The following is a 54,233-nucleotide window of genomic DNA, read 5'->3' on the forward strand; positions in this document are numbered from 1 at the left end:
CCCCGAGATTAAGAGTTAAAGCTCTACTCCATGCTTTTGATAATAAAAAGAAAGGTCAAAATCAGTAAGATGAATCAAATACACAGCACCCTCCATGGGCCAAGAACTGCTGGGCAGTATATGCACACTACTAGTTCACAGATAGCTCTTTGCCCTCTTACAGAAGAAGACTGAAGTCATTCGTCCTTTCTTAACTAAAGACAGTGTGTACTGATTATTACCATGACTTGATCTTTCAAAAACCAATGATGACTGCTGTCTTTGATGGGAAGCCACTTGTAAGTGGAAACATAGCAAGTTCCATGAAATGTTACTGATACTGCTGATACTATTATTACCAAAATACATATTTAGAGCTCATGATACCAAATACTAAACACTTTCCATACGGGAATTAACTTCATCTTTCCAGCAACTCTAAGAAGTGAGGTAATATGACCAACCATATTTCACAAGAGATGAAACAGTGTCAACAACTTGCCCAAAGTCACCGTTTGCTCTTGGTGGAAAATGGGATTCACTCCACGACTGGCTTCAAGAATTCATTACAAAAAAAATACATACAAAACAACCTCATCACTCCCAGTCTCTGATCTTTGTGCCTCTTAATTAGAGGAAGCAGGAAGCACTGTGACACAGCCTTTGCATTTTCGAGATAACAACTCCTGCTACGTGTAATGTCAAAACATTTATGACCAGATGGAAAAAATTTTTTTGCTGTCTTCATCATTTGGGTATCTAGAAGTATCTGAGGCTCAGAACCTTGTTGTTCGGTGCCCATTACGACTTAAGCACATTTCATAGTTTCGGGAGTAAAAAGAAACCATTTGAATACATAATTTATATATATGAAACGGCTTTAAAAAAAAAAGGTATAATGGGGTCCCTTGGGTGCCTCAGTAGGGTTTAAGGGCTGCTTTCAGCTCGGTCAATGATCCGGGATCCTGGGAATAGCCCACATCAGGGTCCCTGCTCAGGCCGAGAGCCCTGCTTCTCCTCTCACCCCCTGCTTGTGCTTACTTCTCTCTCCCCTAACTCACCTCTTTCCCCCGCAAAACTTGTGTATATATCATTCCCCTCCAACCCCATGTCAGTACTTCCCCACGTTCAGACCAACAACTTAAACCCCTATTATAGCCGTCTTTAAGTATTACTTTGGTTTTGTTTAGTTTGTTATCACAGCCACCACCCCCCACCCCCGCCCCTACTTACATGTGCAGGGAGGTGGGAAGGTCGACAAATAAACACGATGATATGGACGGCAATTAAGCAAAAATCAACCCACGAACCAATTTTTAAAATCCTTAAATTTCTTTAACAATGAAATTTTAAGCCCTAGTTTAAAAAATGCAAGACATGATAAAAGACAACTGTTAAGTACCGGACCAGCAGTCCTTTAAAAAAGTTTGCTAGTTATCACCTTCACATTTTATTTTCCCTTTCTATTTTTACATATACACTCTTCTTTCCAAGTATTTATCTGTCTCCATTGAAATATCAAACACAATATGTGTAACAATGGACAATGTGACAGCAGCAACAACCTAAAATCTAAAGTATTTATATGTCCGTGACTGTATTACAAGTTTCAGGGGGCGTGGTCTCGGCAAATTCTGTCATTATACAGCCCAGAGTTAGGTACGTCCAATTACCTGATATACAAGGGGAAAAGTTTTCTTTATGGCCGTAACTGCCAAGCTGTTTTTTCAATTATTTACAACTGGCCTATTTAAGATCACATCTTAATTTAAAATGTAGATCTAGCACAATGTCTTTCAATTCCAAATGGTGTTGCAAGCAGGGGGGAAAATAATAGCTTTAACATTAGCTGAGGAAGCTTTCTGCACTTGCAACTCAACTAAAACATATTAAGTTCATAATCAATTGGGAAGCAGGTCATGTTTCACGTCCAGGAGTTCTTCAGCTGTTGGCCGAGAGTCATTCCCATGGCAAGCTCTGCTGAAAACCACTGTTTGTTTCATGCCTTGTTGAGAAGCGATTCCAAGTTCCGATTTCCAAGTCAGAATCATGAATATTGTTAATGAGGGCTTTCCTGGATAAGCTCTCTTTAAGAGGAATCCATCCTTAGAGATTCAAAAGTAACATCTGATATAGACATTAAAGGGCTAAACTACATACCTAGAACATCCTCTGGGAGGCAGTAGAATTCAAAGGCTATATTTCAGCACATACTCTTAAGGCAATGTTTCAGTTGGTTTGCTGTGTATGTGAGAGGCTGTCAATGTTGATTATCTTTCTTTCCACATTAGTTTCCTGGCTGCCCATGCAGCACAAATGCGACAATGCCAGATTTATTTAAGATTTTCTTTTCTTTAGAGCGGGGGAGTAGGGGGAAAGGCAGAGAGACAGCAGAGAGCAGAGAGAATGAAATCCCAAGCAGGCTTTGTACTAGGTGTGGAAACCCAACTTGGGGCTCTTTCCCAGGGACCCTGAGGAGATCATGACCTGAGCTGAAATCAAAGTCGGACACATCACCTACTGAGCCATACAGGTGCCCCGAACCGTATTATTTAATCTCACAATTTACTCTGTAAAGTTTGGTGGTCTGGTTTCCTCATGTTCCAGATGCAGGGGTTTTGAGCTGAAAAGTCACTTGTTCAAAGTTGTTTATTCACCATCATAACAGAATACATTAATCAATGAATTAGCGAATTCCCTTACCAGTTTACCTATCTTATCACAGCACTTATATTCAATAACTTCTTTAAGCCTCAAACGTTAAATTGCCTTAAATTACCCAACTAGCATGAGAAGAGAAGAAAGAATCCAAAATGTGGCCTACTACTAGCTCCAGAGACCAACTCCTAAGCACCCGGGTGCTTTCCTTGACTTTGCTTATTCCTTTGGGGTAGCAGAGCGTGTGACTCAACAGGCCGGTCTGACTCTCAAGTTTTTGCTATATTTCTTGTAAGCCTGTGTAAGTGATCTTCATTAATCTACCGCGTATCAACGAAAAGAAAAAAATTGACACATAACAAAAGATTACCGCATTTGCCCATGGAAGAAGGAAGTACAGGACTTAAAGTATAAACCCCCACTAAACGTGGGCCAAACAGATCCCTACACAAAGTAAGAATCTCATCTGACTACGTTTAGGATAAAAAAGGAAAAAAAGGACATGATAGCAATTCAACACTGTTCCAGATTCAGAAAGTTACTATACACAGCTGACCTCTGAACAACACGGGTTTGAAACGCCACAGCTCCCCACTTACAAGTGGTTCTTTCTCAACAAATGCGCTCTAGTGCTATAAATCTAGGTTCTCCTCCTTAGATTTTCTTTTCTCTAGGTTACTTTACTATAAGAAAAGCATATATAATACGTGTAGCACACCAAGTACGTGTTAAATGGATTATGTTACTGGTAAAGCCTCTGGTCAACAGTAGACTATCAGTAGTTAAGCTCTGGGGGGGAGGCAGGGTTATATTCAATTTTCACTGCCAGGAGGCTGGGGGCCGGCAGCACTCCTAAGCCCCACATTGTTCGGGGTGAACTGTGTTCGTTCTTCTCTATCATTCTGCCAACCATAAAAATTCAGACTGGATTTATATTACCTGAAATGAATCTAATAGGTGGTATATAAGGCGTTATATAAATATGAAGATCACTATGAAGGTCATAATTGAACTGTGAATGCATCCAGTTTAATAACTTGAAAATACTGAGTGGTGGGCAGTAGATCCAAAATGCTAAAAGGTTAAGCCATCATCTATTTAAGTTTGGGTATCAGATAAAAACTGGTATTTTAAGGAATACCCCTCTTCGGAAAAGAAAATCTCACGCTTGGCTTTTTAATCTATCCCAAAATTGTAAATGTAATAAACAATTTTTTTTAAAAAACTGTATCTTGTACACACCCTCTTCATTAAAAAGGACTTTGATGTTGCTTATAGTGGTCTAGATCTTCCTAGAGATTAATGTTGAAATTGGCATTACTGACTGACACACTTTAATTCATTCAACAGAGTTCCTACATTTTTTTTAAACCTGCATGTATAAAAGATGAATCCAAAGTGTCCTCAACAGAACTTAAGAAATGTCAGCAACTAGAGTGAAGAGTGATGGACAGGTTTCCATAAGCCAGTGGTGGAACAACTGCCCGAACCAACATTTGTATTGCAAAGTATGTTTTAGCTTGAAGAAGACAAGGCGCTACGTTCAACGAACGATTTAAAAATGTCAGTTGCAATGACGAAGCCTCATGCCAAAATCCTTCCAGCACTCCCTGGCTAAAGAAGGAAAGGAATGAGCTCCCGCTGCTACCATCGAGGATTATGCGGGGCCACTGTATAAACACAGCTCTTTCCAAAAGAGACAGTTGTCTCCCAAGTCCTAGAATGCATCAGGCTGGTAGAAGAGCAAGTTTTCCTTTTTCTAACGTTTGTTTAGGCTGACTATAAAACAGATTCTAAACACAGAAAACTGCACCTATTTCTTTTTCTTAAAATAAAACCTAAGACCCACGTGGTTCAGCTCTGCCCAAAGGTAGGTGCGTTTCACATGAACTGAACACCACCAGCTGAAGCAAATACAAATCTCCCCTCCCTTTCCTATCCATTCTAAAGTCACATTTTCCCTCACTTTTGATAAAAAAAGAAAAAAAGTTCTGTACTAAATTCTATTTTAATTCAAAAGCAGTTTTTTAATTTTAAAAATTCAAATTATTTTACAAATTTAAAAAGTGCAATTTTTAGAGGCAATATTAACTTTAAAGATTTACTCTGCTGCCAAACCCAGTACCTTTAAGAACTCAGAAACTCAGGTTATGCCTCAATTTCCTCATATATGAAAAAGAGGAAAACAAGATGTATAAGATGTATTATAAGGACCAAGGGATTAGCATAGAAATAAAGGTAATACTAATAACCTATTGTGATGCTTGAGAAACTCAAAGTCAAGATTGAAGACGACTCTTACCAGAAGTGTAACACTTAATTCCTAACCTCTGTCCTACAGGATGCTACTATCAGTCCCAGGGAGTAAACTGGCTAACAGAAACTACATTATGACAAAGTAGTATCTGGAAACAGAACTACGAGAATCACTTATGAACCAGGTGACCAAAAATACTCCTAAGTGTTCTGAACTGAATCCTGCAGAACCAAAGAAATTTAGACCCACTGTGGCAACACTTTCAACAGACATAAATAATTTCCACTGAAGGTATAAAAAAACACGTTATGTGTGAACACCATGCATTAATGCATTTCCTGAAGCGTCTTTGAGATCTGTTATTAACTCTCCCCCAAGCCCCAATAACGTATAGAATGACTTTTATGAGACACTATTAAGTCCCAATTTCAAATATGGCATGATAGTCAAAACCAGGAAGAATCAAATTAGATATGTCTGGAGCAAAGAAAGTACATGTCTGTCTTTGCCCCACGTACTATCTCCTTCCCACTTATTTTCATCAAATTCTGATCAAATTTCAGGAAGGTTCTGACAGTCATTACAGATTTATGAGTTAAAAACTAACCAAGTTCAACAGAAGTCATTGCTAGAATATACTGTGATCACTAAAAAAAAATTATTTGAAGCACAAGCCTTTTATCTATATATAGTTAACCCTTAGTGACCATATGTGGGAAATTATTAGCATCACATGGAGATGAGACACATCTGAGTGCCTCCTTAACTAAAACCTGGGAAGAAAACCCCAAGACCCCACTCAGATACAAGAATATGAATCATATACTTTCCCAAGATTTCTCTCAAAAAATTGTAAGTGTCTCTAACTCGAAGTGTTTTATGACCTGTATGTGCAAAGACTTTTTTTTTAATTTAAAAAAAAAAAAACATGCTTCTGAGAGAAAAGAACTGGCTTTTAATGATTTCCTTTATACATAGTTAAAAAACAGCACTCCCATCCAAGGGTTTTTTATCCAAAAGAAAAAAAAAAAAGTCTATTACCAAAGGGGAAAATTTGGTTTGGCAAACCATCAGAACTGACAAGCGTGGAAAGAAAAAAGAAAGACTTTTCCTTGCTTTCTGCTTGTTACTAGAATGATTACCTGCTATCACAGGGGTCCCAAGGAGCCAAGTGTAAAGCCTGGACTGGGAGGAAATAAAATGAACAAGAGGGCTTGCAGGACAGTAAGACATCAGTGGTAAGGGGGGAAAAAAAAAAAAGAAAAGAAAGCGGAGCATCTACCACAAAATCGGAGGGAGACAAGCTGCTGGTACCCCTCCCCTGTAAGGCAGGGCTACTCCCTTCCCTGGGACTGACCGCCCTGGACCCCCGCCATTCTCCTGCAGTTTGCAGACCACGGGGCTCCGCATGACTGGCTCCTGCCTTTCTCACCTACCTCATCTCAGCTTCTAGCCACACAGGCCTGATCATATTTTGGGGGCTGTTCTTGCTAGGATCAAAAATTGCCCTAAAAGGCTGGCTCTCCACTCTCCACTCTGTCATTCAAGTCCCAGCTCACACTGCCTCCTTAGAAGTCCTTCCCTGACAAGACCGGTTCAAAGAAGGTCTCATCAGTAGCCTACAGAAAACCACCATCGTGCTGCCCTGTTTAATGTTCTCCATGGCACTTCTAAGCTGAATGTGTGTGTTTGCATCTTCTTTGGCATGTGTTTAATCAGCGGTCTCCTCTTTCTAGAAAAGCCAGCCCCACAGAGTCCACAGGATTATGTGTGTACCTTTGTATGGTGCAGAAAACCCCAGCACCCACACGCCAGTGTGTGGAAGGCAGTCACTAAATGGTCACTGGCAAAAACAATAAAAAATAAACATAAATAAAGAAATGGTTGTCAACAAGTGAATGAACGAAGGAATTCATCAAGGCCTTTTTTCACCGTCTGAAATCTTGCTTCTGTGAAATTCTCCCAAAGTTTCACTTGCAAAGGCCACTGGGGACTTCCCCAAAGTCCTCATCCCTTGGGGAGCCAAGCAGGAGATGAGAGTGCTGCCGCATAGACTCTCGGGCCACAAAGATGGTCCTCCCTCTCCTGTTCTCCATCCCCACAACCTCCTGCCAGGCTTCTAGGAGAGTCCAATAAACTGGTTCTTCTCCCAAACAAGATCACAGATCCCACCAAAGATCATGAGGGCTTGTTATCTGGTTCCTCATTCTCTCTGCTCACCCTTTAGAGTTATTAATCCTGCTAGCAATCAGAGAGTCCCTCTGAAGATGGTCATATTCCCTCAGTAACACCCAAAATCTTCACTGAAAAAAAATTTTAATATAATTTAAATAAAATTTAACAAAATATTGCATATAGAATTTAATAAAACTGTATTTTCCTGTTGTTTTCAAGAGTTACAGCACAGTAAAATGACTATTTAATTAATTCCACTAAGCTAACACACACGCATTCCATAATTCACTTAAGCAAATAATTGAATAAGCAAATTAATAGTTTAGTAAAATACTGATATATACTTACCTACTTAAGAAAATACGCTAAAATTAATCATGTTTATTTTTATTTAAAAATGTATTAAATCTAGGAGTACCCGGGCAGCTCAGTCAGCTAACAGGTCATGATCCTAGAGTTGAGCCCCGTGTAGGGCTGCTTCCTGTTCAGCCTAGAGTCTGCTTCTCCCTCTGCCCCTTCCAACCTCCCCCCACTCTCCGCACCTATGGCCTCTCTTTTGCATGTTTTTTTCTTGCTCTCAAATAAAATCCTTAAGGAAAAAAAAAATGAATGCATTAAATCTATAAGAAATTCTTCATTCCGTAGAGCCTTATCTACTCCACTCAGGTCGTTAGAACCATGGGTATTTGACAATAATAAACTAGATCATCTCCTTCAAAAAAAAATAATAATTTTTAAAAGATGTTTTTAATTACATTTTTTTTTAAAGTCTGTGATCTGGAATGAACCCTCTCTCCAATTACACTCTCCCCACCCCAGATGGGAGGTTCCACCACACAGCGTATTCAGTGCTTTGTGCTGGACACTGGAATGACTCTATAGAAAGGCCAGAGTGTTTTTGCAAATTTCCTGCTGATGCTCATACAAGACTCACTGACTACTGTTAAACTGTGCTTTGTCCCGAGAGAAAAAGGTGCCTGCCCTCCACACCTGAACATTCCAATGCACAGCAGAACGTAGAACTGACACTTGGCCTCTTTCCAACAGGATGAAATAACTACGAAACTTCTTAGGAAACTTTCAATAATTACCATGTATTTTCCAGAGCAATCAATATTTCTTTTCCCAAGTCAATGATGTATGTTAATCATCAGTTTGGGGGTTAGCAAGGGGAAAAAGAAATGAGGAACACAGGTCCCTTTACCCCATCACTATTAATCCCTTCACCTCACCAGTATGAAACTGCAGCAGGTGACGCTTTCAGATACATAATTTAAATAGGGTCACAAAACAAAAATGTAGCAAATCTAAACTTAAAGGGGAACCCTCCAGATAGTGTAACATAGTAAATATAAGAGGTGCTCAGTTCTGTGTTCAGTTGGACTAACTGAAAATGTTAATCTCTTATTGTTTTTGGCAACTTTCTTTATTCCAACAATCAAGTCATTAAATTTCAGGAATTCGGCAAGCAAAGCCCCATCTGTGCATGAAAACACTGTATCTAAAAAGAAGAAAGAAAAATCAACCAGTGTCCTAATCCCTTGGGAAAAAAAATAGAGACAGCCAAAGTCTCGAAACCAAAATGACTGAGAAGTAACCAAAGCAGCATACACCCTTCTCATGTGGCCTGTGATTCACCTCACCTTTCTTTCAGTCCTCGAAGGGCATTCCAAGGGCATCAGCCTTAGATGAAAAACAAAGCATTCCAAAAAGGCACGGGGCATTCACATGAAGCACTTTTCACAGGGACAGCAAGAAACAAGCCTTACATTTCATGAATGAATAAGCTGTAATGAAGCATTTCTGTCTGTCCTTAAATAAAATTTCAAATAGCTGATGGCGCGTGGGATGGCAATCAGAGAGCGTTAAATGACCACGACGATGAGAAAACTAATAGGAAAGCCAAACTTCCCTAGGTTTTAGTTAGAACATAAATTATATGAAGACCTAGAATTTTTACTTCAATTGAAAACTCTTCACTGAGATGTTCTTTAAATCACAGATTGACAACCAACAAACAGAGGTCTGGGGTTGCTTGTTTCAGAGCATCTAGTTATTCCTCAAGTAAGGTCTATACATTAAAAAAAAAAAAATGTTTTTAACTTCAGTTAACTTTGCCTTTGAATACATCTCAGAGGTTCTTTTTAACTTTCTGAAGGATTTAGCCAGTCATTTCCAACCTGAATAATGCTTTCTATATGGGGATTCTGTAATTTAACACAGATCTCTGATTTCCATAAAGCCAACCTACATTTTGGTTACTTTAAAAAACAGGGAAAACTTTGTTAACTTCTGCAAAGAAACTACTTTACTCCCTCCAACTTAGGTAAGAAGCATGGTACTCTCTCCTAAAAAAAGAACACAAAGGCAGACCCTGTTCTGTCTGGTAGGTAGGCTGCACCATCAACACATCCAAGTTCACCATATGTATTTGTAGACAGGGGGTCCATTTCTAAGCAACCAGGCTGGAGGAATCTGCTGCTATAAGGAAATCTACTTCCCTTAGTTAAACAGTCTAACTGTAATGTCACAAAAAAACAAAATTAATCAAATCCCTACTCTAAATTCTTTGACTCTCTGACTCACTTTTAACAATCCCTAAAGCTTGAATTCAAATATGTACAGGAAGTAAGCACTGGAAGCACTGGGGAAAAAAAGCCCTAAAGAGCTGTAATCAACCAACTGTTCCATTAAAACAGACAACCACTGTCTGGTTTAGAAAAATAATGGATTTCTTACTTCCAGATGATTAAAGATGCATCCATTCAGTACGGCTGCCTTTAGAATGAGTCCCCCAAGGCAAGTAAGACAGAAAGTTTGTGTACCATAATTATTTGTGAATTTTCTTCCCCACCCAAATTTGGAAGAAACCATGTAGATAGAGATTTTTTTTGTCTCCACACCTCCTCCCATCTTCATCATTTTACCAGTGAATTGGACTCTAAAATGTCAGTTTTTGTAAGTTACTGCAATTTTAAGTATGCAATATGAAGCAAACAAAAATAAAATATTAGTGGATTTCTCAATGAAGATTCTTTTTTCCCAAGGGCTCAATAAAATTACCTTAGTATACTGAAATCAATGTATTAACCTCATAATATCTGGGCCTATAATTTTAATATTTAACTGAGATTCATTGCCTAAATCATCAAAAGTTCTTTTTTTTTTTTTTAGCTGTTATTTGCCCAATTACGTTTTGAATAGAAACCTGTGTGTTTTACCTGCTTCATACTCTTTCCTGGGTCCTTCCTTAATAGCTGTCAAGAATTGCTTATTGCCCGGGGCGCCTGGGTGGCTCAGTGGGTTAAGGCCTCTGCCTTCGGCTCAGGTCATGATCCCAGGGTCCTGGGATCGAGTCCCGCATCGGGCTCTCTGCTCAGCAGGGAGCCTGCTTCCCTTCCTCTCCCTCTGCCTGTCTCTCTGCCTACTTGTGATCTCTGTCTTTCAAATAAATAAATAAAATCTTTAAAAAAAAAATAAATGTAAACAAGAAACTTGCTTTAAAAAAAAAAAGAATTGCTTATTGCCCGATAAAAGATCTTTGATGATTTGTTCTGAAATCATCCCATGAATAAGATAATTTGTTTCAATTCAATCACTGTACTGCGGAGTACATATATTAGCTATGGACTTGGGTCATATCAATTCACAAGGACCACTTAGGGAAGAAAAAGATAAGAAACTGTATTCTTGGTTGTAACAGTAAAAATTACTTTTTTTAAATTACTTTACTCTAGTTGACATGTGCATTGTATTTTAGTTTCACATGTACAACAGTGACTTGACAATTTCTATGCTTACCAGACTAAGTGCAGTCACTGTCACCATTCAACATTGTGACAATATCACTTGACTATATTCCTTATGCTGCACTTTTCATCTCCATGACTAATTTTATAACTGGACGTGTGTACCTCTTTACCTCATTTTTAATCCCATTTATTATTTGGAAACCCTCACAGCAGCTCAAATTAGAAATTCATACTAAACAGAGGCTTTTATGAATAGTAGCTAACCAAGTGAAATAAAAAGCCTCCATTTTTAGAGGTCCTCCCCAAAGGACCTTTCTCTGGCACACATGAGACACCTTTTTTTTTTTTTTTTTAAGACAAGTTAAAGAAATAAGCCCTATGACATCACCGGGGAGCCCCCCCCCCAAAAAAAAGCTAGGAAATCAGAATATGGTCTCAAAAAGCTGGTTGTTGTTTTTTTTTAAGATTTTATTTATTTATTTGACAGATCACAAGTAGGCAGAGAGGCAGGCAGAGGGGGGGGGGGAAGCAGGCTCCCTGCTGAGCAGAGAGCCCGATGTGGGGCTCGATCCCAGGACCCTGGGATCATGACCTGAGCCAAAGGCAGAGGCTTTAACCCACTGAGCCACCCAGGCACCCCAAAAGCTGGTTTATAAAAAAATAAGAATTTTCAAACACATAACCAGACACATAACTAACAACCACCATTTCAATTATGACAGTTCCCTGAATGAAGCAAGTTTTTTCACCAAAAATACTGGCCCCTTTCTGGTTTCTTATTTTTAAATCTAAACAGTTAGTGTCAGCAAGAATGCAGAGAGATGAATATTCTCAAACTGCTAATGAGACTTTTGTTTCTGGATAAAAATGCAGCAATTTTGTCTTGTATCAGAAAGCTTTTTAAATTTTTATTTTCTCTGACCTGGTAATTCTGCTTCCTGAAATTTATGTGAAGGCAAAAACAGAAACACACCAACAAGGAAACAATTTAAATGTTCTAAATTGGCTGTTATTCTAGATAATAAAGTTTTTCTCTCTCTGATGACATTCCATATAATCAAGAATCACGTTCCGTAAGAATACTTAAGAATCCTAAAAAGCTGTGGATATGTTAAAAGGATGTCAACATTATATGTCCACCATGTATTTACTTTTTATTTTTTAATCTAGTATCTGGAGCTGTAGAGGTGTGTGTGTGTGTGTGTGTGTGTGTGTGTGTGTGTGTACAGTACACACAATTTAACAAAACTTCTAGGGTGCTCTGGACAGTACAATTTTAAGAAGTTTCTTCCTTCTTTATAATAGTCTACATTTTCCCAGACTTCTACAGTGGTGATATATTGTTTTATTGGAAAATAAAGCTCATTAAAAAAATATCTTTTTAATTTGACTGAGATCACAAATAGGCAGAGAGGCAGGCAGAGAGAGAGAGAGAGAGAGGAAGGGAAGCAGGCTCCCTGCTGAGCAGAGAGTCCGATGCGGAGCTTGATCCCAGGACCCTGGGATCCTGACCTGAGCAGAAGGCAGAGGCTTAACCCACTGAGCCACCCAGGAGCCCCTAAAGCTCATTTTAGAATGTGGGTTAGGTCTCTGCCCATTTTGCCCAAATGCCTGAACAGAAAATCAACTCTTCAAAGAAAAAAAGTCAACATTATATAATCATTTTCAAACTCCCCTTCCATGACCTTTAATGGGACTTCTAAAGCTAACAGACTCCCCAGCAATAAAATAAAGCTGCTGCGGAAGGGATGCACCCGCAGAGACAGGGCAGGGCAAGCTGTCAGTGGCTTTGGCAACAATTTCCTTTTATTATTCCTTCGCTCCCAAGTGCTTTTCAATTCCAGGAGAAGCCTGAGGAAGTTAATAGGTCCTTAATACGTGCTCTGCTGCCCGAACAGATTCCTGTTCACAAGGTAATAGTTGCGACCCCCACTGGGCCCTTTCACACGGGCTTTAGCAAATCCTCCCCGCAGTGAGGTGGCCCCAGGGCATCTCTGTTTTCTGCAGACCAGGCTGTGACCTAATCAATGAGGTCCCCAGCAAGACAATCCCTACATTCAACAGTTCTGAAGAAAGGAACAGGGATGGGGAAAGAGTTCAGGCTTTACCGAGGAATGCTATTTACCTGTCACAGTGATGGTTCACCCGACAGGGGTTTAAGGGGGAAGAAAAAAGGAAGAAAGAAAGAATAAAAAGAAAAAACCTCCAGGCGTTTCAGCAGATTTCTGGCCAGCAGCACAAAATAAACATATTTACTTAAGCTTCATTCACAACTTTTGATGTGAAACCGTGGAAGCCCAAATGGAAACAGGTAGATCTGTGATCTCCAAGGGCAGGAGTGCAAGGACATAGTAGATTTTAACAGTCTGTGTCCATTAAAATGCCAATAAAAATGGTCATGACTAGAATAAATACCACTGCAAAAGTCATCTCGGTGTTCACGTCCCAAAATTTACACAGAAAATTCCAAAATCTAAAAATATGACTTTTTAACTCAGAAAAGGACAACATCAAAACAACACAAAGAGAAGTTTACGTAAGAGGGACGTCTCTTGACTGGCCATATTTCCAAAGAGAAGTATAAAAAATAAGGGCTTTGAATTACTTATACGAGGTTAATAATTCTGTAAACCCACAAGAACTTATTTGTTAATGACTGAAGGCTGCTTTCACTTGGAAATGGCAGACAGCATCTAATCAATTCTTTTGGAACATAACTGCAAATCTGTCTTGAGACATCATACTTTCAAAGAAAGATTTATATCTCATAGGTCAAATCAAATTAGATTTTCTACCAATCCCAAATATGCCTGCAAAAAAAGCAGTATAATAGGCAAATTAAATAACAGATGTATATCCTGGAAAACAAAAAAGGCACTTGATTCACTCAGAATTTTATAAAAGCTATCACTGGACAATTTTTAATTGAAAACAAAATTCTAATTTGAAATTAACTGTTAGGTTGTTTTAAGACATCCATTAACACAAAGCAAGAGAAAGCCCGAGTCAAGTGATTACAAAATGAGTTTCCATCTGCCTCTGACACTAGTTTAACATCACAAGAATTGCTTTACTGTAATATTTTAAAAGCCATGCCAGGATCTAGGCCATCAGCATCTTTGACAAAGAAATTTTCTGTAACACCAGCATAATGGTTTCTAGCATCCTCAGTGAATGCCATTAGAAGAGGGTATCTGCCTCCCACCAGCACTGAACTCAACATGCAAAATCACTTAACCCTTTCCACCTCCCCATCCTGCAAGGGCACGCCAGCCAGTCTTGCCAGAAGGGACAGACCACGAGGGCCACCACCTCACCCAGGTGACTGCACCTCGCTTTACATCCACAAATATTCTTTAAAGTGGCTGAATTCTACACAGATCTCTAAACCTCTGCTGTGGTAATGGACACTGGAAATGAGGGTAGTCCAAATTGAGAGGTGTTCCTAAATGCAAGATACACACTGATTTAAAGATGTCACGTGAATACAAGAATGTAAAAGATTTCATTAGTACTTTTCTATGTTGATTTCAGATTGAAATGACCCTCTTCCGTCTGCAGGATTAAATAAAATTTATTAATAAAATTAACTTCATCTGTTTTCCTCTTTAGTGTGGTGACTACAATATTTAAAATTACATATGTGGACGGTATTACTGAGCAGTGCTGCTTTAACGTGTTAGCACAACTCCTTTGGAGATTTGAAAAATAAAAAGCAAAAGTAAACACTGGCAGAATTTATACAATTGTGCTAATATAAACTGAAAATCAGCTCACGTTTTCACATGGATACTCGTATCTAACTAACAGAATCTAAACAATGGAATACTTCCAATAAACGGTTTTATGGTACATTCTGGAACAGGAAGTGTTTTGTTGTGTTTCTTTTCATGTATACAGGTTGTACGGTTTAGGTACCTATAATTCAGGATCATCTCTAATTCCAAAACAGAATTTATGACTGTCACTCTCTAAGATCACTGGTCTTCTGTAGACCATATTCAAGATTCACTATTTATTAAAGTATCAAATTTTAGGTCAGCACCTCTAGATTAGGTTTCTCATGAAACCTACATTTCTGTTATAGAATCTCTATTTCATTCCATGAAAGAATTTTACTTTTTTAAGATTTATCTGAGAGAGCATGTGCACACGGCAGGGAGGGAGAGAATCTTTACACAGACTCCTAAGCCCAGGGCAGAGCTCAAGCAGGATCCTGACATCATGACCTGAGCAGAAACCAAGAGCTGGTCACTTAACTGACTGAGCCACCCAGGCAACCCGCCATGAGAGAGTTTATTAGAAACTTGACCGTTTGAATAATGATCACTGAACTCTCTTAGGCAGTAAACAACGGCAAACACGCTTTTACTGAGGTCGCTTGTTGTTTTTCTCATCTCTAACAATGATTTTTACTTGCTTGTTTTTCTAATGTCTTTGAGGTTAAAAAAAAAAAATACTAACTGGGGTTTCCTCACATCTTCTCTAAATGAACCCTGTAAAAAATACAAGCTTCCTTTTCCATATACAGATCAATGTGTTCAAAGACATTAACTCTTTCAAAATTCCCAGACAGAAACATTAGAATATTTAGTGCAGCAGTATAACTAGGAATTTCTGCTTCAAATCGTGATTTCTATTTCAACTCATCATGGAGCCTAATTTCCTATTTATTCTGTTGCAAATATGTCCCCTAACAAATCTCATATAAGCCAAATTTAACATAACAGTAAGCAGCACTACAAAATACATCTTTATTTTTAATACATTGCCACTGAAGCTGAAACTCAGCAGAGAGAACAGGGATGTATACGAAGCCCCAAGATACCAAAGCAACACGTGTCCTCCCCTCTATTCCCGTTTCTATCTTCACCTTCACGTTCCCCAAATCTTCCACCTCCTTCTCATGCCATTTCCCCCACATCTTTCCTCCTCTAAGAAAAAGCAATAAATGAGTGAAAGAATTTGTGACAAATTAATTAGCAAGAAAGGTGGTACTAATGAGCAAAAACAAGATACAGAAGCAGAAAGCCACGGTGGAGAACTCCCTGCTGCCTCATACTCCTCAACCCACCTCTTCCTTCCGCATTAAAATGAGGGTCAAGAACTGGGATCCTCCCAGGAGGCAAGAAACTTAAGAACTCTTTGTGATCGAAACTGAAGAGAGAGAGGGAAGAGAGGGATAGTATCTAGGTATCTTCAGACCACATGCAATCCTCCTGGTATCTCTTAAAGATCTAGCTTAAGTAGAAACGTATTAAAAATAACTTGAAAAAGTACTTTAATACTAGTAAATGTTTTTAACAGCATTAAGAATCTGAAATATATAGCTGAGTAAGGTATAAATTTTTTAAGACACCACAGATATTTTCCCAATTTTCAAAAGCCTTTAAATTCTTGTGCACATTTTCTATCCAAAAGGAATGTCCTCATCAAAGGGGGAAAATAAAATCTGATAAAGTATCTCTACAGTAGACTAAAAAATGAATCCCAAACTTTGCAACTCCTCCCATCAAGACGGGCAGCCTATTTTCTTACCTGCTGAATCACCTTATGTGGACAACAGGATGGGGGAAAGGAATATGTAGGAGTTCTGAACCTAGGCCATGAGATCTAGCTACTTCTCTCATCTAGCTCTTGGAAAACTGACATCCAGGCTAGGCAGCTGAACAATGACAGACACAGGCCCCAGGAGCCCCTGCCTGCAGCCAACATCCAGCCAACTCCCAGAGCCAAGCCACCAAGCTTATCAGCAAGGGACCTTATGGGAACAAATCCAGCCTGAAACTAGCAGAGGACAAAGCCGGTGTGGGTCCAGCCCAAATTGCCAACCAAATGAACTGTAACCCAAATAAATGGTGGCTGTTTAAAGCTGCTACATTTTAGGGCAGTTTATTTCCCAAAATAATACAATTCTCTATAATGTCCTCCACAGTGCTTATTATCAGCCCATATGTAATAAAAGTTACAACTGAGCTTTGAACATCTTTGCACTTGACCCACCACATTTTCTAATCTCCCTCATCTAATCTAGAACCCAGAACCATTTGTGTAAAACTCACCTGTTCTCAGATGTCCAATGTGCCTCCTCAAACAGATCTCTACCCAAATATGCAGAGAGAACTTCCACAAAGGCTTTCAGAACTTCCTTTAGTCATCCAAAGAATTCTTTATAAATTAGAAAAACAGAATTAACCTAAGAAGCCACTGCTGTCTATTCACATGGATGAAAGGTTCAAGGAATTAGAGGCCAGGGTAACAAAGGCAGACCAAGGCCAAGCAAGAGTTTTTAAAAAAATTTGCTATTCAGATGCATTCCTTTATGTGAGAAAAATATTCTTAGTTTTCACATACTTTATTCTCCTTCAAACAGCCTCATCACTGGATTTCCCTTAATTCAACTAGGCTTTAAAAGAAGGGTCTGCTTATCTGTAAATAGCACCCCATCAGCAGAAACAACCAAAGACTTAAAATAAACACAAATAGCTTTTTAAAAGGTTACATTTATACCACTCAATTTAATCCAGGAAATGGACAGTTTCAAAGACTCTGTGAATCTCTAGAGGTAATTACTTCTTTGAAGCTTTAAGAAATTCACCAATAGTGATAATAACAAAAATAAATCCTACTGAGAGTCTTTCAAAAGTCGAAAATTTTGCCATATAATGTATAATGTAAATGGATATTCATCTACTATACTTAGAAGTAGGGGCAACTGGGTTACTCGGGCGGTTGGGCAGCTGCCTTTGGCTCAGGTCATGATCCCAGGGTTCTGGGACTGAGTCCCACATCAGGCTCTCTGCTCAGCCAGGAGTCTGCTTCTCTTACTGCTGAATCACCTTATGCAGATGACAATAAACTCCCCTCCAGCTCTCGCAAGCACACCTGTGCACTGCTCTCTCTCTCTCAAGTAAGAGGATAAATAAAATCTTAAAAAAAAAAAAAAAGGAAGTAGTATTTTCCATTCCAGGGGATGCTAGAGGCAATAGCCCACTCCACAGTCCAAGAAAACAGTAAGGCCTCACCCACTATTATGCACCTGAAAAGTCACAGATTTTAAGATTTCTAACTCTAGGCTTTGGTACTCAATCTGACATATTAAGTTGTTTCCTCACAGAATGAAATATAAACAAAAGGAAACTGCACTGCTACTGAAGTGTTATGGATGTTGTTGTAATTTTCTTCTTTTTTTTAGCTACTTCAGAGGTACAGAACGAGAGGGCATTTGAAAGGGAAGAGCCGTTTTACTGCATTGAAGGAATAGGCAGTCCTCAGGCACGTACGACACTTCCACTGGATACAGAAAGGAAATTCTAATTGGGAGTAGAGAACAAATTTAAAACGTCTTTCCCAGTAATAGTTACTTATGGGTTTCCTCTTAATATTCTGGAATAATCGAACTCACGTTCAAATTGGACCCATCCGTCAAGTTCTAGCTGGGGGCCTCCCACGCATGCGCCAGGAACAGTTCCAGGCACCAGCAATCTAGAGCAAAACAAAACAAAGTCCCTGCCTATGCTCATAAGGCTTAGATTATGAAAGATAATGACCAAAACAGATTTTTAATATGCTAAAATCATTCTTGACATACACTACATGTAAAACACCACTGAAAAAATTATGAGCCTTAATTTATAAAACTTTATATTCTGTAGATGTGATGATCCTTAGTTTGACTTATTTTAAGAATCAACAGCACTGAGCTAATTAAAACCAAACATGGGTATTATTCATGTTCATGCTTTCCTAATCAATCAGCTTTCATCTTCTACATGAGGCTCACACACTATCTAGAAAAGATACTTCTGAAAAAGAAAAAAAAAGTATTGAGATCAAGCCTTTAAAAGAAACTGAGTTCTATTCTGACGCTTCACCCAATAAACTCAGTATTACACAGCAAATTCATCTTTTTTCCATTAAAAATGTAAACACCTTCAGCTGAGCAAAAGATCAAAAGAACAACACTATGTGACAAACTTTTCCTGGGTTTATCAAAAGATGAACATCACTGAGTAAGTATTTACTAAATACCAGCTTTGTGCCTAGCACTGTCAGAAGACAAAGATGTACGGGACTGCCTGATGTCAAGCAGCTTTAAGAGTAAAGGTGCAAATAAAAATATTAAGAATTAAAAGCAAATGAATTTCAGAGGAACTTTTAACTAAGAATTTACAGTGGGACTGCTTTAAAACACTTTAAAGTTGACTCAACTTTAAAGTCCTTTTCCAAAGAGCTGTTCTTGCTTTCAACTAACCAAATGTCTTCAACTTACAAAAAAGAAAACTTCCTGAAAGATTCCAGAATAACTGTTTACAAAGACTCATCTCCATGGGTCAAAAAACATACTGACTTGAAGGGATAGGAGTATAATTCGCAGATCAGAACATTTTGCCACATATACATCTATTCCAACTGTCACTGTAGAGTTGTTCACTGCTCCTTTTACAATAGGAGAAAACCTTTTAATTATGAGAAGAGCAACTGTTAACAATAGGCATTATTTTCCATTTTTTTCTTTTGTACAGAATAAGGGACTCTTGACACAAAACTAAAATGGTTTATTAATTCCCAAATGCTCTGATTTTTTAAGTCCATTTAAATAAAATCCAGTCTGTGAAGAAAGTTAACGTTATGATTAGAAGTCTGACAGATTATTCTACCTTAATAAATAAAAGCATGCTAGCGGAGCAGCAGAGGGTTTCCATGGTAAACTGCCAACACAAGAGATCAGATCCTGGCCTAGAGGGCTGCTTCACTTAAAAATAGATGTATTGTTTAAAAAAAAAAAAAAGATATATTGTGTATTGTGTGTACTGCAATTATTTTACTATAATTGTCTTGTCACTTACACAGGAGACCAGACTGATGACACAGGTTTGTAAAGAACTACAGGCCACAGCATCATTTGAAGGTGACAGAGTGCTCTGAATCAAATCAAGCACACACACAAGTACACAAGAAAGTGGCTGCTACTCATCTACTGTACAGTGGATCTACCTTATTTATAAAATAGCAATGACACCTACATGTTAGACTAGAAGCCATGAAGTGTATACAAACAGGTGCAGGCTGTTGAGCCTTTTTCAAATGCATGTCACTAAGACAGTCACTGTCGTCATTACCATTACCATCACCACCAGCAGCACCACCACCAGCACCAGCATGACCACCAGCACCACCACCACCATTCTCACTGCTATCTGATTCTCCTTCAAGAGAACTCGTGAGGACTGGCAGCCCTGGAACTCCCAGAACAGAGATATAAAACCAGAAATCCCGGGACATAAAGATTCAGCTCTTCACGAGCCTCCCGCTACGACAACCTAATTGCAGTCTCTGAAGACAGAATGTATAGTTTTCCACAGATTTTCAGAGGTTTTTAGGATGTCAAAACTATTAAGAACCAGTGCCTGGAAGTCTAGAAACGGACAGGAGGTAAAGGAAAGGTTTCCCTCAACCTTATAAGCACCATCATTCATAGGGTACAATCGGTTGGTTTTGTTGTGCAAACAAGGGCTACACTTGGCCCTGTGGGCCACTGTGCTTAGGAGAGGCTAGAAGAGGAGACAAGACGACTCTGTCCTTGAGTTCTGGGAGACAGACAAGAAAGAGATAAATAACACCCTGACATGTGACAGAAGAACATACAGAAAGTGCTCCTGGAACAAAGCAGACTACCTGTTCCAAGAGAGGCAACAATGGCTCGAGAGGCCGAGGCCGACCTAGCCGAGGTGTACTGGGTGCCTCTTTTCTGAGTCCAGTGGTTCAAGATTTAGCATCCACACACACAAGAAGCTCACAATTTAGAGGAAAAAGGACAAATACATATTCAAACGAGAGTGATACTTATAGTAATATATATTTTAAAAAAAAAAGACATACAAAAAAAGAAGAAAATGAGCGAAGGCTTGTCAGGAGAGATTTATTATGCAGTCAGGGTTAGTAAGAGCCCATCTAGGGGTCAACGTGTCACCCAAAGGCAGGGAGACAGGACACAATGGGGCGGAGCAGGGCGGGGAGGGCCTGGCTCCATCTGGCTGAAGTACAGGAGGCGTACGGGAGCCAAGGAGAGAACACGGACTAGTGGCAGGGGGAGGCATGTCAGCCTGCACTAAAAACTTTGGGCTTTATGTAAGGGAGACACCAAATGGTTTTAAGAAAGATCTGATGAGAGACAGAAGGCCTCTGTTTCAAAAATTAGGTCTGTATTACCACAACACCCTCAAAGCCCACTTCAAACCACATCAATCTTTATTATACCACCACACACACACACACACACACACACAGACACACACTCTGCAAAATTCAATGGCACGAGGTCAGTACGTACCATCATCCCCATCACTCATCGTATCTTTAGAATTTCATACAGGCCCTACATGAACACAGCATATTACCATCTAATTTTACTCACAAATTATTGGGATGATCTAGGGAGATAACTTAGTAAAAGAACTTGAAAACAGTGCTGGCTCACAACAAGCATCCAATTAATGGGACCTCTCATTATATACAGATGATGACAGAAAAAGCTCAGGCACCTGGGTGGCTCAGTCAGGTAAGCCACTGCCTTTGGCTCAGGTCATGGTCCTGGAGTCCCAGGATCGAGTACCACATCAGGCCCCCTGCTCAGGGAGGCGTCTGCTTCTCCCACTGACCCTCTCCCCTCTCAAGCTCTCTCTCTCTCAAATAAAATCTTTAAAAAAAGAAAAAGTTCATCAGCAATCAAAGATAATATGGTTAAATAATCACAAATGAGAAATAATTCTTAAGAAACTACAGAAGCTGCTAGGTAACTTTTTTCAAAAAAAGAAAAAAAAATCATTGAGGCTGAAACTAAAAAGATGACAATCCTGACGAATCTCTTCGGACAGGTCGGCTCACTCAGCCAAGCAGAGGACCCGCCATGCAGCGGGTTCCACACCCTCCTCAGTTTTTCCGGAGTGGCCACCGTGTCACCCGCAAGGCAGCTTCACTGGGCAGGCTGCCCCAGCAAGCGCACGTGTGAAGAGTTCCCTGGACCTCCTGTCACTGCCGTTACACCGGGGACCTGCCAATTCAGCAAGTACAGGCATGTGCCTGTGAAGAGGAAGCTTTCCAAGCCCATTTATTCCCGGGAACAAAGATATGAAAGACTGTGCTTCATGGCATGCTGTCTTGGGCAGGATACACTATTTATAACCAACATTGCTTGACTTTTTTTAAAAAGTGCCATGAAGGTAACTGCAAACACACTGTTGATGCAAATACACTTGTATGTTGTTTGCAACAGTATACAACATACAAGCAAACAGATAATAAAATCTTGACAAATCCAGGCTTATGAATGAAAATAACCCACAAACTGGGACGCCTGGGTGGCTGGGTCGGTTAAGCTGCTGCCTTCGGCTCAGGTCATGATCCCAGGTACCTGGGATCAAGTCCTGCATTGGGCTCCCACATCGGGCTCCCTATCCAGCAGGGAGCCTGCTTCTCTCTCTGCCTCTGCCTGCCACTCTGCCTGCTTATGCTCTCTCTCTGACAAAAAATTTTTTAAAATCTTAAAAAAAAAAAAAACCCACAAAATCAAAACAACAGGAACTCAATGGTTAAAAACCAAAATCCAACAAGGGACAAAACACTAAAATGTTTCAAGACCCACTCAATTTTCATAATTGGGCAAGGTAGGCAATAGGAGGAAAAACACAAAAACAAAAATACACAGGCCATATATTAGCCGAGCATTAGATGTCTATACACAGAGGCCACTCAACAAGTTATGAGCACTCAAGTCTTCAGCAAGTCTTAGAACATAAAAATGGTCCCTTGCCAAGAGGGCTTAGAAGGAGAACAAGTTCACTGGCACAAACCAGATGGCCACGGAGGACAGATGCTGAAGCCAAGACCTGCATTGAGGACAAGGCCAGAGAACAAGGACTACCAGGACCGTGACTCAGTGGAGAAGTGGGGGGCTGTTAAGTTAACGTCAGCTATTCATTCCGTGGGTTAAAATTAATTTTAAAGGTTAGCCAGGACCCTAACAACCATCTAAAACATTGTTTCAATGAGAAAAAGCTCCAATTAACATCCTGTACAGTTCACACCAGCAGCATTTGTATTTATGAGATGACTGGACCTTCACAATTAAAAACCAGATCCGTCTTCACTAAGGAAAACTCACTGTCTGTACTCAGCACGAGTCCCCCACTACTAACCACTTCACTGGAATAATCTTAAATTGCTTAAATGCCACCCTACATATTTCTAAAATCCTGTTCACTTCAATGCTAAAGACCAATACAAACAGCTTGAGAAGAAAGGATGGAAGAAGACTGTTAAAGTCAATACTCCTTCAAGACCAGTCTCAAATCTAGGATTCAGGTCTCCCCAGCCAGCTCCTCTCAACCCAGTTCAGCCCACTAGTTTTTGGGGGCAATTGGGTGGTTCACCATTAAATGTCTGCCTTCAGCTCAGGTCATGATCTCAGCGTCCTGGGATCCAGCCCCACATCAGGCTCCCTGCCTCTCCCTATGCCCCTCCCACTGTGCTCTCATAAATAAATCTTCAACTAGTGGTTTTCAAATGGGCTCCCTGAGGGCATCTCCAGATCACTCTGTAAAGGGTGAGAGGCAGTGAAGTGCAGTGTGTTGGCAGGCCAGCTGGTTCTGCCACTTAGTACCCACGTGGTCCTAAGCAAGTGACTTCACTTCTCTGTGAATGTCCCCTCACCAGTAACATGGGGATAGCTATCTATCTGGTAGTTGTGACAACTAAATTAATGGAAACACACAGAGTGCTTGGAACAGCCGCCAGTGGTGACAGTGTCTGTGGTTTATTCTAGGACGCCCTTCATCCTTACCATCATCATCATCACCGAAAGCACAGAGCATATTTTCAGTTGTTTCTACTCCATCCTGGATCTGGCCCTTACACATCCTTTAGGATTATATAAAGGCAATGCAGAGCTCCCCCCACATTCTGCAGAATACCACCTGTATCTCAGCCCAGAGAGATTTACAACACAACTCCTCCCCCAACCAGTACTCAGTCAGGACCTCAAGCACCAACTTGCTCAGTATCAAACAAGTAACTAAAGAGAAGCAGATCCTGTTTTCTCTCAAAACAAAATGAACTTCTTTAGGATTCCTAATTAGATTCTATTTTCACCTTAACATCCTCCAGCTTCAGAGGAGGAACCTAATCCTGACAGAAATGACATGCCCTCCGTGCCGCGCGCGTGCGCACACACACACACACACACACACACACACACGGGCGTGCGCGCAGACCATTACTCCTAAACCCAGCAACAGCACATTATCATCACATAATTCCTGCCAAGCCCTGATTTTCAATCTCACTGTGGCTAAGAAGTCAGTTTCTTTTCTGTTCAACTTCCTGAGGAAGAGAACAAAAAGAACAAGACAGGAGCCACTGCATAGGAGACAGGAGATGCCCACACCAAAGCCCCTCCGGCGACAAATCTGCGGACTCCGTCACGCGGCCTCCCCCCTGTCCCTGTTCCAGTCCCTGCTGCCAGACACTCTAGACACAGCCCCAGCAGCGGGAACAGGTCCCTCCACACACACCACACTCCTCAGGGCTGCCCAGCTGTTAGCCACTCTTACAGACTTTTTGGTCCCAACACTTGAGGTCATTAATAACATTCTTTGCATTCTATGTCCTGTTATGCCAGCAGGCTCTAAGAAAAAAGCCTAGGTCCTTGGCTGTATGCATGATACTCTACTTTAAGTTGGGAAAGCGTTTTGTTTTGTTTTAACTGGAGTAATTAAGATAATTAAAATATTCAGACTTCTGCCAGATCAGAAAGAAGCCCCGGAAACATCTGCCCTCTCACTGAGGTCAACAATAAGGTTAACCTAGATTGAGGGGTGCCTGGGTGGCTCAGTGGGTCGAGCCTCTGCCTTGGGCTCAGGTCATGCTCAGGGTCCTGGGATCGGGCCCCTGCATCGGGCTCTCTGCTCAGCGTGGGGCCTGCTTCTCCCTCCCTCTCTCTCTCTGTCTGCCTCCCTGCCTATTTGTGATTTCTGTCAAATAAATAAATCAATCTTTAAAAAAAAAAATAAGTTAGCCTGGATTGAAATTCCCTTCTGGTCCCACTATACAAATCTGTTCATTCTGTGTCCCCTAACCAAGGAGAGCCAGAGCCAGTCCCCAGATGGGTAATCCAGGAACCGAGCAGTAGCTAACACACCCTCATGGTGTGAATGTAACCATGGACTCTTGTGCCTATTTTCCCTCCCATACTTCGTGAATGGTGATATCTTGTTGCAACAGCTGTACTTCCATATTAATTCTTCCCATGTCTTTTCACCGAAATGTAAATTTCAATTCTGAAACCACAATTGGGATTCTAAGAGCAACATGGCATTAGTAAGTTTAGAAACTTGTAAGTTTAGAAAATTGCTCTTATCTTAATGAAAAACATGGTCTCCCTAAATAAGTAGAGAAGTACAAGTGGAAAAGGGCAACCCTCTTACTGGGATGCATTATACTAACAGCCAAAAACTGTACCAAAGTACTCTAGACCAATGAAAACATACTTAAGGCAACTTATTACAATACATACATCAGGGGACTAGACCCCAATTACCAACAATTAAAAAAAAGAAATCTTTTGGCCAAGCATGTTTCTAGACATTACCTTACGTTAAAGGCTAACAAGAAGCTGCACCATTTTACTGATGCTCAAGTAATAGTTAACTTGATGTGTACCTATCGGCCAGGAACACCAAGCTGAATTTATTCCCTAAATCTGCAAGAGGGATCCTCCAGATTCTGTTCTGCTCAACTCTAAAACTGACAACAAAACAACTGGGCACATACGTGAACTGAAAATGGGGGTGAATGCTGAGAAGCAAAAAGTCAGACAAATAAAAATCTAAATGTGAAATTACACATGCTTCAGCGATCTTCCACTAACATTTGTTAAATCTGCTTTATGACCAGCCCTGTAGATTTTTCAGGAGACAAAGGGAGGGGGTGATTTTAATAAGAGCCCTGGAGATTGGCTCTCTAACATGACCTATTTCCCAAAATCATTTTCACCGAACCTCAAAACCCAAGACAGACGAGCCATCATGTGGGCACGGATTTGTCAGGACAGTTCACCAACATCCAGAGGCCACTCCAGGGAAAGCATGTGACACAGTGAGAGATTATCAGAGGAGTCAAATGACAATCACCCCACACAGGGATTCCATTCACCTCCTTGCAAAGCCAATTAGCAAAATATGTACAAAATGCAGAGCTAACAGGACTGTACATTTGCCTACATATTTTAGATAGTTCATAGAATTTCTAGTTAAAAAACTACTTTTCAGGAGATGTTTCAAATTTAAGTTTTTTTTTTTAAAGAACAGGACCATAAAAATAGTAAGAACTAAATTCAGATTGCTAATTATATTCTCTGTTCTATGAAAAGGATGCAAATGATACACCTATTTGACAATGCTGAAATAGGTCCAATACCCAGAAAACTTACTTATATTACTCAACCAACACTATAGTTTAAAGTTAAGTCAAAGGCAAAAAGCAAACAGTTAAGTGGGCAAGTTCATGGTCCTGCACAGGCCCTTCCTTGGCAATTAGCCCAGTATAACATGTTACACTAGAAAACAAAGTAACAGCATGAAAGAAACAGGCAATGAACAACTTCTGAAGTTCTAGAAAGGTGTTATTAAAGCTGACCTGAGCCAGGCCATCTTCAACTCATGCTAAATTTAGTCAACTCATGCTGACTTCACAGGACCCCCGCCTGTGTTCCTGAACTTCTACTTTTCTTCATCTGACGGGTACCTCTCCACAAGGAATTTGTTAGACAAAAACCCCCAAAAAAAAAAAGAACATACCTAATTTTACCCCCCAAAAAGAACATACCTAATTTTACTATTTCTACTGCCCCAAACATATTGACTTTTCCTGAAAGAATTCTGTACCACGACACCAACTGTCTTGCCAAGAATCTCTAAAATAACTTGGGCTGATAATTCTATTGCCAAAAACACATCTTACAATGTGTAACAGGCCAATGTGTAAATACTACTCAATAATTTTGATTCAATTCCAGAAAAAGATAAACAATCTACTGTGTTATTAAGTACTTTTTTCTGTAAAGTCAAAGACTACACAACAGATGACCAAGAATTTCCAACTTCGCACCTTCAAATCTCAGTATTTATAGAGATACTCCACGGTTTCGTACATACTCACCAGCCCCACCGCCCAGTCTCACTTCCTCCCCTCAGCCCCCCTAAGTAAGCTCTGACACTGCCATTCAGCTCTGAAAATTACTACAGATTTCAGAACACAGACCTGTTTGGTTGGTTGTTTCCCCTTTTTTCCTGGTTGTAAGAATATCCCAATCTCTTATTAAATTTTATAGGCAAAAAAAAATACTCATTTCTAAATGAGTCTTTAAAAAACAACAAAAGTGGTGCCTGGGGTAGCTCAGTGGGTTAAGTGGCTAACTCTTGACTCCAGCTTGGGGAGCCCCACACCAGGCTCTGTGCTGAGCATGGAGCCCACCTGAGGTTCTCTCTCCCTCGCCCCTGTTCGTATATGTGCTCTTGATCTCTTTAAAAAATAATACATACACACATAAAAAGCAATGTAAAAATACTCTTTCCCCTTGAAAGAAAAAACCCAAAAAGCAGTGCTCACATAATTTAAGTCATCAGGTAATGTAAAGTAAAACTATGGTTCTATTTTCTGTCTCAACTTTTACTTATACCAATTCCTTTTAGGCTTTCAAGAGCAAAAAGGGAAAAAGGGGGGAAAAAAAGGTAGGAATAATGGTCCTTGGGAAATTCACAAACATAGTCATTGTTTCAGCTGCAGTTCTTAAATTTTGGATATTCTTGCATGTACCTGAAAATTCAAGTTAATATTGGATAGTATGAATATATATATATATATGTATATATACACACACATACACACACACACACACACACACAAATTTCTCTTTAGGTGAGTAAAACAGCATAACCAACAGCCATCAGTTAAACTATTATTTAAAAATCTGGCTCTAGTAGCCATCTTCTGTCCCCAGGGGTGAGCACCTCATCTCAGCTGGGCCACTGGAGACCCACACTGAGCACCAACCCTACTCCCCTGTCCCTGTGTCATCCCCCCGACCCTGCCCCCGCAGTCCCACCTCTGCTCCAACAAGATGAGAGACGTGATGGTGAACCAGGAGAAGCTGCGCATCGGTGGGAGAAGACATGCTCGTCAAAAGAAGGTGGTTCACAGAACAGCTACAGCAGACGATTAAAAAAAAAAAAACCTTCCATTTTGCTTGAAGAAGTTAGAGGGAAACACGACTTCCAGTATGAAAGGAGGGACTGCGCTCAGAAATCGAGGAGCAGGGATGCGGCAGGCCTCCCCAGCAGAAAACACTCGCTGTGTCCACGCTGATACATAGCCAAGACAGAAACACGACCCAGCATCTCAAAGCAACTAGGTGTAGATGGTCTGACCAGTCCATGAAGACGGGCAGCCACTCTGCCCACACAACCTGCAGATAGCAAAGCCCCACTTACTGCTGGAGACCAGGGTAACAGGGACATTCCAGATCGTGTGCCAGTTAAGAACAAAGCAAAGTGAAAGGAGTCAACTTCTAAAGAAGACAGAACCTGAAGAAGTTACGGACAGTGGCTATCATGTATGAGCACTCCTTTTTAAAATGTGGTTCTGGGGTCCGATAAAATCTAGAGCCCAGTATTTTTAAGTCCAAGCCCCATGGACACTGCAGCTCTTGTCAGTTTTTGCTTAGACACAATTCATTCTTTGCAGCTAATTATGCTGAAGAAGCTGGGAATAATGTTTGAAACAGGCTAATAAAATTCTTTGCCTAGTATACAGTTTTATTTTTTAGGCCATGGACACTAATTTGTACACAAAAGCAAAGTGGTTTATAGAAAGCTAATCATTGCCCCAACATACAGCTGACAATCTCATGGAATCTGATTATACTGCCATTTATAATCTTTAATGTAAAAAAAAAAAAAATTGTGGTGTTTTATACATTACACTGAAATTTAAAGTTAAAAAAAAAAAAAAGAAAAAGTAAATCTCTAGTAACTAAAAGAACAAGTAAAAAATGAAAAATAAATAAAAACCTGGTATTTTCGAAGAGTGGCATATAATCCATAGATAGAGTTAACACAGGTGAGTGGTATATGACTCATTAGAAAAAGAATCCCTTTAATAAGCAAAAGTACATTAAAATATAATAGCCTCTAAAATAACTGATTTCTAGGATAATTACATGCTTCTTGTACTTTATACATATTAGATGTACACATGGTTGGTGGAGTGGGTGTTAAGAATAGAATTAACTTATGGTATTACTGAATATAAACTTGAATTTTCAGTGTATTAAGAAAAACATCTTTTTTAGAATGGATATGTTCACAAAGGAAACATCAAGGAGATTAATAAACTGAACTCCATCTAGGGCAGTTCACCTAGCACTGTGATTACTACCCAGTTTCCTTCTATTTCCACTATCATTCTCAGAGGATGTTCAAAGCCAAAATAATCACTAATTTACTCATATGTCAGTTTAACACTTAATAAGCAGTTTCTACATGCCTGGTACTTCTTGCTAGGGCTAAGGACAGAAAACACAGGCGCTAAAAGCCTGTCCTGGAAGGTGGTACGGGGCTGATTGTGTCCCCCCAAATTCATGCATTCAAGTCCCAATTCCCAGTACCTCAGAATGTGATTTGGAGAAAAGAACTTAAAAGAGAGAAATAAAATGAGGTCATCAGGTGGTCCCTAATCCAACGGGACTGGTGTCCTATAGGAGATCAGGACCCAGACACACACAGGGAAGACAGAGGGAAGACAGAGGGAGAAGACAAGCCAAGGAGAAAGACTCCAAGAAAACCATGCCCCCACACCTCCAACTCCGACTTCTAGCCTGCCGAACTGCGACAACCACCAGTGTCTATGGTTTAAGCCACCCCATCTGTGCACTCTGCTATGGCATGCCCTCTCCCTCAGGGAGACGGACCCATAACTCCAGTGTCTTGTGAAAAGCAGCTACATTAGAGATCTGCCTCAAAGTACGAAACAATACACACTCTAGCCTATACTGGCTATCTTGGATATTCTGGTTTTAGGCTCTTACTCCAGGTGGAAGAGTCCCATAACAAAGCATTCCTACCATCTCTAAGACGCAAACAGACTCTCTAACACATGCTGGGCAGACTTCACACGTTATTTTACTTTATCACCCATTCATCTTGCAGCCATTTTGAGTGTCCCCATCTCAGAGAAGACGTCCGTCGCAGTTAGATAACTAACTTGTCAAGATCACCCTGAAAAGAGCCAAGTTCCCTCCATGCAACACAGCCCTGCTCTGCTTCTGATCCTCAAAAAAAACCTGGAGGACCTCTTAAGGATAGCAGCCCGCATCATGGAAGTTTCAGCAGAGCCTGCTCTGTGCACTGCGTTGTCTCCTAGGGGGGGTACAGTAATCTCTGAGAGGTGTGCTAGGTAGTGCGAGGGGCTGTTTTAAGTCTGCAAAGAGTCTGGAAGGGTTTCTCAAAGTTACAGCAAAACCATAACCATGCCTCTGATAATACAGAACACAAACTAAAAGATCAGTATCAGTGGTGATGAGGACAATTTTCTCCTGGTTTCTTTTTGTTTTGTTTTCTTTCATTTTTTTGTTTGTTTGTTTGACTCATTTTACGCCACGTCATTCAGGTTCCTTAATTCCAAACTCAATGCTTACTACACAGAGAGACACCTATAAAAGGACAAAAAGCATGCAGTGTGTACGCTGACAGAGGTCAACGGTAAAGCAGCTAGCACCGGGCAGAAATTTCCTTTAGGAAAACCAGAGCAGTAAGAACGTTATTTACCTGTTTCTTCATCTATTTTGAAAACACCAACACCAGAACCATCTCTAATCGAATAGCGGATCTCCCCATCTCGTCCTGTGTCCTCATCATGAGCAGATACTGTCAATATGGAGGAGCCAATAGGGACATCTTCTTTCACAACACCCTTTTCCACGAAGCTGGAAAACACTGGTGGGTGTAAGTTCTCGTTCACATCAATGACCTCCACTTCAACATAGCAAGTGGAAGACAGAGAAACTGGCTTCCCTTTGTCTTTGGCCCTCATGGTGAGATTATACACTTGCTTCTTCTCAAAGTCCAAATGGTGAACAATTCTGACTGCTCCGCTGAGTTTATCCACATCAAAGTGTCCTTCTCCATGGTCCAGAAGACTGTATCTCACTTGACTAGACTGGCCTAAGTCAGGATCATAGGCCTCCAACCACATGATTATGGTTCCTTCTGGAAGGTCCTCTCGAACTTTCACACGGTAATTAGGGGGGATGAATCTAGGTGGGTTGTCATTAACATCCTCTAATGATACCTTCAAAAGCACAGTGGAAAGCAACTGGGGCTCTTCCCGGGCTTGATCTCTGGCCTCAATCTTTAAGTAATGCACATGCTGTACTTCCCGATCCAAAGGGTACACGATTTTAACAACTCCCGTCATGCTGTCAATGGAAAATTTATCTGTGTCTGTAAGAATAGAGTAGGTCACATGTCCATTGGGCCCTAAATCTTTATCTGTGGCTTCAACCTGGATGATTTCACTATTCAGCTCCCTGTCTTCGCTCACTTCAACAAAATAGCTCTCCTGCAAAAACTCTGGGGGATTATCATTGGCATCCAGAACTCTGATGTCTAGGAGACGCCACGCGGCCTTCTGTGGTATACCAAGGTCAGAGACTGTAATGTTCAGGGTGTACTTGTCTGTTGTTTCACGGTCAAGCGGTGATAAAATTTTTAGCATTCCAGTTTCCATGTCAATAATGAAGCAACTATCCTCATTTCCTCCAGAAATAGCATAGACCAGTTTTCCATTGAAGCCAGTGTCAAGGTCAGTAGCATTCATGAAAATTACGTTGGAACCCACTGGATGGTTTTCTTTTACTTCAATGCCAGTTGGAAGGGTACTTCTGAACTGAGGCGCATGCACGTTGACAGAGTGGGAATCGAAGAAAATATCTTCGACCTCTCCCTGACTGTGTAACTTATTTGCCTGCAGGAGCTTCTCCGCCAGCATTTTGGCAACACCGGTCTCTTCACACTGCAAGTGCACTGGCTTGCGCCTGGCAGCCACGGTTAGGTTGATGTATAAAGGGGTGGCGAAATTTTCTCCATCTGTAGCTGTGATTCTCAGGCTCTGAAAGGACACCCTGGTCCCTATGCCATCCAGGAGCGACTGCTTCAGGGACAACACCCCAGAGTTGGGATTTAAGCTAAACAGATCTAGTTCATTTCCGGCTTCAATCTGATATTGGACCAACTGAAGTTCGTCGGCATCGATGGCGGAGACGGTGGTTATCTGCTCCCCGACACCTAGATCCCTGGGAATCGTCCCCTCACAGTTGATTTTCTCAAACAAGGGTGTGTTGTCATTCAAGTTATTCAGAGTCACCGTGGCAAGGACTTCAACTTCCCGGCGGTACGGCAAGCCCCAGTCTGATGCTCGGATCCTCAGAGTATAAACTCGAGGCATCAGTTCATAGTCCAAGTCTTCTGAAGTGCTCACAGCACCAGTGAAATGGTTAATGATAAACGGCACGTGATTTAAGTTGGCAATGCTGTAGGTCACATAGCCGTTCTCACCCTCGTCAGGTCTACCGCACTCACGCTCAAGACCGTCGTCCCAATGGGCACATTCTCATCAAAAGAGGCTTTGTAAGCAGTCTGGGTAAATTCAGGGGGATTGCTATTCGCACTTAAGACTTTAACCAAGACCCTGGTGGAGGCTCTTCTGTCACTTGTTGTTACCTCGAGTTCAAAATGGGACGCCTGCTGTCTTTTAATTGGTTCTAAAATGGAAATGAGACCAGTGTTGTGATTTAAACTGAATTTAGCTTTTCCAGGTGTACTTTTAAAAACATACTTCAAATGAGAGTAACTAGGCGTGACTTTCACCATGACCACAGGTGTATTGGAAGGAGCAAATTCACTGATCTCCGCTCTATAAACATCTTTTTCAAACTTGACCGGGCCGGCTTTGAACTGCGGAGAAGTCACACGAATGACTTTTACGGAAGAGAACTGGGGAGGAGTCCCTTTATCTTTAGCCTGCAGTGTCAGATTATAGCCAAAAGGATGACTGTCCCAATCGATGGCACCCACTGCTTTGACTTTATATTCTTTGCTCCCCGGGGAGGACCTCACTGTTCTAAACTGTTGAAGGAGGTCGCCGGCCACAATGCTTAAGGAAGCTATTTCCCCATTGGGACCCTGATCACAGTCCTCCACGGTCACGATGGCGTACGTTGGGTCCTTGTCCAGCTCTGACGGGGACAGCGTCACTGCAGTTATGACAGGGGCACACCCGTTGGCCTGCTCCACGTGGACGGTCAGCTTGGCCATGCTGCTGATACCACTGCTTCCGTAGAGTTTCATCCCACGGTCCACAGCTAGAATCTCCATTTCATAAAGCCTGGTCTCTGCATAATCGAGTCTACCAGTTAAAACTACCACACCGCTGGTTGGGTGAATTGCAAACATGTCTGTTCGGTCTTTGAAACTGTAGTAAAACTCTCCATTGGTTCCTATGTCTGCATCTGTGGCGCTGACTCTTGCAATGCTGGTCCTTATAGCTGTGTTTTCAGGCAAGGAAACGCTGTAAGAGGTGGGTGAGAACAGAGGTCTCAAGTCATTTGTATCCAGCACTTGTACCCTGACCTTTGCTCGGGCTTCAGCGTTAGTATTTTTTTCAACCGCTTTGACTATGAGGGTGTAATGGTCTTTCACTTCTCTATTCAGAATAGCTGTATTTCCTCCTTTGGTCCTTATTCTTAAAAAGCAAAAGTCTCCAAGAATGTACTCTTCAGCTTTGAAAAGGTTTTCGTTGTCTCCGGAGACAATTTTGTACCGTAACTCCCATGATGGATTTGTAAGGTAAATACCCATCTTCACAGGATGCCCCACATAGGTTTTCGCTGCCGAGTTCTCGTGCACCGTGACATTGTACTGGAAATGTGTAAACTGGAGAGGCATCTGGGCAAATGTTTGGCTTCCGTCACCATCTTCAAAATGCTGGAGGAGGAGGAGGAGAAGCGGAAGCAAGACCAGGGGTCTCCCCATCGCTTAACCCTCAGGAACCTAAAACAGAACAAAGAAGTAAGAATCAAGACCTCAAAGAAATGAAACAATGTAAATTTGTTCTGTTAGTTTGTCTGGGAACTTACATCTTAATAAAGTATTGTACATCTGTATGAAATGTAAATAAATGTAATAGTTATTAGGGTTTTTCACTGTTTTCCAGGTATCGATACCTCTAACATGTCTGGAATTACTAGGTTTAGGACAATATTTTTCTCATACTTTGATGACTCAAGTTAAAGAATTGTAAGGCGCGTCAAAGACTGCCAACTGTTAACAACTAAGTTGTATTCTGATATTTAAATCTTCAAGACAAATATAACCAATTGTTAACAAAGGGAGACATCAAACATTTTTTAGGTTTACTCATACACAATAAATTTAATGCCCCAAAGCTCACAAATTTAATGCCACTATAGTACCCTAAGCTCAAGAAGCTTTGAACAATTTAGAACAAAAACTCTAAAAGGTGGTTTCCTATGACCTCCCATAATGACATAATGTAATCTCCTTTCAAAATTTATCCTGAAATTATTTCTTTATAAGAGTAATTAAGTTCACTCCCTACAAAATTTAAGGGTTTATTGTCTTGCTTAGCACTACATTAACTACTTAAGGATATTAGAATAATTATAAAATAATTACATCATTTTGATACTGAGGGTCACTTCTAAAACAACATGAGTCAAAAAAAGAGTCCACTTACAAATGGGAAACCAGCAGCTTAATGTCAAAGAGAACTTTTCCTAAGTCAGCAAAGCAAATTTCACCAACCACGTCAATGTTTTCTCACCAATGCTGTCAACGACCAGTGTTCACTACTGAATACCAGACATGCACATATGCACACAGCTAAAGCATCTAAGCTAAACACATGGAGAGGGCCCAATCAAGGCAGCAAGAAGGCAGGCACTGTAGGCAGGCGCTCTTCCATCCCAGAGGGTGAGGTGGAAGGCAAGGAGGCATTTGAGACAGGGACTGCCTTTAACGCAGGAAGGTAGGAACGCCACTGGGCTGGCCTACTGGGTGGGCAGAACAATTATTTTCAGACTGACTGCTCCTCTACATGCCAACAAATTCACCTTGCAAATCAAGGGAGCCTCACAAAACATCCCAGTACTCAGCAGAGGGCAAGACTGCACCTTGGTGAAGGAACTCTCAGATGAAGATGCACGGAATGGGAGCCCCACCCAAACGTGAAAGCACCCGGGGACTGGAGTGCGGGTTCAAAGGCCAGCTGAAATTAGCACAGCACCATTAATTTACAGTATCTTAACTGCACCACTGCCAACTTTGCCCCATTAGTCATTTTAGGAGGAGGAAAAAAAAAAAGAAGCCCTGATATGCGCAAAGCAGTAAGAAGCTTCACTGATACTGAATTACGCTGCAGCTGGGCACCCTACCTTGTGCTTTAGCTGTCCTGCCATATCCTCGGCCAATAAAGTCAGGAGATTACATAGATTTTTGGCTTCCAGGAGAACAATCATCATTTAAACCAAGTATGAAAATGATATTCTCCCCAATCTCTTCAACTGGTCAACAGTTCTAATATCCAGGGAAATTTGAATTATGTAATGATCCAATGATGTTATCAAAACAAGGGAAAACTTCAACTTAATCTACAGGTATTGGGAATCTGCTATCATGTAAAGTACGTGGAACTAAAGGTCATTTCCTGATCCTGAGGCATTTACAAACTAGGAACAATATGTGTGTGTGCGTGTATATATGTGTATATAAATATATGTATAGAAAATGCTTTGGGAAACACTTAAAAAGCTGATGTTTAACAAGCACTGTCTTTTGTTATACAAGATCTAATACTGCTATCTACTTTACAACAAGGTATTATGCCAGGATTCTACTGTAAACAATTATTTTTGCTATATTCTACATATAAAATATTATACAGCCATTAAAAGGAGTAAGACAGCACTCTACATGTTGCTCTATGGAGACCATCCAGATATGTTAACTGGCAAAATGAAACCGACCCCATTTATGTTTGTAAAAAGGGAGAGGAGATGAATTGTGTGTGTAAGACATGAATGCGCTGAAAAATGAACAGAAAAATTCTGGACGGATAAAAAATAAACTGTCAACAGTGGTAACTTCTGGAGAATGGGCAGCTGAGGGGGAATGTTCATGCTCCACTTTCACTCTTCTATCTGAATTTTTTAGCTCATGTCCACGGTGTCTGCATCAATCATTTACTCCCCTCACCAATTCCTTGATTCATTCAGCAACTATGTAATGAACACCTGCTATGGGCTAGGAGTAGTTCTGGATGCTGGGGATACAAAAGTGAGCCAAACTGGCCACAAAGCCTCATGGAAGACAGGTTTCCTGGTGAGAAACAAGCAGAGAGTATATCACATGCTGATGAGGAGGCAGGAGGAAAGCAGCAGGAAAACAAAGAAGGGCAAGCAACGTGGTCAGGAACCTGAAGGGAAAGAGGAAAACCCTAGATTCAAAAGGCCCAGGATGCATTTTAGGATGTTTAGTATTATCCTGGTCTCTACCCGACTAAAAGCCTGTTTGGATCTCGTCCATCTCACTCCACACTCCATCTCACTGCGAAAAAAGTTTCTAGACACGGCCAATGTTCCTTGGGGCTCCAAATCACCTCCAGCAGAGAAGCAGGAGTTAGAGAAACAGCAGAGACCACTGCGACTGGGGCACATTGGTTGGGGGCTGGGCAGTAAGGGAGATTTTTTTTTTTTCTAAAAATTTTTAATTTTAGAAGCATTTTTAGGTTTGCAGAAAAGTTACAAAGATAGTTTCCCCTATCGTTAACATCTCACATTATTACGGTACACTAGTCACAACTAGTGTTGTGTGTACACTAGTCACAAACTAGTGAACTAGTACTGATACACTGTTATTAGCCAGTTAGAAAACCACTGCACTAATAGAAGTGACAGGCCTTGGTGGCTTAGCCTAGAAATGCCAATACTAGAGGTGAGGAGCAGCAGTTAAATTCTGGATGAATAGGAGGGACGGGGTGGGGGGCAGGGGAGGGAGCAAGAGGAGAGAGAGGGGACAAGGGAGACAGGTACCAAGATTCCAAGGACTGGGTGCTGAGCATGGAGAAAGGAGCTGCCAGGCCCTCCGAGAGGCACAGGATCTAGTGATTAAGATCAGGAGTTCAGTCCTGGAAAGTTAAAGTGGAAATGCCCACTGTTACCCAACTAATGATTTCAAGTGGGCAGGGAGATGTGTGGGAGAGGTCCAGCCTGGAGACAAAAATTTGAGAGTTGCCTGAAAATACAGAAGATGCTATTTAAAACCCAAAACTGAATCAGATCACCCAGGGAGAGAGCACAGATGGGGAAGCAAAGAAAACCAAGCCCTGATGCTCCCCAAGATGTGGAGGACAGAGGAGAAGTACCAGTACAGGAGACGGGCCACAGTCGCTGACGTAGTAGGAAACGGCGGCGCGGTGAAGACAGGACAGGTCCAACAGTCTCTGAAGAGCTGAAGCCCAACATCACAACTTGGAAATGACCCATCAACACTGGCTGGCCCCACGCTGCTGCCTGACCCCAGATGCCTTCTCAGGCAGTAACCCCCACCCAATGGGAGACCCAACACATCACTTCACTGATTCTGTCCTCCCTCCACGGCCGCTCAGCCACTCGGGCTACGCCCGCAGCACTCCACTCTCACAGCCCCTTTCCTGAGCCTGGACCACCTTCCTCAACCCACCCACCAGCTCTCCTCAGGGACACCTCAAAGCCGAGGACACCTGATGGACCACACCCATCACAGAAACCTTTCCACCCCGGAACCAACTCACAGACCTGGCTGACAGAATGCCGCTGTGATTACAATCAATTGTTAAAGGCAATCCTTTGGGTCAGGAGAAGAAAAAATCCATTTTTAAGTACTCCTACTTACTGTTAACCTTTAATAACGTAACCCAAAACCATGAACTCAGGTTCTGCTATAAAATGCCACGACCCAAGAAATGGTGGCCGTTCCTCTGCGCCAAACAAATCACAAGGTTGAAGGGGAAAAGGAAAAAAACCCATAAAAAGATACTAGTATCATTTCATCTGAAAAGTACATTACCTAGAGTTCAGGCTCATGAAAACGACAATGATTTTAGCTGAAAACTATATTTTGATATTTGGAAAGTGATCATACTCCTTGAACTCACAGTAAGTTAGCAGTTCTGCTATGCATTTTCCAAAGTGAAAACCAAGCGTGTTTACCTAGTTCAGCCCTTACAGAAAAGGACCTCAGGTCCACAGCTGAAAAATCTTTAGCATAGATTTCTGAAAATCCATAAATAAGAGAGAAAGATCATTTTTCTAGTAGAAATCAGATATTAACATGCTCATATTTCTTCATTCAGGAGACCTTCACGTCAAGTATTCTGAGTCAATGACTGTGACGGCACGTTCTTCACAAAACAGAACACAGCCCGGGCGCTGAGAACGTAACTGCATCAATTCAAATACTTAGGTCTAAGCTGAAGATTCGTATGCTCCTGAGACAGGATTAGGCAGTTGCAGCACTACACATGCATAAATTCTATAAAATGCTGTACATTTATTACTTAGAGACCCCAATTCTTAATAGCCTGTTAGTCCTCCACACCATAGGGAAACAGTATCAATTCCACGCGTGGTGACAAAAATACACAAAAATATTCACACGAAGAACTCTGTGTTCTCTCCCTCCCCGTGCTCTCTCCCACACACTCCCATTTTGTATCAGCAGCAGTAAGAGCGTCACTGGAGTTGAACTTATTACGGAAATTCAGAGCTTAATGCTCAGTTTGAACAGTGTCACATTTTTAAAGTATTTTTGAAGATGTCTAAACTGCAGGGAAGATACCTACATTTTCAAAGAAAAATGTCACAAAGATGTCAAAGAGAACATGAAATGTAAGTGACTCTTGTTTTTTTAAAAATATAATATATTAAATAAACATTTAATGGCCTCTAAAATCATTTAATAAGAGTCAGAAAAAAGACTGTATCCTAATAAGGAAGTCTGTTAATACAGCTATGACCAATGTGCAGCTTCATAACAGAGACAAGAGAAAAAAAAAAATCCTTTTCCTAATAAATTATAATAGCCATGAACAGAACTCTTAAAAGTTTTTATTGTTATACTGAAAAAATTAATGGGTGGGTCCTTTATTTTCTAGGTGCATACCAGATTTTTTTAAGCCTTGTTAAGGCATCTGTCAGTAACAATGGGGGTGGAGGGCCCAGCTATGATGCAGAACAGAAGAGCAGCCTTAGGCTCGGTATGTATCAATTAACTGCTTCTGGTAATTCTTCATGTTGTTAGTTCTGATTGGAGCTGCAATAAGCCTGATTACTCTCTCAAAGACATGATTTAGATATTGCCTTCAAACGATCAACAACTGATTCCCATCTACCTCTGAGCAGTCTCCAAACTACTAATACTGACAGCTGAGAACCCCAAGTCTCTCCCCTCAGCACCTCAGAACTCTTCTTCAGGACTTTAAAACCTTAAGAAGTTAGAGACCTCCTAATGTTTACGTAGCCTCCAAATAAAATCTGCTCCGTGATTTACCTCCTGTATGAATCTATAAGCCACGTCTACGGGTATCTCAAGAGGATGGTCTCTGGCTGTTCCTAACTACTGTGTCATAAAAAAGAAGTCAGGAGAACGCCGGTGGCATACACATTTCTGGCTGCTCGAGGGATGCCTCGCTCTTCACTTCTCTCCTCTTTCTACAGACATGACATGACCACTACCTGTTACTCACCTCCAACCACTTTCTCCTCACCCACGCTCCAGGGCAAACGTTGCTCAGAGAGGCTCCATAAACAGAGTTTACCCCCTGTGATTTAGATCATTTCACCTAATGTATTTTTTTTCTGCAAACAGGAATCACGTAAATGTCACATTGTCAGGGTAGCCAGTAATTAACACTGGCCACTTCCTTGACTCCCAAATTAGTAAAGTTTACTGGCCAAATTATAATTAGAGTTATTTTCAGAGGTATGTACAGGCATTTCACTAAATAGATCAGGAATGTGAATAGTTCCCTGTATGGTAAGAAAATGCAAAATCTGCGGGGAAGAGTCCCTCCTATTCTTCTCCTTAAAATGCTCTCTTCCCCTATTCTCTTCCCTTCTTTCCCACCTCTTAGCAAAGATGGGATCCACCCCAGCTACAAATAAAGACACCCTGTAAGGCCAAAACATTCTGCCTTTTCTGAAGCTCCTCTCTAAATGATCACTCCCTCTCAAGCATCACACTGAAATAAGTGCCGTTCTCAAAAGGCCCCTTTGTATACACACACACACCCCTTCATCCCTTCTGGAAAATAAACTTCAAACCTTCCCCTCCTTCAAACTCACACCTTGGGTTTCACTTTCTTGTTCAGAGGAAGTTCTAAAACTGAACGGGCTCTGGGCTACCTTGACTTCTGCCTCCTGTAAAGACCATTTCTCCCCCTCAATGCTCTCCAGGGCCTCACAAACAGCTTCTCCTGGTGTCACAAGCCAATGGCAAATCAGATGCCCTTTTCTCAGCACTCGCTGACTCAAGGTCACACAACTCACCACCCTCCCTGATACCACGGTGTCCTTCATGCGTCACAGACGACCTAAAACATGGCAATCCGCAGCACAACACGTGAATGACACTATGTTTGTCCTGATTCTCTTCAACACTCTTTTGCCTTCAAGTTTGTATTATAAACTTGTCCTTCCCAAACTGTTGGCACAAGGTATTATCCTCAAAGACCTCACCCACTACCTCACTTTGGAATCCCACATTCCAGCCCTTACCTCCCTTAAGAGCAGGAACACCTTCCTGAGATACCATCAGACCTGCGGGGACCGAGCCTTTCACCCACTCCCAATTGCAAAAACACCAGCCATTGCACTCGATTATTCCACTGCACTATTTCTACGCCAGCGAAGAGTTTCACCACTTCCCAAACCACTCAGGCTTGCAACCGAAGAAATCAAGAAAAAACAGGCTGGCAGACATTAAAAACTGTGATCTTGCCCAGGCTTTGTCCCTAACCAACTCTGTGGGTTGAAGGAAGTTACCTAATCCTTGGATTCCATTTCTCTATTCGCAAAGCTAGAGACTGTACTAAAATCTTCACAGCCTCCTCCCTCCAGGGAGATACTTCTCTCCTCCCCACCCCGCGCCCCGACCACTTCCCTCTGTCTCGCCCAGGCACTCTCATTGTCTGTCTTGTCTCTCTCTCTCTCTCTCTCTCTCACTCACTCACACACACACACCCCTTTTATTTCTAACTACCAAACCTTCCTATCTAAAGTTATCGAGACTGGACTTTCCTCCCTCAATTTCTGAAAACTGTTCCCTTTCTATTTCTGCTGCTGCCTCCTAGTTCTTGTATTTGCTCAGGCACAGCATTTCCTAGCTTCCCAGTATTCCAACTTTCTGGCCGCCGTACTACTTGGCCTATCAACCACAATCTCACAAAAACTTCTTTGCGACATTAGTCCCTAGTCTACGAATACTCAGTGTTTCCTCTTAGCCTGCTTATTAAGTGTATTCTTCTTAGCCTTGTATTAAAGACCTCTGATAATTTTACTTCTACCTATTTAACTAATTGAATCTCAAATTAGCTTACTTTCTATTTCAAACCAAAAAGGCAGACTTCCCACAGGCTGGGAACAACCAAGCTGTCCAGAGCACATGACACCACCTGGTGGTGAGGGTTCTCAACTTAAAAAATCTCCACCCCCACCTTCTTATATAAAAGATAAGCTAATCATTGTTTTTTTTCTGCCCTTTTATCCCTCACATTTAGTTATTGTCACCTGTCTTCTACATTTCTTTCTTTCCTTCCCTTTTAACGCCTGCTCCATTAAAAAAAACTATCCCTCCTGTCTATAAAACAACGTAAGCCCAAATCATAGATTTTCTATTTTCTCCTTGTGCCAAAAAAAAGAAAACAAAAAAAGTATAAGTCATAAATCATATAAAAACAGAATCGAAGAGACATCTATAATCCACCAACCCTTTTCCTAACAATAACAAATCATGTCACAACTAGGGTTTCTAAGATCTGCTTTGCACGTGTCATTTAGAGTCCTTGCATTATTCCCTTCTGATTCACTCTTCCCCCAGAACTCACCCTAATATCAACCTCTCCGTCCCTGCCCAGCTCACCAAGATGCTCGGATGAACTACCGTGTTTTTATCACAGTGGATATAACCAACTGCTTATTTGTCCTTCTCCCCCACAGGACTGTAAGCTCTGTGAGGGCAGAAAATGTGATCTGTTCACCCTGTATCCTGTGTCTGGCCCAGTGTTTGGCACAGAGGAGATCCGCAGTTGCTGAGTTCATAAATGCATGGAGACTGGGAGGCAGGGGTCTAGTAGGGGACGGAAAGGGAAGGAGGGATAACATGGGAAAAATGCACATCCATCCTTCTGAAAATCCTGGTGCAACCACCACCAGGCCAGTAAACAGCAGTGCAGATGGCTGCCCCAGAGATGGCTCTGATTTCTAGCAGCTGAGAAAGAGGTCACCACCCACCTCAGAATGCTTCCAAACCTGCTATAGCAGATTGCCAGATCAGTTTCTGCGATGCAGAGCTTATCCTGAAACTCTCTGCTTGAATAGTCTATGAAGGGGAAGGTTTTCTATTCTGCCTCATTTTCCTAAATAGTTCACAAAAAGACACTGAACTATAGATATATATCCACATATAAAATAACCTTTTGGGATTAAACAAGAATTTGGGCAATACATTTAAATCTGGGACTTAAAGAAAGGTAAGCTTTTTTTAAAAAAAATGTTTAAAATGTGAAATATACAGATTCTTCCTCTGATGGACTACATTTGAAATCAGAAGACAAAATAGCAAATGTACAGATCTTAAACGAATAACCTGGATCACTCATTTTCAAAAACTCCTTTTCAGTGCCCAAGGAAAAACTAACACTTGCAAATTGACCAATTAAGTGAGACACAAAAAAAAAAAAAAGTTTGGCTTCACCATTTATACAATTGGTCAAAAGAAAGCTTACCTACTGCAATTTCCCACTCATTAAAGATTTAAACAGACACCCTAGCCTTACGGCTTCCTGTTATTAAGTCAGATCCTTTAGGCCACAAATTAGGCCACTGAGACAACATTTAATGCAACAATAATGCACTAATTTGATTCAGTTTACTGAGTCTATGTAAAATCAGCCAAACTGGGGTGGAAAACAGGTGGTGGCAGACTTGACAGTGAGGTTAAATGACCGTTAAGATCCCTTTCACTTCTAACATTCAAAGAAATAACTGCTTCAGCGGTTTGGCTCAAAAGCTAAGTCTACAGAGATACACAAGAGAGGCAGGGAGCAAGGGACGGAAAACAGTATTAGTTTACACATAATTTTCAGATTCCCCTTTGGCACCTGTCCACAACATGGATTAAGTGATCTATTAACATGATGATAACCCACTGGGGGAACTTCTAGTGACTAATTAAAAGATACGAGGAATATACAGGTGGCCTGAATGCTTTTATTAAGTCCTTTAACAATCCTGCTTCCGCTCAGAGTCACAAAAGAATGTGGCTCATTTAAGATGTTCCTTTTTAAAGAAATGGGTACACAATGCATACTGTATTCAAGTCAAACCTTACTCTGAGCTTGTTAAATGCCATGTTTAGCTTAATGAGAGTTACGTCAACAATGTTGTTCTTTTAAAAATTATGCAATACTTTAAATATTTTTAAATCCATCTTAAGGTTTGATAGTACCATAAGAAACAGAGGAATAATAATTCTAGTTGTGGAACCAGAGCCGTTCTTTTAAAACCCAAAGATAAAGCCAAATATATTTCATGTATATTAACCTCTCCAACTGCAGAAAACACATTTTCATGAATAACTGTTAACAACTGGACACGGTGGATAACAACCACAACTCTAAAAAATTGGAAAGAATACTACCATAACCCTAGTTTTAAACACGTGCCACCTACCTATCTCCAACTATGGAACTCATGTCTGAACGGACCAAGCCTAAGAAGCTGCCTTTATCAAAGATAAACAAATGAAGCTCATTTGCCTTTTACATTTTTCCTCCCCGATTTTAATATTCATTGTAAATATCTAATAAAAAAAGGAAAATAAAATCCACTCTACCCAAGCACCAGAGTGGTTTAAACAAAAGCCACTTAATGAAAACCGTTACTTCAAACACATACAAAAAAAAAAAAAAAAAGCTTAAGTGCATAAAAAAAATGTTTTGAGTTTTTACTTTCCTAAAGCATACAATTGCGTCCTTGTTTTCAAAGCTCTGCAACTCACATCACTGGGAACAAAAAAAAAAATCTCACGGAGACAACAGAAAGTGTAGCTTCCTAGAAGAAAGCACTGCGAGTAAGGGAAAGCAGTGAAGAATGAGAAATCCCTTCTTTAACAAAAAAAAAAAAAAAAAAACCTTACAAAAGTTTCTCTTCTAGGAAAAACAACAACAACAACAACAACAACTAAGAAGCAGCACACTTTTGCAAACAGTTTAGTCCCCGCAAGTTACCAATCGCACCTATTCTATCTACAACTGAACCAGTTAGTACTTAACCCTCAGGGCAGCGATCCCTCGGGGCACAAAACATCTGAGAGAACTCCGGGACTCCATTTCAAAGATCCCATCTCTTTAGCTACCGGCCTCTCCTTTCATCTCACCTACGCCGGGACTCTCCTAAATTGGAAGAATTAACCTAGGGGCGAGATCAGTTAAGCCATTAGCAGGCACCGGAGTTACCGGGGGAGCGCGCGCGGGGCGCGACGGGTGAAGTTTCCGAGCTCCAGGGCGCAGCGGAAGTCCTCGCCTCCGCCGCCCGGGAGCCCCGCGCCGCGGCCGCCGCTTTTGGATTTCCAGCAATGGCTCCAGCAGCGGACCCGCGCCGCCCCGGGCCGCCGCCGCCACAGCCCGCAGCCGGCTCGCGGCGGGCGGCACTCGGGTAGGTAATTACCATTCGGCGCACGTTGCAAATTATCCCCCTCCCACCCCTCCGCGCCCACGTCCTCCCCGCCGCCGGAATCCCGAACCCGTCCCCGAACTTTCCAAGCCGGCAGGCGCCCGCGGCACTGCACCACCTTCCCGCGGAGCTTGCTTTCATCCCTTCTCCCCGAGCGCCGTCCGGGGCTGGACAGCGAGGGAACAAGCACCCAAGGAGCCTAAAGTCCGCCACCCCGAAGCAGCAAGTTGCATGCCTCCTGGGCGCAGACGGCTCCGCCCCGGCCGCGCACCCGGCAGCCCCGGCGCCTCGCTGCGGCCCCCGGTCACCCGGCCCTCCAGCCCCAACTTCGTTTCTATCAAACTTACAGCAAAGTTGGCCCCAAGTGCGGCGGCACTCTCGGGGACGCGCCGTCTCGTCGCCTCAGCGCGCCCCCCGAGCGGGAGCCGGGTCCTCCGGGGCTTCGCTGGGCGGGCGGGTCCGCCAATGGTGGCGGCGGCCCTCCCTCGCTCCCCGCGCGCCCCGCTCCGAGGCCGCTGCTCGCCGTCCGCGCACCCGCGGCGCGGCCCGCCCTGCTCGGCACCGGCGCCTCACGCGCCCGGCGCGGAATATATCCCTACGCCCGCAGCCACGCCGCGAGCGCCGGCGCTCGGTTTTCTCCCGCGCGGACAACTCGATCTGACTTTCCCTGGCGGCCAGACTCTGAGCTCGCGGGGTTCCGGGCAGCGACTCCCTGCCGCGGGTCAGTGATCCCCTGCCGCTAGAGCGGCTCCCTCCTCCGGAGGAAGACAAGCGAGTGCCCAGGGTGCTCCGGCGACACTCCGAGGAACGCTGCTGTGGGGCTTGCTGTAGTGCGGCCGTTGGTTATGGCTAGTACCACAGATTTGTGCAGGGAATGAGTATGGAATATTTCCCTGCTAGGAAAGGGGAAAACGTTTAGCTTTAAAGGGGGGGGGGGGGCAGCTAAGGCTAATAAGGCTTCCCCTGGCTTCCCTTTAGATTCTCTAGAACCTTCGGAGAATTCCTAAATCTGCATTTGAAAGCCTCTGTTCTGGGTCTACAATTGCTCGGTGGAATAAAATCCTTCCAAAAGGTCTCAAAAGGAATGCAGTCGGATCGGATCTACTTCCTTCTTCCTTCTCGGTCTACACGAAGATCCAGGGAAAATGAAAGCGCTTCCTCCGCCACTTCATGGTGCAGAGCTAGTTAAATAACCTCCCCGACCCGGGTTCCGAACCCCAACGCCGGCCTCTTCCGGCAGACACACCCAAGACTCCCACGTCTGCGGGACAAAAGGCTGCTGTGTCGCCTCGTGCGCGTTCCCCAGCCGGCAAGTCCACCGCAAACTGTGAACCAGTCTAACGTGGAACTACAAGTTCCCTAGGGAGAAGGGGAAAGCCCCGGGCGCTGGACGCCCCCCCCCCACCTCGGGGAAGCCCCTCTTCCAACCCACGCCAGAGCGAGCAGTCTGGGGTCCGGGGGACTGTGGGCCCATCCTCAGCGCCGGCAAACCTCCAGACGCAGGCAATCGCACAGCTGAGCCTCGGCCGAAGCCCCGGGGTGCCCCTAGGCATTGGAAAACAGCCCAGAGAAGAGGGCGGACATGACCTCGGAAAGTTTGTGGGACTCGAAAATTTAACACTGTGAAGACAAAGAGAATCTGATTTCCCCGTAACCGGTGGAGGGGGCTTGCTGGGGGAGCCTGGCGAGGCAGATGCGGGCGGGGTGAATCTAGGGTTAAAGAGAGAAATTGCTTGGTTCAAAGTTAATGCAGTCTCTTTTAAACCATCCCAAAGAAATGTGCTTGAAAAAAAATAAAGGTGTGTCCAGCAGGTAATGGCTGGGAAGCAAAGATAATGCCTGCAGAATGAATGTGCCGAGCAGTAATACTAAGAGTATGTGGCGTATTCCCTGCGCATTATTTGGAATACATAAATCCACACCACCCAGAAAAAACACATTCTCCAAACCCTTGGCCATGGCCACAAATGCCGCATAGTGCTCCTAGAGTTTACAGGTCAATTTTATACTACTTCGAACACGTAGAAAATATTGTGACTGATCTGGGAGCTCTCTACCGGCTTGCGCCCCCTTGCGCGCCTTGAATTCTAACTCTCAAAACAAATCAAGTCCACACAAGAACCCAACAGTTTGCTGCGGAGGGAGGGTAGAATTGGAAGGGAAAGAATAGTTTAAAAAGTAAAAAAGACATCATCCCGTAACATAAAATCACAAGATGTCTTAAAATGGCACAAAGAACTCCTGAAAAAAAAAACTACCCATTCATTAGTAAGTAAACACCCTCACTCGAGCTAAAAAAACATCTGCTGGGAATCCCGATTTTTCAGGCTCACTGCGAAACCTAACTGCCTGGAAGAAGTTGCACTTTTTCGCCCAAGGAACAGGCGAGAGCCAGAGCTGGAGATTTCAGACCCTAGCGCTGCCGCGTTTTTCTGCTCTTTTACCCCTAACGAAATAGAGATGCCTCTTTGCCACCATAGAATTACCTTCACAAGAAAGAAAAAATGTAGTTCAAGCTCCACGTTTGTCCTTTCGGTCGTTGGCCCTCCCTAACCCTGTCCCAAAGGCTTTTGGATTTTGGAAATTAGGGGGAATAGGGGACGGTTCCCAGAAAAAAAAAAAAAAACAAAAAAAAAACAACTTTCCTCGGGTACGGCCTCTCCAACCAGTCCCCACCCAAGCTAGTATTGGAAAATTAGATAGCGAACGGGCTTGGGTGGGGTGGTGACGTTTGTGAAGGCTGGGAGCTCACGCCCACGTCCCCCTGGAGCGCCCGGCAGGTCCAAGTTCTCGGTCCCGCGCGGAACCCAGCAGGAGATCGCGCAGCCTTGCCGGGTCGCCCGGGGACTAGAGGGCGCTGCGCCACTTGCAGATAGCGCGTCGGCCCCAAGTTTGCGCCCTCCCTGGGCACCCCAGTTCTATAATAAGTTACATTCAAAATAATGCACAAACAGTATATAGCTTTTCAGTTCTTTTTGAACAGTGCTGTGCATGTATTTTATGATTCCAAAACCTGTGCAGACTGATCTTTCCCAGTTCCCGAGCCATGTACAACCAGAGGGGTGTGGCAGCTCGCTAGGAAGGAAACCTGTAGGATTGGCACACGCTTCACCGTGCCACTAGCTCAGGGCCAAACACCCCAATGTAATGTTCATTTACGTTGTTTGTTAAAACTTAAATACAAAGGGTTATACAAAACGCAAGAAAGAACTCACCCAGTCCAGCCGCTCGAGTCCTTGGGTGCTGGCTTTAACAGACCTCGGCAAGCTCCGTGATCCCCACGGAATTTGGGTATTTTTGTTAAACGCCGTATCTGAAGTACCAACTGTTGCCTCCTCGATCTTCAGCATGTCCCCCCAGAGGAGAGTGGCGATCCCGCCCGCGCGCTGCCGGGACCCAGGGAGGCCACATCTCCGGAGGCTCCCGTCCCTGGGTGGAAAGTTTGAAGCACTAAGAGAGGCGAAATGGGAGTGCGCAGGGGCTACGGAAAAGGGCCGAGGAGAAGCCAAGTTTGTCAGGAAACATGTCCAGGCAGCAAGCCGCCCGAGTTTTAGGAGTTGCGGCCGAGGAACTGCGGCGGATCGCTGCCTTTTCCCCCACTCCCTCCCCTCGTTGGAGACGGTGGGGGAGGGAGGTGACGTCAGCGCGCCCCGCCCACCCCCCGCCCCCGCGGCGCCGCGGAACGTGAGATTCTCCTGCGGGGTCCGCCTCGCCCGACAGTAGTAGCTACGAGCGAGCACCCGGCTGGGGCGGCCTCCCCTGCCGCAGCGCTGTGTACCCAGGGCGCGTTATCTCCTCTCCACCCGTGCGGCGTCTCCCCCGCTCCGCCGAGCGCGCTGGCGTTCCTCGCACTCAAACACCGGAGCGGCCCCCGGAGCCCCGCGCACCTCTCTGGTGTTCTTTCTTGCCAGGCCCCCCTCCCGCAGCGTTTTCCCACGCGTCGAACTGCAGGTGCATGCCTCTTCCTCTCTGCAGCTGAAAATTCCGGTCGCGAGCGTGTCCGCCTGCCGGTTTTTGCCGGGCGGGAAAGCAAAGCACAGTCTCTGGCAAGAGATGGCCTGGACCGACTTGTACTTTGTAGCCCTCCAACTTCTGGAGTGGATGTGATATTTTAAATAATTATTGTGCTCTAAGCGCTGTTGTTTGTGGTCTTTGTGTTGAAAATCACAGAGCCATATTTAATTTTCAAATGCTTTTCCAAACGCGCCTACGTTTTTTTACACGGTACTCCTCCGAAACGTAGAAGAAGGTTCCAGGGGTGTGGGTGGAGAGAGGATGGAGGAGGAGCCAAGGTTTTAATGTGTCTTTACAAATCATAACATAGTGATAGGGGGCCAAGACAGCAAATCAGTCGTTCTAGTCGTAAGGTAGACTAAGGACAAATGCAAAACAACTATGAAAATTCAATTTATAAGATGAACGCATCGTTTTTATGTAGGCGTCCAGACTCCAGGAAAAAGATCTACTGTGGAGTGTGTTGTGTGTGGTGTGTGTTGTGTGTGTGTGTGTGTGGTGTTTTAATGCCGCTTAAAGTACCAAAAATAAAATCAGAAGAGATCAGCGTGAATGAAATTCCCAGGGAGCCATTTCTGTGAGTAGTTGACACTGTCCACCGAAGGCTGGTCATTAAAATAATTCAGAGAAACCCTGGAAAGGGTGAGGGCGCTGGGAGCAGGTTTCTATCAGTACATTTGCAGCCCCATTGGTGTAAATCTGGTCGTTGAGCTGGTCCCTTCTCTTTGCTGGGGTAAAGAGCAAAACCCTGAGGACCAGGAAACAAGCCAAGGAGTTTAAACAGTTACCAGACAAGGAAGATTAAATGTTGGTAAGTAGTGTGAGGAAGTCGGGTAACCAGTCTCTAAATTTCCAGTTTCCCTCCATCTTTGATAAGGAATCATATTTGCTTCACACGGTTAAAAATGCATTCGTGTATTTTATCCATTCACAAAAACAAACATTACTGAGAGTTGCCATGTATTTGCCAGGAGGAAAGAAACATTCATTGATGCGGGCAACACTTTTCACTGAGCATAATCTAAAAAATGGTCTGGCAAGCACACCCAGCTGTCAGTAAGCCCTTTCTTACCCTCCCTATCCTTTGCAGTGGGTCAGCTTTCCTCATCTTTTCTAAATTTGGAAGAGTAAAAGGGGGTTAGTCACAAAGTAATCAAGATAGGTTTTGATTTAGAAGGGAGGAGAGGGCATTTGAGGAGCTAGGGAGAGACAGAGATTGGGGGAAAGGACCTTAGGGGCCTCTGCAGACCAGAGGGGCAGCAGAAGGCCGAAGGTGCAAGATTCCTGAGGAGGGAGGGGGCTAATCAAAAGAAAGGACTGGTTTTTGGGAGGCCAGCCAGGGTCAGTGCAGCGGGACACACTTCTCAGGCCTCACTATTTCAAGTATACAGGCTCGCTCCTTTATGTTAATAGTTGAAGCTTAGAAATTGGGACCAACATTATAGTACAATGTTCTTATTAACGAGGCAAATACATTTTTCCCATGATGCTACTGTGCAAGTCAAGTTTGATCTTTAGAGTCACATAGGTAAATCAAAGGTATATTTCCATTTTTTTTTTTAAAGAAAAAACAAACAAAAGGAACTTACCTAGAATTGATGGTACCAACTCCAAATAGCTATTTTTAAAAACAAAGGGAGAGGGGCAGAAAAATTCTGTAACAACCCCCAAACCTGCGATGCTCTATCCAATTACCATAGGTAATTACTATGTAGATACACAAGTAGATACACAAGCCACAAGTGGTTGTTTAAGTTAATTAAAAATTGCAGTTATTTTTGTCTCACTGGCTTTACATTTCAAGTATTTATGATTGTCAGCTTTGTGGCTAGTGGCTACCTTTTTGTTCAGGGCCGATGAATTGAAAGAAATATTTTTTGTCATGACAGAGAATTATATGGACAGTATTATATAGACTTTGCTATTGTTTTTTTGGAACGCTACATCAAGTATTATAGTTTTAATGGACCCAGATATTGAGGCACTTCCAAAGTAAACACAAAAAAACAAAAACCAACCAAAAAAACAACACCAACCAGGATGATAGAAGGATTTGCTCAGTCTGCAAAAGTATGTATCAAAATACCAACAAAATTGCTATGAGAAATTATAAGGACGAGAATTTTTAAGGAGTTAGGATAGGTTGTCGTGATTAAGAGATATTAACACGGCCTTAAACATGGACTTTTAGTTGTGTGCTTTCATTGCCAAAACTTTACAAAACAGAGAAGAAAAACAACTTAACTTGAAAGCGGAAAAGAATTCGACAATATCGTTCTAGTTTCTTCGTCTAGGATCAAATAATTTCCAGTAGTTCTGACGGACTTTCTATGTGCCAAAGTACCCTGCTCCCCCCATATCCATCTACGCATGAGCTCCCTTTCTGCCTACACTTCCTCAGGAGGGGTAACTCCCTCTTCCGCCCCTCTCTGCTCCCCAGGCTTTGGACATGTATTTTACTCTTTGCTTTCCCAAATACCGATTCTCCTCTGGGATCTGATTGTACTATCCAAGGAGGGTCCCTAGAGAACGACAACTACTCGATTCGGCTAAGAAGAAGTAGTGTGGGGTTAACTTTAAGAAGTGTGAATATGTGATTATTTCGTATCCCTTCCAAGGTGCTTGTATCAAGAGGCTTGTCTGTAAACGCTAAAATGAATGGCAACAATTGATATTGAAAAGTGAGGTGGTGATGAAATTCCAGATGCCATGGCCCAGTGGGCCAAAAATTTATGGAAGCAGGTACAGATCACTATGGGAGGGCTATTTAAAAAAAAAAGATGGCCTTAATTTTAGGAATACATACATCGTAGAATAGGCATGGTTGTGAACATTATGTCCCTACATAAAATAAAATCAACATCCCAAGTGGGTGGTGTGGAAAGAGGATATTGATGGATAAATAGAATTCTTACGAGGTGTTACTCAGCTCAGTGAATGAAGGATCCCAACTCTACCTCTTTTGAAACAATAAGCAATTTGGAATCTGTCAGAAAATGGTAAAACACTTTATCAACAAAGGTGAAGGGAAAGTAACAAGGGCACTCAAGGTCAGTAGATTTGGTTTTGAGTCTAGTCTTGCCATAAAATCTAATGCTGGGTTATTACTGAATTGGGAGTCTCAGCTTTCCAAGGTGCATTTCTAAGAACACCCGGCGGAGGTGGGGGGGGACTCCTTGACAGTTGTGAGATACCAATAAACAGTGTTGATAATGACTATAATATCAGTATTCTCCTCAAATTTTCACCCTGTCACTTCATTCCAGCTATGAGGCTTTCTAGACCCAGTAGTAAAAAGTAACCTTGATTTGGGACACCTGGGTGGCTTTGTTAATAGCTGCTGCCTTCAGCTCAGGTCATGATCCCTCCTGATTGAGTCCCATGATCGGGCTCCTTGCTTGGTGGGGAGCCTGCTCTCTCTCCCTCTGCCTGTATTGTTCTCTCTGTCTCTGTCAAATAAATAAATAAAATCTTAAAAAAAAAAAAGACAGAAAGAAAAAAGTAACCTTGATTTGAAGCCATTTTGCAACAGACTCTGTTTTTAAAGTCTTTATGAAGCCATAAAGACTTCTTTATATGTATCATCTCCTGTAATTTTAGGAAACTCTACATGGTATTAATAATTAATACTCTACTACCTTTTTCCAGATGAGAAACTAAAGTTTGGGTAGATTAGGTAATACTCTTTATCAATTTAATACACTAATTCCTATACCCTTTACCTCACTTGAGCCGTTATAAACCAAGGTGGTTGTTATGGTTTGAGAAGCAACCTAAGAGAAGCACAAAAATCTATCAAATGATAGAGGAAGATGTTCCTTTGTAGCAGCTACAAAGTATGGAGAAGAAATTGTTTAAAAGTGGGTCCTTTGGGGCACCTGGGTGGCTCAGATGGTTAAGTGTCTTCTCCCGTAGTGATCTCCAGGTGCTGGGATGGAGCCCCATTGGGGCTCCCAGCTCAGCAGGAGTCTGCTTCTCCCCCTGCTCATGCTCTCTATATATATCTTTCTCAAATGAATAAATAAAACCTTTTAAAATAATAATAAAAAAAAGTATGAATGAGAGCATCACTGATGGGCTTTAGGAGTATCTCTATGTAATACACCCATTATTTGCTTGGCTTTCCTAAGCAATAATGTGTAAAAGTCTCTTCTCTCTCCTCTGTTTGGCTTTCCTATTTTCTAGATAGATATACATACTCTTAAACACATTTTGATTCAAAATCATTGTCTGACTCTTAACTTGTTTAGTCTGACAGCAGAGAAATACACACAAATGGTTCTCAATGAATTTGGTAAGGACTATCTCACAGGACCTCCTGATCAGCATTTCAGTTTATACTTCACTTTCCTTTCTTGATCTGCAACCCACAAGTGTGTCCTTTCTTCTTTTTACTTTCCTATATGATAATGTGGGAAATTCCATCTACAGATACTGGACCATTACAATCCCATCACCTTTTCCTGGTAGAATTTTTTGGTCATAAAGCTAATATGAGACTGAAAGAACCCATTTGGGAAATGGGAATTGTAATATCCCCCAAATCCTTTCTCTAAAAATGATTTATCTAAGCCCGGGGTAGTTCTGTAGTTTCATAGGTATGTGGACCCACCCAGCCAATGAGATATTAGAGAAAGTTTGCCAGAGGCTTCTGGAAAAAAAATGTTCTAATTCTAAGAAAGATCCATAAGAGACATTATGTCTTTCTTTAGACAATGTCAGATTAGGAAATTCATGCATTGGACTATAGTTATCCTACTTTCTGAGGATGAGACCTAAACCAGGGAAGGCAAATAAAATTCCCAATGACATTGAATCAACCATCTTTGAAGGCCATCTTAACTCAAGATTTCTTTAATGAGAGATCATAAATTTCCATCTTATTTAATCTGGATTGTGTCAGATTTGGTGTGCTTACACCTGACATCATCTCCACAGCTAGATAATCCTTTTAAAATATAGTAGGAATTGTTTGGAAAAAATAAGTGGATGTTCCTCCCAACTCCTTGATCAATAAGAATTCAGCCTGACTCTAATGACAAGACTTCTGGAGATTTTTCCTTAATGGTGAGAAAGAAGCTTAAGATACAAAATGATTCAATCTTGCACACGTCCATTTTCTACCATGGAAGATGAATATAAGGATATGAAATTTTATCTATTCAACTAAAAGTTCCTTCATTCTTACTGTTCTTTCCTTGCGCCAAAATCTTTTAGCGTGCTTCCCATATCTTTGTAATGAACACCCAGAAGTAATTTCTTAGAATCTACAGTGAAT

At 42.2% G+C, this 54,233-nt stretch overlaps 2 protein-coding genes across 3 annotated transcripts; both read right to left on the bottom strand.

The window, feature by feature from the left end:
• Nucleotides 1–15,475: 15,475 nt before the first annotated feature.
• Nucleotides 15,476–32,518, bottom strand: LOC123390181 (protocadherin Fat 1-like). Its single transcript, XM_045073791.1, has 2 exons — nucleotides 30,702–32,518; nucleotides 15,476–15,755 (listed from the first exon to the last, which is right to left on the bottom strand). Exons 1-2 carry the CDS (start codon nucleotides 32,377–32,379, stop codon nucleotides 15,697–15,699), a joined length of 1,737 nt encoding a protein of 578 aa, XP_044929726.1. The 5' UTR covers nucleotides 32,380–32,518; the 3' UTR covers nucleotides 15,476–15,696.
• LOC123390182 (protocadherin Fat 1-like) lies at nucleotides 32,472–48,245 on the bottom strand. Of its 2 annotated transcripts, none has more exons than XM_045073793.1 (2): nucleotides 48,157–48,245; nucleotides 32,472–33,982 (listed from the first exon to the last, which is right to left on the bottom strand). In XM_045073793.1, exon 2 carries the CDS (start codon nucleotides 33,963–33,965, stop codon nucleotides 32,472–32,474), a length of 1,494 nt encoding a protein of 497 aa, XP_044929728.1. In that variant the 5' UTR covers nucleotides 33,966–33,982; nucleotides 48,157–48,245. The 2 variants fall into 2 exon arrangements, with proteins under 2 accessions (XP_044929728.1, XP_044929727.1); XM_045073792.1 differs by lacking the exon at nucleotides 48,157–48,245 and adding an exon at nucleotides 45,289–45,389 and having other exon boundaries at nucleotides 32,472–33,983.
• Nucleotides 48,246–54,233: the final 5,988 nt, after the last annotated feature.

The sequence above is a fragment of the Mustela putorius genome, unplaced genomic scaffold (genome assembly GCF_011764305.1).
Source record: "Mustela putorius furo isolate JIRA1106 unplaced genomic scaffold, ASM1176430v1.1 tig00537256_pilon_pilon_pilon, whole genome shotgun sequence".
Classification (NCBI taxonomy): Eukaryota; Metazoa; Chordata; class Mammalia; order Carnivora; family Mustelidae; genus Mustela; species Mustela putorius.

What these genes read in the sequence shown, in the direction of transcription:
- LOC123390181 (XM_045073791.1), bottom strand. Translation starts at nt 32,379, where the DNA reads ATGCCTCGAGTTTATACTCTGAGGATCCGAGCATCAGACTGGGGCTTG. An exon ending in CAAAATAGATGAAGAAACAG is followed by an intron (nt 15,756 to 30,701) that starts GTAAATAACGTT and finishes GCTTTTTCTTAG; the next exon opens with AGGAGGAAAGATGTGGGGGA.
- LOC123390182 (XM_045073793.1), bottom strand. Translation starts at nt 33,965, where the DNA reads ATGGGGAGACCCCTGGTCTTGCTTCCGCTTCTCCTCCTCCTCCTCCAG.